The sequence below is a fragment of the Zingiber officinale genome, chromosome 3B, assembly GCF_018446385.1.
Source record: "Zingiber officinale cultivar Zhangliang chromosome 3B, Zo_v1.1, whole genome shotgun sequence".
Classification (NCBI taxonomy): Eukaryota; Viridiplantae; Streptophyta; class Magnoliopsida; order Zingiberales; family Zingiberaceae; genus Zingiber; species Zingiber officinale.
The window spans coordinates 28,617,674-28,689,762 of NC_055991.1; the positions used below are offsets into that span (position 1 = coordinate 28,617,674).

The following is a 72,089-nucleotide window of genomic DNA, read 5'->3' on the forward strand; positions in this document are numbered from 1 at the left end:
ACCAAGTGTCCGGTCAACCTTTGACCCACTTGACTTTTTTTCATGTGCAATTCAGGTCACCTCTTGACCTACTTGGACTTTCACCTAGCTTCACTCACTAGGGGTTTCAATCGCCTAGCTTCACTCACTAGGTCTTTCACACCGCCTAGCTTCACCACTAGGTCTTTCACCGGCTCACTCACCGGATTTTCCTTACTCGGCTTCACCACGGGACTTCCATACCGCCTAGCTTCACTCACTAGGACTTTCACCGGCTTCACTCACCGTGATTTCCATCCGCCTAGCTTCACCACTAGAACTTTCACCGCCGCTCACGGGTTTCCTTCCAATGTATACCTACTGACTCTTCAATCACACCGATCGGCCCACGATCGAATCTCCCCATATGAACAACTGCACCTGCATTGTCTATGTGTCTACATGTATTGTCAAACATCGAAACTATGACCAAGACTCAAGCTTGGTCAAACCAGTCAACCTTGACCTAAGGGATATTGCACCAACAATCTCCCCCTTTTTGATGTTTGACAATACCTTTAAGTTTGGACCATTCTGAGTTACGCTAATCCCATAGCCTTAACTCCATTCATGCCAAAGTATGAATGTTGGTTCCCTTCATTCTCCCCCTATGACCTCCCCATAGGTAATGAAGGCATAACTTAAACCACACATTCTCCCCCTATTGGCACACATCAACCCATCTTTGAGCACACATAAACCCGTGCCTCAATTTTGGGCACTTTTCCACAAATGCCCCATTGTTGAAAACTCTTCCCCTGAAGAGTTGCTCATCGTTGTTCACAACTTCACTCGTTGTGACCAACACGATAATGAAGGTCTCATTCCCTTCATTTTCAAAGAATGCTCGCTCTGGAGCATTAACATGGTCTAATGACCCAAATGAAGGTCTCATACCCTTCATTTATCCTTAACCCTACATTCTTCCTCAATGTAGGCAAATGTCCATCCTTGAGTATTATCCACTTAACGGAAGGTTAACCACCTTCCAAGGTTTATGAAAAATAATTTTCATGCCTTTAAAGAGTCCCTCCCCCTAAAGACATGGTGGTAACTGCTGTCATTGCACCAACAATGACTTGGAATCCCTAATCTTTTAGGAAACCCAAATTTAGAAGCTTTGAGGTTCAAATATTCAAAAATTTGAAACAAACCTCACCCTAGACTTCAATATAGTCTTCCTTAACCAATCCATCCTTGTTTTCAACACGAAAACACCCTTTTTATGTATACAAATGTATTTTGAGGGGTTTGGAATGGTTACCTAGACTAAAATAGGTTTAAAGATGCTGAAATCAGGCTTTCCCAGCCAAAATCAGCAACTTGGATCGATTGGAGTTGGGTTCCAATCGATTGAACCTTTTTGAATCGATCCACTGATCGATTCAGACTTCCTGGATCGATCGGCTGATCGATCCAGCGAGCTTCTGCTCGTTGGAGACTTGCCTTCTGAATCGATCCACGGATCGATTCAGGCACTCCAATCGATCCATGGATCGATCGGAGCTCTGATAGTTGCTGAATTTTAAAATCAGCCAACTTCAGAAATCCCTAGAAAATTCTACAAAAATCCAAAAATCATGAAATTTCGTGTAGGCATTATTTAGGGCATATACTATCAAGGAAAAATAGTTTTATATGAAAATACTTCATATTTTCACAGATTGACATAAACTTGAAACCTTGCAAAAACTTTAGTGTTTTCTTCAAGTTTGTGTCTAACTATTCAATGGTGATTACTATCAAAAGATAGCCTTCACCAAAGTTTTCCAAAATCATTTTGAAAACATTTTCAAACCAATATCCCACCATGTTCCTTGGGCTTAATGCACATGACTTGTACATTAGCTTTCCCAATGATGGGAAAACACATAACTATGTGTTTTGATGAACTTAAAACTCAAAAGAATGCACTAAATCAACATATTGAGTTTTGTTCATCATCCTAACATCTCACTTGTATCTAATGTGCACTAAAACACATACAAGTCATCTTATAGGTCTTGTGAGATGTGAGATTTTGGTTTTGCCCTATTCTAGGGATTATGCATATCTATCTAGGCATTTTAGAGATATTAGACATCCACCTAGGATGTCACTTGTGAATAAGTGTTGTTAAATGCCATTTGTCCTTAATTACAAGGAATTAAATTTAATGCATGATAATGTTATGGCATACATCAAAAAGAAATAATTTTCAGAAGAAAATTTCCTATAACTACATGATGTATGTATGTCATGACATGGTATTTTTGAGCTTTTTATAATACGTCATGAATGCACAAATAAAACATGATGTCATGGCATATAATGGGCAACCAAACATGGCAAGATTTAGCATAATTAAAAATATACCTAGATTATCTATCTAAGTATCCTTAACCCTTCGCTAATCCTTAAGCATAAACCCTAGATTGCCCAATTTCCTTAAGAAAATGCCAAAACCCAACTTGACATTTCTTTAATCTCTTGAATTAATTATGCCAATTGAAAATTTAAAACATTCCTCAAATGTTGGCATATTTCATTTTCCCATAAGAGTAATCACTTTAAATTAAGGCTTAGATTTGCCTTAAATTCCTAAGACAATACCAAAGTCCCAATTTGGTATTTCTTAACACTTGATTTCTTGTGCCATTTAAAGTCATCTCAAATTTCTTCCTTTATAGCACATTTTAATCTTTCCAAGAGTAAATAAACATTTCATTTCATTTTCAAAGGTTAACAAAAACCTCGAAAATGCTCCTTGAATGTCAATTTCTTCAAAGTTGGGTTAACTACCCTTCTTCTCAGAGTTGACACTCTCTAACCCATTTATGGGATAGAGAAAATGCTCCTAGGAACCCAAAACCTATTGGTGCTCCTTGGATGCTCTAGGTATTCATTAGGGATAACTTCCCTAGATACCTTCCTAGTGACCTTGTTTGGCTTCTTAGAAGTCTTGGTCACTTTTTCTAGGTCAACTCTAGGGATTGCTTCCCTTGTAACCTTCTTTGTGACTTTCTTAGACTTCTTAGAAGTCTTAGTCACATTTGTTGCAAAAATACTCTTAGGGATAACTTCCCTTGTATTTTTAGCTTGATCACTAGACCTAGGGTTGGTTCCATAACTATATGAAACCCTATGATAAGAGGGCACATCCTTCTTAGCCTTTGGTTTGTATCCCAACCCTCTATGGCCATTTGATGGCTTTGATTTTCCTAGCCCTAGGTATTGCTCATTTTGCCCTTGTAGGATATTTTCCATCCTTTTTAGGGTCTTTTCCATTTTATCAAGTCTTGACCTCAAGACTTGATTTTCTATCATTAAATCCTTAGGTTTTGGTCCATGAGCATTTTTGTTCTTGGGCATGTATCTATTATCCTTAGTGTTCCCGCCTAAGTGTCTATCTACCTTCCTAACCTTAGGTTGGGTAGTTTTGGCATGTAGGGCCACATGCTTTTCCTTAAAGCCCTCATGCTTTCTATTCTTATGGTAAATTGCATTAAAATGATAAAAATTAGAACTATCATGCTTTTTACCATAATGTAAAGGGGTAGGCTCAATAAAAGTTACCTTCCTTTTTTCCTTAGAGGCTCCCCCTTGACTTGAGCTTCCTCCTTGAGCCTTGACCATCTTCTTCCCCTTAGGGCATTGACTTCGGTAATGCCCCTTTTGGTTGCACAAGAAACACACAATATGCTCCTTGCTCTTCTTTGTTCCGGGGATGGTCTCCTTGAGCTTCTCCTTGCCTTTTTGTGCCATTTGGCCCTTTTTCTTGGCCAATTTGGGGCACTTGCTCTTGTAGTGCCCATGCTCCCTACATTCAAAGCATATAATATGATTTTTATTATTAATTGAAATATTTATACCTTTGCTTGTAGGGGTGACATCTTTTCCTTTGGATCCAGAGGTAGAAGCTTCCTCTTGATCCAAACTTGATACTCCTCCATTTGATTTTGCTTGACTTGTGGAGGTGGACGCTTCTTCATCCTCTTCTTCTCTTGACCCGGATGTGGAGGATTCTCCTTCTTCTTGATCCGGTGTCAATGAAGATTGCTCCCCCTCAATCCTAGAGGTGGAGGCTTCTCCTTCTTCTTCATCCTCTTGTACATGAAACAAGGAATATACTACTTCCTTGCTCTTTTGATTGCACTCCTTTGAGGATGAAGCTTCCTCTTGGACTTCTTCTTCGGAAGTTGAGCATCTCTCAACTTCGGAGTCCTCCTCTTGATCTTGATCCATTGAGTCGCCCTCTTTGGATTCCTCTTGATTCGGTACAGTGGAGGGGATCTCATGGATTAATGCCAACTTGCTCCAAAGCTCCTTGGCATCCTTGAATTCTCCAACTTGAGCCAAAATATTGCTTGGCAATAAGTTGACCAAAAGCTTGGTCACTTTATCATTTGCCTTGCTCCTTTGAACTTGCTCTTGACTCCATTTGCTTTTCTTGAGAGGCTTGCCCTTGGAGTTTGTTGGAGCTTCAAATCCTTCCATGAGAGCAAACCATTGCTCTATCTCCATCATCAAGAAATTTTCGATTCTTGATCTCCAAGAATCGAAGCTTGTGGATGTGTATGGTGGAGCCACCCTTGTGTCAAATCCAAGTCCATCTTGGAATTGCATCTTGAAGTTGAACCTTTTGATTTCTTTGACTTTGATGAATTTGCTCCAACTTCTTCGCCCTCTAGCTTTGCTTATTTTGTTTGCCCCTTCCGGCGATGATTCCAGTGAAGAGCGGCCTCGCTCTGATACCACTTGTTAGGACCAAAAGTAGCTAGAGGGGGGGTGAATAGCTCGTCGCGTGCCCGTTGTTCGGCGTTGCTTGTTTCTTCGAAGATTTGCAGCGGAAAATACAGAAACAAATCACACAACGCTAACACGGTTGGTTTACTTGGTATCCACCTCACAAGAGGTGACTAGTCTAAGGATCCACACCAACACACACACCCTCCACTAATGAAACTCTCCTTTATGGTAACTACCAAGGGCGGAGAAGCCCTACAAGATAAAATACAAGAAGAAGAAAGGGTAATAAAGAAATACAAGCTTACAAGATTAAAATGAGTGCACAAACCCTAACCCTAGTTTCTTCTTCTTGCTTTGATCCGCCTCTTGACTTGGAAGAGCCTCCAAGAACCTTCAAGAACTGGCGATCTCGAGCTTGAGAAGAGCTGTGGAGGAGCTGGTGAAGATCTGAAATGAATCGGTGAAGAAGTGCCGAAGACAACGCTCGTCTGCGGCTCAAATACAACTCAACGGTCGGATCCCAATCGATTTGATTATTCCCAATTGATCGGGGAGGCTTTGGATCGATCCACGGATCGATCCAGAGCGCCTCTGTGCTCTGGAAAAATGCCTGGATCGATCCACGGATCGATCCAGCGCTTATCGCGCGAAGCAGCCGCCGATTGAGACCTCTGGATCGATCCACTGATCGATCCAGAGGCTTTCTGTTTGCTGGGAAAGGTCTGGATCGATCCACTGATCGATCCAGAGCCTGGATCGATCCACTGATCAATCCAGCACTTGGTTTTTGCCCAAAACCAAGTCTCAAACCTCCCAAACCAACATCCGATCAACCTTAACCTGTTGGTACGTCATGCCTAGCATCTAGTCACTCCCTTGACCTACTAGGACTCCCTCACCAAGTGTTCAGTCAATCCCTTTGACCCACTTGGACTTTTCTTTCATGCCAAGTATCCGGTCACTCTCTTGACCTACTTGGACTTTCACCTAGCTTCACTCACTAGGGTTTTCAATCTGCCTAGCTTCACTCACTAGGTCTTTCACACTGCCTAGCTTCACTCACTAGGTCTTTCACCTGGCTTCACTCACCAGGATTTTCCTTCTGCCTGGCTTCACTCACCAGGACTTCCATACTGCCTAGCTTCACTCACCAGGACTTTCACCTGGCTTCACTCACCAGGATTTCCATCTGCCTAGCTTCACTCACTAGAACTTTCACCTGGCTTCGCTCACCAGGGTTTCCTTCCAGTCAGGTATACCTACTTGACTCTTCTTCAATCACACTGATCAGTCCCTGATCAGAATCTCCCCATATGAACAACTGCACCTGCATTGTCCATGTGTCTACATGTATTGTCAAACATAGAAACTATGACCAAGACTCAAGCTTGGTCAAACCAGTCAACCTTGACCTAAGGGATATTGCACCAACAATATCCACCTCCATAAAATATGTACCATCAATATACATGGATCAAAGAAAAATGGTCTAGGTACACAGATCATATATGATATAAAAATATAGGTACACATGACTGATAGTAAAAATCCAGAATCTAGTCCTAAACTCAGTAAAGCATGGTATGTCACTTACTCTAGGAACAAAGGTACTCATGGCAATGATCACAAGGCGTAAACATGGATACATAACCAGCGACAAACAGAACATGCTATGGGTATCAAATAGTGACATACCAAAGGCAAACATGATCATTGCTTGTAGCTATAAAATACTATACATATCCAATTGACAATATCATAAAAGATAAGTCAAGAGGTACCCACCTCCGATAAGAGGATCGTATCCGGTCCAATCCGACGTTGAGATGCTCATCTCGCGTCAGTCCTGTAATACATGGTATCCAGATTTAGCTAATTACATATAAATAAATTAGCTAAATCAAATTCTCGAGAAGCTAACATAAATCCAAATCCAATTATAAACTCTAATTGGATCATCCAACTCCTTAATCGACTTTAACTAATTCATACAAATTAGAACTTGCAATAAGCATAATCCATCTAAAATAATCAAATCCAACCATGATCTACATCTAAGATCAAAACCTACATTTAACTATTCAATCACACTAATCATGTATCCACTAGTGATATACTAACCATCTAGTAATCCATATCATCTCAAATTCAACACATACCTAATTCATCAACAATACAAATCAATTTCCCTACTTCTTACCTTAATCCACAGCCCAGCAAATCCATAGCAAAGACAACTTGCTGTCAAGACAGAGGTAGCTATTGGAAATCAAGAACGCCCTGCAATACACTGTCTAGATCAAAATGAAGCTCAAGAAATCGACATCCAAACAACAACCAAATTTCCAGAACAACTTGAGCACCTTACCTCTTCCTCTAATCGCCGGCGATGACCAGGAACCCGATGAAGCTACTGCTGAAAACCTTAATACCAGAGACTCAGGCCGATAACAAGGTGGCGGCTGGCACTGGATGGCTGGAAAACCAGTGCTAGGGCAGAGGACGATCGGAGTGGCGCCGGGAAACTAGGGCTCGGCGTGGAGAGGCTAGGCTTAAAGAGGCTGGAACAACCCGATCCGGCGATCGGCAGTGGCGCGCAAGGACAGATCTAGGGCATGGCTCGGCCCTTGGTCGAAGGTTTGCACTGGCGACCGTGAGTCGGAACTAGGGCAGAGGGAAGATGGTTTCCGGCGCTAGGGCTTCCTTGGCCGAGGGCTTGTACGTGGGGAAGGGCGGCATCGGCGTTGGGTCGGACCTGGTGGCCGGCGCTCGGACTCGTCTCGTCGCCGCAACATGACTCAAGTAGGGAGAAGTCATCAGTGTGCAGCGGGTGTGCAGCTCAGAAGGGAAAGAAAAGAGAGATAAGAAGGAACCGCCTTGGAGCGGTTAGGGCACAGGAGGAGGCGGCGTCGGGCGAGGAAGGGGGTGCGGGCTCGAGTGCGCGAGGGAGAAGAAGAAGGAACGACATAGTAACGGGGAGGAAAAGAAAAATAAATAAGAAAAAGGGAAAAGAAAATAAATAAATAAATATATCTTTTCCTCGCTTAAATGGGTAGCCTAAACAGGCTTTCCCGGGGCCCCATTTTTATCCCCGTAAACTCGTGCATACGAGCTCCGAAAAATTCCTGAAAAATTTCTAAGAATTTCGGAAAATTCCCTTATTATTATTCACCATTTTTCCGGTATTTTACATTATGGGTGTAGTTGATTAGGATTTCTTAAGAGTTTTCTTTATCATTGCATATTTTAGTTTTTATTATTAAACTTCGTGGATGTTGCTTATTATTTATATATATATTGTTCCGGTCGTGTTGGCCGAGGTATATGTGGCCCTGAGGGTAATGTATAAAGTTTCAGATTTTCACCCGTACAGGGGAGATGTTGCCGAAATTTTCTTCGGGCAGAGACTGCCTAGGGCATGACAATTTATTTGGTATTAGAGCCAAGTTGGCGATACTTGTTTGTTTTTCGTGTTATGGATTTTTGAGATTTAATCTGATACCAATTTATTAGTATCAGAGTGGGTTACGATACTTGCTTTTGGTGTTCTGGATTTTAGGGTTAGCCCAAGTTTGCCAGTAAACTTGGGTACTTATTTTCGGATTTGCATGGAGTTCCGTTGATTTTATCGTACGAAATTCCGAGGCCATAAAGGGGGACTGGACAGCGACGGAGCATCTCCAGACGGGAAATAGGTATAAAGGTAATTTTATAATTGTTATACATGTAGTAATATCTGTGATGTAACTTAACAGATATGAGGAGATCTACACGAATAGTTGTGAGACGTGGTGCTGGACGGCCACATATGAGGACTTTGAAATCTCTGGACTTGCCAGAGATGCCTACTGGGGTTGAGCCTATCAGGCAGGGACAGACTCAGGATACTGCAGGTGTGTCGGGCTCTCACACTTCGGTGGTTTCGTTAAAGGTACCTACCTCTATTGTACCCACCCCTACTATATTTACGGTACCACCATGGGTACTACCGGCATACCCCGCACCTGCTCCGGTCGAGCCTACGGCGTACCAGGCACCACCACCACCTGGACCTACCGTATACCCGGCACCAGCGGCACTCGTGCCCCTAGTGCCTACAGTATACCCAGCGCCCGCACCAGCGGTATCGGCTGCTCCATTTCTGGTACCACCACCTACCGTACTTCCAGCTAAGACCACCCATATCGGCCCTGCAATACCACCAGCGGTATATGCTCCAGCTTATGCAGCAGCACCGGGAGTACCTCGCCCGGTCTATCCAGCGGTACTACCTGTAGCACCTGCTCCAGTGGTTCCGCCAGTTCCTGCAGCCGTCCCTACACACCTCACGGATATTATCGTGGCACGAGCCCAGATCCCAGCATTGGCAGAATCGATGAAGAGTCGAGACACACTCTTCCAAGGAGAGACTGATCCGAGTGTGGCCCAGTCCTGGTTAGAGACCATGGAGCGGACCTTCTTCTACATGGCTTGTTCCGAGTGGGAGAAAGTGGAGCTGGCCGCTTTCCATTTATGGGACGAGGTCGACACCTAGTGGGTTACGCAGCGTTCCATCATAGGCAAGCAGAACATCACCTGGGCCAGATTTAGAGAGGCTTTTGAGAGCCGCTACTTCCCACGGGCGTATCAGATGACTTGCCTACAGGATTTCTGAGTCTGCGACAGAACAACCGATCGGTGACAGAGTACAATACCGAGTTTAATCGGTTGGTCAGATTTTGTCCAGAACTGGTTGCTGAGGACAGTTCTCGTATGCAACAGTTTATTCAGGGACTGGATGGACACCTGCAAGTAAAGCTTGTCGGTTTTAAAAATTCATCCTATATAGAGACACTAGACAGAGCCCTGATGATAGAGTCAGCTCACCAGAGAGCGTATCCGGATAAGAAAAGGAAGCAGACGGGTCAGACATTAAGGCAGATCTAGTAGGCACAGGCGACTGGACAGCAATAGGGTGGTCACAGTCGGCCAAGTCAGGGTACTTCTGGGGCTTCTCGTCAGCCTCAGAAGTCAGGGTGATCTACATCAGGACGTTTTCGGCCTCCTCAGCAGACCCTGAGACAAACCGGTAGTGACATCCACTACGCCCGGTGTGGATCTAGAGAGCACACCACATCAGCCTGCACCTTGGGGCAGTCAGTTTGCTATTATTGCAAACTGCCTGGGCACATGAGCCGAGATTGTTCGCTGAAGGCTTAGCATATTTCGTCCAAAGTTTCTGGTCATGGAGTTCTGTTGTGGGACCCCAGTATCAGTTGCAGCCTTAGCCCTTAGTCTAGTATTTGCAGCCCCAGCCACTGGTTCAGTGCCAGATGCTGTCTCAGCTACCAATACAGTATCAGTCGCAACCCTTTCATCCACCTCTGGCATAGACTCCAGCACCGCCTGTTGGTTGCTACTCGGAAAACCTAATGGTTCCACTGTACAAAAATTTTGAACAAAGGTCTAAACCTTTCCTAGCTACCATGTGTTCTTTTAAATTAAACTTGGATCACCTGCGGAACTTAACACGTTTGATCCAGAGTTTAATTTACTTGTTCTTTTAGGTTTAGACTTGGATCTCCTGCGGAACTTAACACGTTCGATCCAAATTACCTAGGTTATTAATTCCATTAAATATTAATTTCCAGAATTGGCTTCCAGGACTGCATGGCGAGGCACATGACCTTCTTGGATATGGGAACAACCACCACCGCCTAGGCAAAGCCTTTTAAGGAAAGTTAATATTTAATTTCCTTAAATAACTTTAGGTCAACTAAAAGGAATAATCAAATCACAAGGAAAAGAAAAATAAAAGAACACAACATCGAAAACAAATTCGAAATACTAGAATCGCATGCCTCTTGTATTTGGTATTTTTACATGAAGATAAAACTAGTATGATGCGGAAATTAAATACTAGTATACATTTTCTTTTGCAAGCAAAAACCTCTAGGTCTTCTACCGTATTCCTCTTCTAACCTCGGACGTTGTGTGGGCAACGATCTTCCGAGATGAGAAACCACCAAAGTACCTTCTTCTCCTTTCTTCAAGTTTCGGCCAAGCACTATGCTTCCAAAAGATGAAGATCTTTTTCCACCAACCAAGCTCCAAGGGATGTAAGCTTTCTCTCCTTCTTCTCCAAGTTAAAATCCAGCCACCACTTGATCTCCAAGGAAGAAGAGAGGTTCGGCCACAAGATGGAGAGAAGAGAAAGAAAGGAGGCCGGCCACACCAAGGAAGAAAAGAGGGAGAAAATAATAGAGGTTGTTCACCTTGAAGGCTCCCAAAACCCCCTCTTTTATAATCCTTAACTTTGACAAATAAGGAAATTTAATTACAATAAAATTTCCTTAACTTTCCTTGACATGAATTAATTAACAAAATTTCCTAATCCCTCATGTCATGGCCGGCCACCTCATGGAGAACAAACAAGTCAATTTTCAATCAACAATTAAAAATTCCTTATTTGTCTTCGGAAATTTTAAAAAATAAAATTTTCCTTTAAAATCCCTTCATGGTTGATAAAAAGAAATTTCTATAATTTTAATTTTTCAACATGTGAATAATTTATAAAGAAGAAAAATAAAATATCTTTTCAATTTACAAATAAGGAAAAAGATTTAATCTCTTTCTTTAATCTTTTGTAGAACCTTATAAAAGAGATATTTTAATTTTTAATCTCTCCGATAAATTATATCTTTCACATAAGAAAAATTAAAATTAAAATTCTTTTTTTAATTAAATAGGGTCGGCCACCTAAGCTTGGGTTCAAGCTAGGGCCAGCCACCCATGAACCAATGGTTTGGCCGGCCCTAGCTTGATCCACAAGCTAGCTTGGTCAGCCCCCTACACCATGGGTATGAAGGTGGGTATAGGTGGGTATAGTACTCTATAAATAAGAGGCTACGATAGGAACCGAGAGGAGGAATTGGTTTTGGTCTCCGGATAAAATTAAGCATCTCGTGTTCGCCCCGAACACATAACTTAATTTTATCAATAATAATTCATTCCACTAGAGAACTATTATTGAACTACCGCACCAATTCCAAATTACATTTTTTGGCTCCTTCTTATTATGAGTGTGTTAGTCTCCCTGTGTTTAAGATGTCGAATGCCCACTAATTAAGTGAGTTACTGACAACTCATTTAATTAATATCTTAGTCCAAGAATAGTACCACTCAACCTTATCGTCATGTCGGACTGAGTCCACCTGCAGGGTTTAACATGACAATCCTTATGATCTCTTCTTGGGGACATTATCAACCTAGATCACTAGGACACAGTTTCTTCTATAATCAACAACACACACTATAAGTGATATCATTTCCCAACTTATCAGGCTTATTGATTTATTGAACTAAATCTCACCCATTGATAAATTAAAGAAATAAATATCAAATATATGTGCTTGTTATTATATTAGGATTAAGAGCACACACTTCCATAATAACTGAGGTCTTTGTTCCTTTATAAAGTCAGTATAAAATAAACGACCTCTAATGGTCTTACTCAATACACTCTAAGTGTACTAGTGTAATTATATAGTTAAGATAAAATAATCCCTAATTACACTACGACCTTCCAATGGTTTGTTCCTTTCCATTTTGGTCGTGAGCTACTATTTATAATTTATAAGGTACTGATAACATCATCTTCTGTATGTGACACCACATACTATGTTATCTACAATATAAATTAATTGAACAACTACAAACGAATGTAGATAATTTGACCAAATGTGATTCTTTATTTATAATAAATGTTTACAAAAGCTTAGGCTTTCAATATACACTCTAACAATCTCCCACTTATACTAATGACTAAGCTGCCATATCTTCTGCCATACATCTGATTCTTATTCCCTCCACATGCCGATCAAAAGCTTTTGCCGGAAGGGCCTTAGTGAAAGGATCTGCCAGGTTATCTTCTGATGCAATCTTGGCGATGACAACTTCTCCTCGCTTCACGATATCTCGTATCAGGTGGTACTTGCGCTCTATATGTTTACTTGCCTTATGGGCTCGTGGTTCCTTCGAGTTTGCAACTGCACTGCTATTATCACAATAAATTGTGATGATTTTGGGCAAACCAGGAATCACATCTAAGTCCATTAGAAAGTTCTTGAGTCATACTGCTTCTTTAGCTGCCTCAGAGGCTGCTACATACTCAGCTTCCATGGTTGAGTTCGAAACGCATTTCTGCTTAACACTCCTTCATACAATGGCTCCACCTCCTAAAGTAAACACATAGCCTGATGTAGACTTACTGTTGTCCCTATCTGATTGAAAATCTGAATCTGTGTAACCCACAGGGAGCAAATCGTCTGTTTGGTAAACTAGCAATAATCTCTAGTCCTTCTCAGGTACTTTAATATATGCTTTACTGCAGTCCAATGTCCTTGTCCAGGGTTACTCTGATATCTGCTAACCATGCCCACGGCAAAACAGATATCATGTCTCGTACACAGCATTGCATACATAAGGCTTCCTACAGCCGAGGCATAAGGAACTGCTTTCATGTCCTCTATCTCTTTTGATGTCTTCGGAGACATCTCTTTAGATAGAGCTACTCCATGCCTAAAAGGTAAGAAACCTTTCTTGGAATCTTGCATGCTAAAATGAGCAAGGATTGCATCTATATATGAAGCTTGGGACAGACACAACACTCTTTTCTTGCGATCCCTTATAACTTTGATCCCAAGAATGTGTACACAATCTCCTAAGTCCTTCATATCAAATTGTTTGGACAACCATACCCTTACGTCCGATAATACCTTGACATTGTTGCCAATTAACAAAATATCATCTACGTACAGTACAAGAAATACCACCACATTTCCGTTACGCTTCTTGTATACACAAGACTCATCCGGACACTGAATAAATCCATATGACCGGATTACTTCATTAAATCGGATGTTCCAAGACCTTGAAGCTTGCTTCAGTCCATAAATGGATCGATTGAGCTTGCACACTAGATGCTCTTTGCCTTTTTCAATGAACCCTTCTGGTTGCTTCATATGGATGTTCTCTTCAAGACTTCCATTAAGGAAAGTTGTCTTGACATCCATTTTGCCAAATCTCATAATCCATATGAGCAGCAATGGATAAGAGTATCCGGATAGACTTAAGCATGGCTACCGGTGAAAAGGTCTCCTCATAATCGATTCCCTCTTTTTGAGTGTACCCTTTCGCAACAAGCCTAGCTTTGAAGGTTTCTACCTTCCCATCTGTCCCTCTTTTCCTTTTGTAGATCCACTTGCATCCGACGGCTTTTACACCATCAGGTGGTTCTACAAGCTCCCAGACCTTATTAGAGTACATAGACTCTATTTCAGAATTCATTGCCTTTTGCCAAGATGCTGCATCTATATCTTGGAGTGCTTCGTCATATGTTCGGGGATCAGGTTCATGTTTACCCGAGATCAAGTCCGAAGACTCTCCCAAAAACATGAATCTCTCAGGTTCCCTCACAACTCTCCCACTACAACGAGGCACCGTCTGTGGTTGTGTATCAGGTGTAACACGTGTTACAGTCTCTTGTGGTACTTCATCTTGTACTGTTGGTACTAAAGTAGACATGTCCTCTCTAAGATCTTCTAGAACAACTTTGCTACTGGGCTTGTGATCCATTATATAGTCTTCTTCTAAAAACTGGGCATTGGTGCTAACAATGACCTTCTGATCTTTAGGACTATAAAATAAACCACCTTTCGCTCCTCCGATAACCCACAAACACGCGAACTTTGTACGAGATTCTAACTTATCAAGATCTGGTTTCAACACATGTGCCGGACTACCCCAAATTTGAATATGTCTTAGACTGGTTTCACCCATTCCACAATTCCGTGGGAGTAAGAAATTGATTTAGAAGGTACTAAGTTCAAAATGTGAGTTTATATCCCCAAAACGAATTTGGTAATTCTCAATAACTCATCATCGATCTAACCATCTCCATAAGAGTCCTATTCCTTCGCTCGCCACACCATTCTGCTAGTGTACCAGCATAATTGGCATTGAATCCCGCCCGATAAGTAATTCCCAAACTCTCCTAAGAGGTATTCGCCCATGATCGATCAGAGTGTCTTGATACTTTTACCTAGTCGTTTCTCCACATCAACCTTGTACTCTTTGAACTTATCAAAGCACTCGGACTTGTGGTGCATTAGGTAAATGTATCCGTATCTTGAATAATCGTCTATAAAAGAGACAAAATATTCAAAACCACCTCTCGCCTGGATAGACATAGGATCACACAAATCAGAATGAACCAATTCTAACACTTCTTTGGCTTTATACCCCTTGGCCTTAAAAGGCCTCTTAGTCATTTTACCTTCCAAGCAAGATTTACAGGTTGGAAAATTTTCCAACTCTAATGAACCCAAGAGTCCATCGGCTATAAGCCTTTGAATCCTACTTAAGTTAATATGACCAAGCCTTAGATGCCAAAGATATGCTTGGTTCATTTCCGAAGGTTCTTTTATCTTATTTGAGTTAGAAGATGTGTTATTAATTTTCATATTTTACTTTGTGGGAGAAATTGGATTTAAAGTATATAAATTGTCAATCAATGCACCAGAACAGATAATCACTTTATTTCTCTTAATAACCACATCGTTACTAAAGGAAACTGAATATCCATCCAAAAACAGCTTAGAAACTGAAATTAAATTCTTTCTAAAACTGGGTACATAAAGACAATTTCTTAAAACCAAATTTCTATTCCTATTAAAAGATAAGTAGACGTCTCCCACTACAACAGCCGCCACCTTAGTAGCATTGCCCATGTAGAATGTAATCTCTCCTTCAGTTAGTCGTCGGGTTTCCTGGAACCCCTGCAAGGAATTGTAGACATGATCAGTGGCTCCCGTATCTACACACCAGGTGCTGGTAGATAACACCGCTAAACATGTTTCAACAACTAGAGCATGAGATATACCTTTGTTGTTTTGATTCCTACGAGGACAGTCCGCCTTCCAATGCCCTAACTGCTTGCAGATGAAGCACTTGCCCTTCGGCTTCTTCATTCCAGCTTTAGGTCATGTACTCTGAGATTTATTCACTTTCTTTGCTGAGCTAACTTGTTTCTTCTTCTTCTTTCCTTTCGGTTTAGAAGTAGAACCATTTTCAGCATAGTGAATATGAGAATTATGATGGAACAAACCTTCTGCTGCCTGAAGTTCTGTCAGTAGTTCCGCCAATGAATATACCCTTTTATTCATGTTGTAATTCAGGCGGAATTGCTCAAAACTTCTAGGTAGCATTTGGAGAATCATATCGATCTGGGTTTCCCCATCAATTTCTCCTCCAAGAATTTGTATTTCATTTAGATAAGCCATCATCTTTAGGATATGATCCCTCACGGGAGTACCCTCTTGCATGGTGGTCATCATTATCTTTCTCATGGCTTCTTGCCTAGAGGCCCGATCCTGGTGACCAAAGAGTTCCTTGAGATTGTTCATAATATCATAGGCTGTTGGTAAATCTTGATGCTGATGTTGCAATACATTTGACATTGAAGCCAAAATGTAATACCGCGCCATCTCATCTGCTTTTACCCATTTCCTATGATACTCAATCTCCTCTTGGGTAGATTCACCATTGGGTGTATCAGGGCAAGGTTCAGTCAGTACAAACTTATAGCTTTCAGCAGTAAGAACAATGTCCAGGTTCCTTTTCCAATCTATGTAGTTAGGACCAGTAAGTCTGTTCTCTTTTAGTATGATGGCCAGTGGGTTGAAAGTCATCCTAAGAATCACAAATAACTTTTGGTCAGAACTCTAAATTTAGAATAATATTGATTCCTCAAACAATACTATTTTAAATTAACCAACACCTCAAAACACCGTGAATTTTGTATGCCGCGATAGTGTGGACGTATACAAATTCAACATTTGTAAAAGGAGGGTTTAACTCATTAATTTTATTATCTTGTCAACATAACTTTTTGACAAATAAAATTAATAGTTGGTTTCCTTTGGTCACACGAATAATAGCAGTGACTCCGATGGGGAGGATACTATTAGACGTGCCTAAGTGTATACCATTACTTGACACTAAGTCCATTAATAAGATTGTGCCCCTTCCGATGGAGAAGATCACACACTCTTAATTAATTTCATATAGTCATCCAAAATGGAAGTTTGTTCTAGTGATCCACAAACAAGCTCATCCGATATGGAGGAAGGCACTCAGAGCCAACGCGCAAGCTTGTTTGCATCACTTACAAACCAGTAATGGAGACCGTGGAATTTATTTAAAATCCCTCTCCCACTTAGTTATTTAAAATGAGGAATTTTTACTATGCTAGTCCACTAAACATGTATATTAACATGCACACACAGCACAATATAAAAGCAATAAATAGAAAAAACTAATTTTCAACTATTATGGCTTTTATCTATTGTTGTCCTCCGTGTGTCGTCATCCCTAGCTGCTGCCATCTTTGGCCACTGCCACCGGGTCTAGTTGTCGCATCCATCTTGCTCCTTGTTCCGCTGCGCCTCTGGTCCTCAAAAAGGTTCCACGCCTTGCAAGATTCGATTCGCGACATAAATAGAATTTTACATTTTCGATCCTATATTCCTCGAAGGAATGTATATGTAAACTAGATCGAACATAAAATAAAATTTACATCCATCGATCCTATATTCCATAAAAGGAATGTACATGTAACTAGATCAAAAATAAAATCCTAATAAAACTAAATACAGCTCCTGCTGTATTTTATAATACAATCATGCACACACAATAAATGCCCTTGACATGTCCAAGGGTCCAATCACACACATAATAACTAAAAGTCATAATAGTTGGATCCTGCATCCACAAAGTTAGCACATCATACTATTAACCTGCCTAAATTATGTATGACATGTGCATAATTAAACTAATAACAAATACACAGAGGCAAACCCTAGCTCTGATACCAATTGTTGGTTGCTACTTGGAAAACCTAATTGTTCCACTGTACAAAAATTTTGTACAAAGGTCTGAACCTTTCCTAGCTACCATGTGTTCTTTTAAATTAAACTTGGATCGCCTGCGGAACTTAACACGTTTGATCCAAAGTTTAATTTACTTGTTCTTTTAAGTTTAGACTTGGATCTCCTGCGAAACTTAACACGTTCGATCCAAATTACCTAGGTTATTAATTCCATTAAATATTAATTTCCAGAATTGGCTTCCAGGACTGCATGGCGAGGCACATGGCCTTCTTGGATATGGGAACAACCACCACCGCCTAGGCAAAGCCTTTTAAGGAAAGTTAATATTTAATTTCCATAAATAACTTTAGGTCAACCAAAAGGAATAATCAAATCACAAGGAAAATAAAAATAAAAGAACACAACATCGAAAACAAATTCGAAATACTAGAATCGCATGCCTCTTGTATGTGGTATTTTTACATGAAGATAAAACTAGTATGATGCGGAAATTAAATACTAGTATACATTTTCTTTTGCAAGCAAAAACCTCTAGGTCTTCTACCGTATTGCTCTTCTAACCTCGGACGTTGTGTGGGCAACGATCTTCCGAGATGTGAAACCACCAAAGCACCTTCTTCTCCTTTCTTCAAGTTTCGGCCAAGCACTATGTTTCCAAAAGATGAAGATCTTTTTCCACCAACCAAGCTCCAAGGGATGTAAGCTTTCTCTCCTTCTTCTCCAAGCTAAAATCCAGCCACCACTTGATCTCCAAGGAAGAAGAGAGGTTCGGCCACAAGATGGAGAGAAGAGAAAGAAAGGAGGCCGGCCACACCAAGGAAGAAAAGAGGGAGAAAATAATAGAGGTTGTTCACCTTGAAGGCTCCCAAAACCCCCTCTTTTATAATCCTTAGCTTTGGTAAATAAGGAAATTTAATTACAATAAAATTTCCTTAACTTTCCTTGACATAAATTAATTAACAAAATTTCCTAATCCCTCATGTCATGGTCGACCACCTCATGGAGAGCAAACAAGTCAATTTTCAATCAACAATTAAAAATTCCTTATTTGTCTTCGGAAATTTTAAAAAATAAAATTTCCATTTAAAATCCCTTAATAGTTGATAAAAAGAAATTTCTATAATTTTAATTTTTTAACATGTGAATAATTTATAAAAAAGAAAAATTAAATATCTTTCCAATCTACAAATAAGGAAAAAGATTTAATCTCTTTCTTTAATCTTTTGTAGAACCTTATAAAAGAGATATTTTAATTTTTAATCTCTCCGATAAATTATATCTTTCACATAAGAAAAATTAAAATTAAAATTCTTTTTTAATTAAATAGGGACGGCCACCTAAGCTTGGGTTCAAGCTAGAGCCGGACACCCATGAACCAATGGTTTGGCCGGCCCTAGCTTGATCCACAAGCTAGCTTGGCCGGCCCCCTACACCATGGGTATGAAGGTGGGTATAGGTGGGTATAGTACTCTATAAATAAGAGGCTACGATAGGGACTGAGAGGAGGAATTGGTTTTGGTCTCCCGATAAAATTAAGCATCTAGTGTTCGCCCCGAACACACAACTTAATTTTATCAATAATAATTCATTCCACTAGAGAACTATTATTGAACTACCGCGCCAATCCCAAATTACATTTTTGGGCTCCTTCTTATTATAAGTGTGTTAGTCTCCCTGTGTTTAAGATGTCGAATGTCCACTAATTAAGTGAGTTACTAACAACTCATTTAATTAATATCTTAGTCCAAGAATAGTACCACTCAACCTTATCGTCATGTCGGATTAAGTCCACCTGCAGGGTTTAACATGACAATCCTTATGAGCTCTTCTTGGGGACATTATCAACCTAGATCACTAGGACACAGTTTTCTTCTATAATCAACAGCACACACTATAAGTGATATCATTTCCCAACTTATCGGGCTTATTGATTTATCGAACTAAGTCTCACCCATTGATAAATTAAAGAAATAAATATCAAATATATGTGCTTGTTATTATATTAGGATTAAGAGCACACACTTCCATAATAACTGAGGTCTTTGTTCCTTTATAAGGTCAGTATAAAAGAAACGACCTGTAATGGTCCTACTCAATACACTCTAAGTGTACTAGTGTAATTATATAGTTAAGATAAACTAATCCCTAATTACACTACGACCTTCCAATGGTTTGCTCCTTTCCATTTTGGTCGTGAGCTACTGTTTATAATTTATAAGTTACTGATAACATCATCTTCTGTATGTGACACCACATACTATGTTATCTACAATATAAATTAATTGAACAACTACAAACAAATATAGATAATTTGACCAAATGTGATTCTTATTCATAATAAATGTTTACAAAAGCTTAGGCTTTCAGTATACACTTTAACACCGCCTCAGTGGCAGGCTCCTGCGCAAATCCAGCAGCCGCTGGTAGCGTTACCACCTCTACCTCCGCCAGAGACGGGACATATTCATGCAGTTACCAAAGAGGATGCACAACGGGCCGACAGATTCGTTTTCTGCAGTATGGTTTTACTTTATGCATTATCCGCTGATATGCTGATAGATACTGGTAATAAACATTCTTTTATATCTCATACTTTTATGTGGGAGATTGGTAGATTACCCACTTTTAGACCGTAGCGACTAATCGTCTCCCTACCGTCCGGTGATTCATTGGACGTCACTCAGGTGGTCAGAGGTTGCTCGTTAGATTTTGACAACATGATACTCATGGTTGATTTATTAGTGCTGTAAATGGTCGATTTTGATATTATTCTTGGCATGGATTGTTTGTCAGCATATCATGCCACTGTTGATTGACCGGTGAGGGTGGTCATATTCCAGCCATTATGAGATTTTGGGTAATGCCATTTGGACTTACCAATGCTCCAGAGGTATTTATGGATTGTTGTGGTGGAGCGTTGCTCCCACATATTATGGATTGTTGTGGTGGAGAGTTGTTCCCACATATGTAGTATTTCTTGTGATGGAGTGTCACTCTCACATTCGATGATTTATATCTTTGGTGATTTGTAGCTAGTGATCAGATTTCAGACTTGTTATCGGGGATCTTATAGTTGAGTGTGCCTATTGTACGGACATTATGAATTCTAAGTTTTACCATTTAGGCTTACAAAGCCCTAGATGTTTTTATGGACTCGATGATTTCGGTATTCCTAGGTTGTTTGGATCGGTTTCCATTGTCTTTGTTGACAATGTTGTATCTATTTCTAATTCGAGGAGAATCATGTATACCCCCTTCACATACTTCTAAAGATGTTTCGACAGAAACATCTATATTTGAAGTTCACATTGGTAGAAGCCTGCGAGATCAGCTTCCAGGAGCTGAAGCGGAGATTAGTGTCGGCTCCATTTTTGGTTTTACCCTCTGGAGAGGACGGATTCGTGCTCTACACCGATGCATCTCTTCAGGGTTTGGGCGCTGTTCTGATGCAACAGGACAGGGTAGTCTCTTATGCTTCTCGTCAGTTGAAGGAGCATGAGAAGAACTACCCTGTACATGATCTGGAGCTAGCCACCATCATCATTGCTTTAAAGATTTGGCGGCATCATCTGTACGACAATACATTTGAGATTCTCACTGACCATAAGAGTCTCAAATATATTTTCACCTAGAAGGAACTTAATCTCCGGCAGAGGAGATGGATGGAGTTCCTAAAGGATTATGATTGTACCATTAACTACCACCCGGGGAAAGCTAATGTAGTTGTCGATGCACCCAGTAGGAAGTCTAGAGGGACTTTGGCTTACCACCGGGCTTCAGTCACAGACTTGATTCAGGGTTTCTCCGAGTTAGGCCTTCAGGAGCAGGGACAGATAGAGCAGGGTATTTTGTTTACCATGGTTGCTCAGTCGTCGATCAGGACGAGGAAGAGGCCTAGGCCGGTGATCAGCATTTGCAGTTTATTGGCAGCCAGATAGCTTCCGGGCAGCAGACCGAGTTCACACGAGGTGAGGAGGGTATTATATACTTCCGAGGCAGATTATGCGCACCTCAATCTCTCCCGGTCTTACAGGAGCTACTTCAGGAGGCTCATCGCTCTCGATTTGCGATCCATCCAGGTGGGACCCGCATGTATCGAGATTTGAGGCATTCCTACTGGTGGAACGGTATAAAGAAAGTCATCGCGGAATTTGTAGCTAGATGTCTTGTCTGTCAGGAGGTGAAGGCCGAGCACCAGAGACCTGCTGGCTTACTTCAGCGGATTCCTATTCCTGAGTGGAAATGGAAACACATTACCATTGACTTTGTGGTGGGTTTGTTGAGGACACGGCGAGGCCATGACGCGATTTGGTAATCATTGATCGATTAACCAAATCCGCGCACTTCTTAGCAATCCGGAAGACTGATTCCCTGGATCAATTGGTAGATCTGTATTGCCGGGAGATCATCAGATTACATGGTGTTCCTTTGACTATTATTTCGGATAGAGACCACCGGTTCACGTCTCGTTTCTAGCAGAGTCTGCAGCAGGCCTTGAGCACTCAGCTCCGTTTCAGTACAACTTTCCATCCGCAGACAGATGGACAGTCAGAGCGGACCATTCAGACTCTAGAGGACTTGCTGAGGTCATGTGTATTGGATTTTGGAGGCAGTTGGGAGGACCATTTGCCATTGGTAGAGTTCGCCTACAACAACAACTTTCATTCGGCTATCCAGATGGTATCATTTGAAGCGTTGTATGGTAGGTCTTGTCGGACACCCACCCTCTGGGATGAGGTTGGAGAGGCCCGGCTGTTGGGACCTCATAAAGATTAGCATGAGGCAGAGTTGGTCCCTACTATCAGACCGAGGATGTCAAAGGTGCAGGACCGCCAGAAGAGTTGTTCTGATTGAAGACGCAGACCCCTGGAGTTCTCTACTGGCGACCATATATTTCTGCGAGTTTCACCCACGAAAGGGGTGAAGAGATTTGGCCTCAGAGGTAAGCTAGCTCCATGGTACATTGGCCCTTTCCAGATCTTGGAGAGGATTGGAGCAGTAGCTTATCGTCTGGCACTACCACCGTCCCTGGCAGGCGTTCACGACGTATTCCATGTATCTATGCTGAGGAGATATGTACCCGACCTGACACATGTGTTGACAGATATCCCAGTTCCCCTTCAGCCTGATGCTACCTATGAGGAGGTTCCGGTACAGATTCTGGACTGAAAAGAGCGTCAGTTACGGAACAAGACTATCCGACTGGTTAAAGTCGGATGGCAGTATTATTCAGACGAGGAGGCTACCTGGGAGCTTGAGGATACTATTCGAGCTTGATACCCCCATCTTTTCACTTGAGGTATGTGATTTCATATACCCTTCAGCATTTATACCATCTGTTTGTTGTTAGTAATTGCTGATGGTAGATAACGAAATTTGGAGGACTAAATTTTTATTAGTGAGGGAGAATGTAAAATACTAAAAAATGGCGAATAATAATAAGGAAATTTTTTAGAATTTTTAAAAAAAAATCTGAAAATTTTCAGAGACCGTATGGACGAGTTTACGGGGATAAAACTGGGCCCGAGAAAGCCTGTTTAGGCTATCCCATTTAAGTGAGGAAATGTTTATTTTTTAAAAAAATTCCTTTTCTTCTTTTTTTTCTTTTTTTTTGTTTTCTCCCCCGTCGAACCCATGCAGTGCCCTAACCTCCTCACGCTGAACCTCTTCTTTTCCCAACCCGACAGTTTCTCTCCTCAAACCGTCAACGCCCACTCCCCCTATTTCTCCCCGCCGTGCCCTAGCCATCTTCTCTGCCGCGTGCTAAAGGTCTTCTCTCCCTCTCCCTGCTCAACTCGAGATCGCGGCAACGAGACGAGGTCAAACTTGTCGGCATCTCCCACCTCCGATTCCCTCACCTGGAGAGGAAACTGCACTGATTTCCTTGTGCCCTAATCACTGCCGCCGCCCCCACCGTGCCTGCGACCTATGCTCCGCAGCCTCGTCGAGCACCAGCGCAAGGACTTCTCCTCATTGGCACCCACTGCCCAAATCTAATTCGATCGTCGTCAGTTCGTTCTTGGCTGCAATCACTCACCGGAAGCCAGGCACATAAGCTTCCTAGTTTCGGCTGTGCCCTAGCTTCCATCCGATTTCCCTACTCACTGGAGCAGGCCACGGTTCCCAATCAGGTGCTACACAGATCCTATTTTTCTCTTGATTTCCTTTGATTTGGTACCCTAGTGTTGTTGTTGATCTTCTTTGCCATGGCACACCACCACAGCGATACTCTTCATCCGAGAGTAACCTGCCAATTTAGTTTAGGGGTACTCGAGTGGAGATTTGTGACCCCACCTTGCTACAGTCACTGGATCCGGCAGCAACCTCCTCTAACAGTGGGTAAGAATAGGTTGGGGTAAGTTTTAGTGTTGATTTTTTTTTTTTTTTAGTGGAATCTAGGGTAATGAATCTTGGTGGTAAATCACAGTAGTGAAATGAATATGGTACATGTGTATTTGGTTATGTGTAGATGGGATTTTAGTTTAGATTATTAATCTTATGGTTGATTAGGGATTAGGTAACTAACCCAAATTAATTGTAGGATTTAATTTAGGTAGGTTGAGGTTTATGTGATTAGGATCTTACCTAAAAATTTAGTCGTAGAGATTTTATTTAGCTATTCATTTGAGTTGTAGATAAATAAAAATGTATATATATTGGTGACACAGGACTTTGACGCGAGACGAGCATCTCGACGTCGGATTTGGACCGGTTTGGACTTTTCTTATTGGAGGCGGGTACTTTGACTTATCTTTTTAGATTTGTCATTTGATATGCATAGTAATATTTTTCACAAATAGTAATAATTATGTTTTATATCTGCATCGGTATGTCATTATCCATTACCTGTGCATGCTTGATTGTTTACTGTTTACATTCATGTTTATACCTTCAAATTACTTATGATCATTAAGGTAATGTCATACCATGCCATAGGATATACCGGACTTATTTGATACCATATCTGACATGTGTACCTAGATCTTTTGATATGATCCATGTATATTTTTGGTACATATTTTATGGAGATAGATATGGTCAGGACTTCCATGCTTAGTGTCATGCATCATCTCGCATGATTGCATGCTGCGCGATAGTCGGCTCCATTATTATTGAACACATCGCCAATTTTATGGATCTGCACACACAACCACTCATGGGTTAGTGATATATCAAGCAGGGTGTGTAGCAGTTTGCTCTGTTAGTGCTCCGCTGGTCCACTCATGAGTAGCGTGACGCGGCATGGTAGCACGTCAGGGATCCCTCATTTGGATTGTCTCAGGGAGATGAGAGCATTGCACTCCCCCACTTATGATTTGGGGTAGAAGGATAGGTGTACTCCAACAGCATCCCGTCCACTCGGTCACTCATCAGGAGCAGTGATGACAGAGTGCACGGTTGTCACAGCCCTACCCACTTGGTCTCACCATCGTGTGTGAGACGGCTGACTAGAGAGTAGGGGTGACCAGGGCATGTCATTGGCATCATACGCATTGATGCATTTATTGCTTGTGCTTGCTGCATTTATTTGTTGCATATTGGTTGGATGTATATGTTTGACATGCATACAAGATTTTGATACCTCTCGGTCTGACGACCTTGTTATACATACACCCAGGTCCTGGTTAGTACAGTTTTCTCCTGTTTATTTTAGTTGCATTTATCATTCTTGTATCAGGAGACTGTACACATGATTAGTGCTAGTTGTTATTTTCTTACTATGCATGTCAATATTACCCGCTGAGGAGTTGACTCACCCCGTGGATATTTACTATTTTCAGGTTGAGATTGTGCGGAGAGTTCCAGTCGCTAGTCCCCTGCAGATCGCAAGGATTTTCATTTGGTTTTATTTTTTTGTTTTCTTATTGTACTAGCTTGGTTCTATGGATGTTGCATGGTTTAATTAATTGTCGATGGATTTTTATTGGATGTGTTTTTGCTACATGCCTGTTTGGATGGTAGAAGAGGTGAGTTCGTTGTGATTTGTGTTTTATGGGTGTAGTGGAGTAGGATATCGGTTTTGAGCTTTTATGGGTGTAGTTGAGTAGGATTTCTTAAGAGTTTTCTTTATCATTGCATAGTTTAGTTTTTATTATTAAACTGCGTGGATGTTGCTTATTATTTATATATATATTGTTTCGGTCGTGTTAGCCGAGGTATATGTGGCCCTGAGGGCAATGTATAAAGTTTCATATTGTCACCCGTACAGGGGAGATGTTGCCGAAATTTTCTTCGGGCAGGGACTACGTAGGGCGTGATAACTACCCAAGGATATTAATATACTTATCCAATCGGCACTTAACTGAAATAAATATAATAACCAACTTTACCTTTTATTAATAACGAAATATGATACAAATTGAGCCCTTTACAATCATCTCATAATTGGTACTAGGGTTAATACTAACAGCCGGAGCACTGATCGCACAGGAATCGCTGGCAACACGTGAGCAGAACGCAAAGGTGGGGGTGAAGGGGGTTCTGCGGGGTTATAAACCTTCGGCTTGGCCAAGCAGGGTCGTCGGATCTAGGGCATAAAGCCCGAGACACAGATCCAACTGTAGCATTCAAATTGTCAGAGGTCACATCAGAGCATGTCGCTTCGGGCATGCGATGACTACAACGGTGACATGTGGCATTCCCTCACCGGTTCACATTTAATGGGTACCATTACCAGGTGTGGGCGCGTGCTTGACCTTAATGGAGGTGATTTACACGAATCCCGAGGAGATTCGGGTGATGTCAACATTAATCGCGCTCACTCGACGATGCAAAAGGAGAAATCTCGAAGTACAAACATTCAAAGCGCCGAGCGGCCCCAAGGATCAGTCCCATGGCTGAACGACACTCGTCGGGAGACCAATCGGAGTCCCACCAGCATCATGGTCGATCGGCCAACAGATCTCCAGACTACTTGTCCAGTCAGTCGGACTTACAGCCTCCTTCGACTAGACTTGAGGGGGAGGCATGTGATGCGGTGATAGGGAGGGGTCCCCACCCGGCAGAGGGTCCTCGCCACGATGGAGGTCAAAGTCAGGGTGGTCAATGCTCCTGTACCACCGTCCGACCGGGATGAAGAAGATCCGAGCTGATATCAATATGGTGCTATCATAGCTCGGTGGCGTACCGAGCTTCCAACGCTCAGAGAACTATATATCGGCAAAGTACATGCCGAGTAGCCAACCCGCTCTAGCGAACAGTGAACCCCGAAACCAGCAAAACGGAAGCACGACCGAGTATCCCACATTCATACACGGCTCCTCCGCTCAGCGCAACAGCGGAGCTCGGACAGTGGAAGGTTGGACGAGCAGCCACTCCGCTCGGCCCAAGGGAAAGATCGCCCGGATGACTGATGGTAGGCCGAGCGGCTCTCCTGCTCAGTCTGGTAACGGACAAAAGGAGGATCAGGTGTTATCCTTTTGGAAGCCCGTGCCATCGATAGACGGCATGGTTGGAGGTATGGTCAGACAGAGGATCGTACGACGAAAGCTTCCACTGTCCCGTCAAAGATGTTCTCGGGTCGTTAAGGAATGGTGTCATGGACACCTTTTTGACGTGTCTTTTCAGGAAAACTTTGAGAAGCGTGCACGTCTCGAGAAGCGTGCACGCACACCCCCGGAGGCCTATATAAGGAGTTACAAGCTTCAACGGAGGTAGGCAAGATTACTGTTACTACTGTTACTCTACTTCTGTTGCTCTGCCTCTTTGCTTCCTTACTTCAACATCGCCGGTGACTGACTTGAGCGTCAGAGGGTCATCACCAGGGAGCTCCTCCCTGACCCGACACTAACATTTCTGTGGTTGCAGGTTCACCTTAGTTGGAGTCCACACATGGTCAACAGGAGCACCACATCCTCTAGCATCCATCGTCTCGACTCTCGTACAGGATCAACGACCATATCCACCATACACTAAATCATGACGGTATGGTGGTTAAGGTATGGAGTATTGCCACATGAGATCTTGGGGTCGAAATTCGACTTGTCCGAGCATGTCTCCCCCATGCCTTGCCACTTGTACTAATGGCTAGTAGCTACCTGTGATTTACCTCCTCCGTGTTGGCCTAGAGATGAGTTGGTGGGGGCGCTGAGGGTAAGCGAAACGTCTTTTGCCACATGATAAGACTAAGGGATCGGCATAACCGAGGTAAATATCTCTCTCATGCACCAGTAATTATTTTAAAGGCTAGTAACTATTTATGATTTATCTCCTTCATATTGATCATGAGATAGGTTGATAACCTCATTGCATCATCGAGAATAATTGGGACAAAATTATTAGGAATCTAAGAAGAGTAGATAAAGAAGTCAATCAAATAAAATAAATCGAATGTATAATTCTAGAGAATTGTTTATAATTTATTTTTTTAATGCCGTTTTGAGAGAATTATATCCCTTATTGGGAGAATGTTTTACAAAATCGAAGTACATATCTGGCCTTTGTAGACATGTATTTGTACAATTTGGATTTTAGCACCTTTTCAAAAAAACAAAAAAAAACAAAAAAAAAATATTTTTAGTTATTGGGGTCGTTCAATCATTTACAAAAAAAATATATATATTGGCAAACTGCAAAATAAGTTCCTTTTTAAAAACTTCTGAAATGTTATAGCACTTAGTGGAATAGAAATTAATTTTTTCCATAATTCTAATTTAATATTCTGCAGGCTTTTAAAACAATAAATTTTAAATTGATTTTATTTTAGAAGTAAAAATAATCACCACATATTAAATGATTTTCTCATATCAAATATAAATGGTTTCTAAACACGTTTATGTAATAGAAGCATGTTTAAAATTACAAAGTTGTAAAAGTTTATTATAAATAAACTAAGACTTTAGAATGTTTTGACTAATTTTAAAGCATGCCGAATATAATATTATAAATAATATATTCCTTAATGAGTTTGTGCCGAACCAAAAATTTTCTGTATTTTTTTTTTTGGTATTTAAGGGTCCCTTGATCCGCTCTGAAACCCACCTCGCTTCGTTGAGCTGTTTGAATTGATCCGCTTTAGCTTTATCTTCCTCCTCACCTTCTGCAGGGCACAGGTGATTTTTGCCCTTTAATCGTGTTGGTTTGGAAATTTTTTTTGTTCTCCTTCTTCTTGTTTTAGGGAGAATGGATCTACTGTTTGCTTTTTCGGGTCGTATCGTCTGTTCTTAGCATAAGATTTGTTTTTTTCCCCAAGGAACGAATGGGTTTTCAGCTTAAATTCTACGGCAATTTATCAACAGACGTACGTAAAGATCTAAATTTGTCAAAAGACATATGTTACTTTAGCATTTATCAAAAAATACACCATTTTAAGTGTATTTTTTATTTTATCCTTCTGACAAATCTGATTTTTTTTTCTTTTTACTATCGTTTCTCACTCTCTCTTCTATTTACTTTTTCCTATACATGCAACTAATCTAATTTTTCCTCTCCGCTTTTCTATTTCCTCTTCTTTTTTTTTTCCCATGAGTGCATGCATAACATAGGATATCAAGCCCACAACGTTTAGAGTTTAATTGATTTTTTAATAATATTAAAATCATATCAGGCCTAATATATAAATCTCTTTTTTTTTTTTTCCTTTTTTCGGTTATTAGGCCTGATATTTCACATATCAGGTCCACGTTGGCCCTGATATGAAGAGATACGTGGGTCTGATATCTCTTCATATCAGACCTAATAACAAAAAAAAAAAGAAAAAAGGCAAAAAAGAAATAAAGAGATATTTAGATTTTTCAAAACAACTGGTCTACCACTAGAAATGTCGAAAATAACAATGGAGAGCATATTTGGACTCCTTAAAATTTTAGAAATCCACAGGATCTTAAATGATTGTAATCTGAGGTCTCTAGGTCGATCCGTGAGTTTCGGTCAAAACCCACTGATGGACCTATAGAGCTCCGATTGCACCCATTTCAGTTCTTGTGGATTTTTGATATTGCAAGGAGTTCAAATATGCTCTCCATTGTTATTTTCGGCATTACTAGTGGTGGACCAGAGGTTTTGAAAAACATAAAACGTATGGCGCTTGTTTTGCTGATTCTTTCTTATTATATTTTTAACATCTTTTAGAAGTTGAAATAAATAATAGATAGCATATTTAAACTCCTTGCAACATCAGAAATCTACAGAAACTGAAATCGGTGTAATCAGAGCTCTTTAGGTCCATCAGTGAATTTTGACCGAAACTCACTAATCGACCTAGAGGCCTCAGATTGCAGTCATTTCAGGTCCTGTAGATTTCTAAAATTACAATGAGTTCAAATATGATCTATATTATTATTTTTGGCATTCCTAATAGTGGACCAAAGATTTTGAAAAACTTACATAGAAGAGAGAGTGAGAAATAATAGTAAAAAGAAAAAAAATTAGATTTGTCAAAAGGATAAAATAGAAAATTTACTTAAAATGATGTATTTTTTTGGTAAATGTCAAAGTATCATAGGCTTTTTATGTGGGTCCTTTGATAAATTGCTGTAAATTCTAGGATGCGGGAGTGAGATTTTGTTCTACCATTTTCTTTTGCTGATTGGACGATGGTCCTGTAGGTTTATATATGTTTCCCGCCCTTTGTATTCGTTCTTTTTTTGGCAAAATTTAGCTTAATTTTATTTTTTATCAAAGATAAAAAATTGGTTTTTCTTCGTGTTGATGTGTATGCTCTTGGTGGTGATAACTGAACGATTCTGACTGACATGACGATCCGGTCTCCCTTTTGGGTATTCGTAGAAGGCGCGTGAAGAGAAATCTTGATTGTAGCCATGGTGGTGATCAACGTGAGGCGATCGACGATGGTGAGGCCGGCGGAGCCGACGCCGCAGCGAAGGGTGTGGAACTCCAACCTGGATCTGGTGGTGCCGCGGTTGCACACGCCGGTCGTGTACTTCTACCGTGCGGTTGGATCGGCGAACTTCTTTGACGCGGAGATGATGCGCGACGCGTTGGCCCGAGCGCTGGTGCCCTTCTACCCCATGGCTGGGCGGTTGGCCCGTGATGAGGACGGACGGATTGAGATCGATTGCAACGGCGAGGGGGTTCTGTTTGTGGAGGCGGATGCCGAGGCGACGGTGGATGACTTCGGCGACTTCGCACCCACCATGGAGCTGAAGCAGCTCATCCCAAAGGTAGACTATACCGAAGACATCTCCGCCTTCCCGCTGTTGGTCGTCCAGGTACTTACCGCATTCTGCTGAATTCTTTTAATTTACCTTCAAGTTGTTATTTTTTTGTGACACCTTATGATCCAATTTTTGTTATAGTCTCCGTTGCTAATATCCTCCTAAATTTCCTGTTGATACTTTGTAGCTAGCTTTATTTTTTTTTTAGAAAAAAAAATTAAATCTATCCTTCAAAGTTATTTCTTAAAATTTAGTCGTATGTTAACCATTATTCAATGTATTATTCATGTTGCATTTTAGTCTCACATAGGATGATTTCAGTGCAATATTGTAACATCGTGTTGCAATCCGTGTGCCTCATTCTACTTTAAGAGTTTATTTTTTAGTCCTCCTACACTTGAAGAAAGCTTCTTTACCTCTAAATACAAACCTATAGTAATTCTAAAATATAATAAGTATCTCGGCTAAGATTATACCTTCTTATACCAAAATAAATATTGTGCATGAATGAGCGCATCTGTTCTTTGCGACATTCTACTAAGATTCATTTCATAAATTTCTAACATTCATATTAAATATTGTTCACAAGATATTTAATATTGAAATTGCTCTCTCCATGTATGCACAAATATATCTTGATTAAATTTAGAGTTGAATTTGGATTGACACAGTTGAAATTGAAAAACATTTATTGTAAAGGATATGAATAGAACTAAATTAACCCAACTATAACATCACTTCACGCGTTGGCCTCTATGACCATAGCATGATAAGCACCACGGAGGCGATGGCACCGGCGATCATGAGGCGTTTCATCCTCTTTTGAGCCTTTTTGGTTGTCTGTCACTCCAACACAAACCCAAACTCCTGGAATACAGACATGGTTGCGGCCTTCGTCGATTGACTCAAGTTTTATTTGCTCTTTATTTGCCTCTGTGCAAATTGGTACGTTTCATCAATTAGAGAATTTGTTTAGAAAAAACCAAAGGCGGAGAGCAATTTAAGGATTTACTGTATTAGGTGGTCAATGACGATGCCAAGATTCTTAATTTCTCATAATTAGCAATCCAATTTCTTAATCAATTGTAGGAATCAAATGTTCTATAAGAAGTCATTGTTGTAAGGAATTGATGTAGAAGACATCCATGTGTTGGTGGAAGTGAAGTTAATGAGAGTGAAGTTGTAGGCATCCATGGAGTTCATGAGGCTGAAGTTGGGCCACTTTACCCACTTGATGTTGCTAGCACCGGCACCATAGTTTCTGGAACTCGTCGTAGTAGAGCGTGCAGAGCGCAAAGGCACCACTCCACTCTAGCCACTCCATAGGATCCACCGCATCGTTTATGAAGGAATGCATGACCACCGTGCACAAGTAGGCTTTCCACGGGGGTGCCGCGCACCGTGCAGTTGTGGATGGTGATCCCTGTGGACTGTTCGGCATGGTGCAGCCTTGTGTTGTGACGACATTAGATTGATCGTGGAGAGGGAGGCACGTGTAGAGGTTGCAATTCTGGAAGATGGTGGCAGCATTGCCGAAAATGAAGTCGACGCTGCCGTTGACATCACAATCACGGTAGAACTGACAAAGAGTGTCCTGGTAACCGAGGAAGCTGCAGCGGTAGAAAATGCAAAGGTCGGCGCTATTCCACACCATGACCTTGTTGGTTAGTCCTAGAAAGATCGTATCGGTTCCACTATACAAAAATTTTGTACAAGTGTCGAACCTTTCCTAATAACCTATTGGGTTCTTTAGAAGTTAAATTAGGAATCGCAAACGGAACTTAACATTATTGATTCCAAATTTAACTTATCTGTTCTTAATGGTTTAGACTTGGATCGCAAGCGGAACTTAACACTATTTATCCAAATCCACCTACGTTATAAATTCCATTAAATATTAATTTCCAAATTGGCTTCCAGGACTGCATGGCGAGGCACATGGTCTTCTTGGGTATGGGAGCATCCACCACCGCCTAGACAAAGCCTTTCAAGGAAAGTTAATATTTAATTTCCTTATATAACTCTAGATTTAACCAAAAAGAACAATCGAATCACAAATTTGAAAAACAAAAAAAAACACAGACTCGAATAATAAATTCGAAAAACTAGAATCTAATGTCTCTTGTGTTTGAAATTCTCACAAAGAAAAATAACTAGCATGATGCGGAAGAAAATTACTAGTGATACATTCTCTTTGTATGCTAAAAACCTCGAGATCTTCTACCGTATTCCTCGCCTCCTCTTGGACGTCGTGTGGGCGACGATCCCCCAAGATGAATACCACCAAAAGCCTTCTTCTCCTTTTAGTATTCGGCCACCACCACCACCAAGAACCAAAAGAGAGCAAGGGGAAAGGAGAGGGAGAGAGGGCCGACCACAATGAGGAGTTCCACTAAGGGAATAAAAATTGATATCTCATGAGGCCTCCCCTCCCCTTCTTTTATATTATTTGCCCAAGGAAAATAAGGAAAGACTTTTTACAAAAATTAAAATCTTCCTCCTGTTTTTCCTTTTCCTCTTTTATTTTTCCTTTTCTTTCCTCTTGATTGAATCAATCACTAAATCATTGATTTATTGATTTGAATCATAGATGATTAGATGCTTTTAATGGCCGACCCCTTGCTTAGACACCAAGCAAGGGTGGCCAACCATATCATCATCAAGAGAATAAATTTTATAAAATTTTATAAAAAAAAAGAAATCCTTTTATAAAATTTTACAAGCTCTCTTTCTTTTTGTGGATGTTAAAAAAGGAAAATTTTAAAAATTAAAACCAAATTTTAAAATTTAAAACATCTCATCTATAATTTTTTTTTTTAAAATAGAAAATTTTTAAATTTAAAACTTCTCTTCCTTTTTTCTTAAAACCATGAGGATGATTAAAAAAAGGAAAGTTTTAAAACTTTTAAACTTTCTTTTAAACCATGTGGCCTAATTCAAATAAGGAAAGTTTTATATTTTAAAATCTCTCTTTTAAAACTTGTAGTTTTCTTAAAAAAGAAGATTTTAAAAATTCAAAACACCCCTCCTATTTGAATTTATTATGGTCGACCCCTCTTTACTTGGACACCAAGCAAAGGGCCAACCCCTTTGAGAAGGTTATGGCCAACCCCTATGGCTTGGTCACCAAGCCATGGGCCGACCCCTTCTTGGACACCAAGAAGGGCTTACATTGGATGGACTTGAGGCTTTAATGAGGCTACGACAGGGACCTAGAGAAGAAATTGGTTTTGGCCTTCCGACGAGCTTGAGTATCCCGTGTTCGCCCCGAACACACAACTCAAGTTCATCAATAATAACTCATTCCACTAGAGAGTTATTATTGTACTACCGCACCAATCCCAAATTACATTATGGACTCCTTCTTATCATGAGTGTGTTAGTCTCTCTGTGTTTAAGATAACGAATGTCCACTAATTAAGTAAGTTACTGACAACTCACTTAATTAATATCTAGCTCCAAGAGTAGTACCACTCAACTTCATTGTCATGTCGGACTAAGTCCACCGCAGGGTTTAACATGACAATCCTTATGAGCTCCTCTTAGGGACATTCTCAACCTAGATAACTAGGACACAGATTCCTTCTATAATCAACAAGACACACTATAAGTAATATCATTTCCCAACTTATCGAGCTTATTGATTTATCGAGCTAAATATCACCCATTGATAAGTCAAAGAAATAAATACTAAATATATGTACTTGTTATTATATTAGTATTAAGAGCACACACTTCCATAATAACTAAGGTCTTGTTCTTTTATTAAGTCAGTATAAAAAGAACTTGCCTTAAATGATTCTGCTCAATACACTCGGAGTGTACTAGTGTAATTTATTAGTCAAGATAAACTAATACCTAATTACACTACGACTATTTTAATGATTTATTCCTTTCTATCTTAGTCATGAGCTACTGTTTATAATTTATAAGGAATTGATAACATGATCTTCTGTGTGTGACACCACACACCATGTTATCTACAATATAAATTAATTGAGCAACTACACTTAGCATATAAATGTAAGTTTTTGAGCAATGTGATTCTTATTTCTAAATATATGTTTATACAAAAAACTAGACTTTTATTATACATTCCAGCAATCTCCCACTTATACTAAAAGACTATGCTGTCATATATCCTGTCATACATCTGATTCCCAAACCTTCAACATGTCCATCAAAAGCTCTTGCCTTAAGGGCCTTAGTGAAAAGATCCAGGTCATCATCTGATGCAATCTAGCCGACAACAACTTTTTCTCGTTATACGATATCTCGTATTGGGTGGTACTTGCGCTCTATTATGTTTATTTGCCTTATGGACTTATGGTTTCTTCGAGTTTGCTACTGTACCACTATTATTATAATAATTTTGGGCAAACCAGAAATCATTTCTAAGTCCATCATGAAGTTTCTAAGCATTCATCTTCTATGGCTGCCTTACAGGCTGTCACATACTCAGCTTCTATGGTGGAGTCCGGAAAAACACCTACGCTTAACACTCCTCCATAATTATGGCTTCACTTCCTAAAGTAAACACAAAACTCCGAGGTCGACTTACTATTGTCCCTATCTGATTGGAAATCTGAATCAATGTAACCCACTGGGAGCAAATCGTCTGCTTCGTAAACTAGCATATAATCTCTAGTCCCACTAAGGTACTTTTTAATATACGCTTTACGACAGTCTAGTGTCCCGGTCCTGAGTTACTTCGATATCTGCTAACTATGCCCTGAGCAAAACAGATATCTGGTCTCGTTCTCAACATAGGATCATTAGGCTTTCGACAGCCGAAACATAAGGAACTGTCTTTACGTCCTATATCTCCTTTGATATCTTCAGAGACATCTTTTTAGATAAAGATACTCCATGCCTAAAAGATAGAATACCTTTCTTGAAGTCTTGTATGCTATAATGAACTAGGATTGTATCTATTTATGAAGCTCGAGATAAGCACAACATTCTTTTCTTGTGATCCCTTATTACTTCGATCCCAAGAATATGTGCATTCTCCCAAGTCCTTTATATCGAATTTGTTTGGACAACCATACCCTTACTTGCGACAACACTTTGATACTGTTTCCAACTACTAAAATTGTTATTTACGTATAGTACAAGAAATACCACCACGTTTCCATCACACTTCTTGTATACACAAGACTCATCTGGTTATTAAATAAATCCATAGGTCTGGATTACTTTATTAAACCGGATGTTCCAAGACCTTGAAGCTTTGCTTCAGTCCATAGACTGTTTGAGCTGCACACAAGATGCTCTTTGCCCTTTGCAATGGACTCTTCTGGTTGCTTTATATGGATATTTTCTTCAAGACTTCCATTAAGGAAAGTTATCTTGACATCCACTTGCCAAATCTCATAGTCCATATGAGTAACAATAGATAAAAGAATCCGGATAGACTTAAGCATACCGATGAAAAAAGTTTCCTTTTTCAACAAGTCTTGCTTTGAAAGTTTCTACCTTCCCGTCTATCCCTCTTTTCCTATTGTAGACTTATTTTTACCCAATGACTTTTACACCATTTGGTGATTTTATAAGCTCTCAGACTCTATTAGAATACATATATTCTAATTCTGTATTCATTGCTCTTTGCAAAGACGCTGCATCTTTATCTTGGAGCGCTTCGTCATATGTCCAGGGATTAGGTTCATGTGCACCAGGGATCAAGTCTAAAGACTCTCCCAAAACATGAATCTTTTTAGTTGCCTAACAGCCCTCCCACTATGACGAGACGCTTTCTGCAATTGTGTATCATTTGTGATACGTGTTACAATTTCTTGTGATATTTCATCTTGTACAGTTGGTACTAGATTAGACATGTCCTTTAATTTCTTTAAGAATAATTTTTACTCATGGGCTTGTGGTTCATAGTATAGTCCTCTTCTAAAATCAGGCATTGGTACTAACAATGACCTTCTGATTCTAAGGACTATAAACTTCCTTTCATTTCTCTAGAATAACCCACAAACAAGTGAACTCCTATCCAACTTATCAGTGTCTCTCATATGCTAGACTACCCCAAATCTGAATATGTTTCAGACTAGGCTTACGCCCATTATGTAATTCTATGGGAGTAGAGAGTTCTGACTTAGAGGGTACTATGTTCACTTCCGTTTCCAATGTATATCCTTAAAACGAATTTTGGTAATACTGAATAACTCATCATTGATCTAACTATTTCTATAAGAGTCCAATTCCTACGTTCTACTACACCAATCTATTGGGGTGTACCAGGTGCAGTTAGTTGGGATTGAATCCTGACTTCTGATAAGCGACTCCTAAACTATCCTAAGAAGTGCTCGTCACTACGATCTCACCGTAGTGTCTTAATACTTTTACTTTGACGTTTCTCCACATCAGCCTCGTACTCTTTGAACTAATCAAAGCACTTAGACTTGCGACACATCAAGTAAATGTATCTGTATCTCAAATAGTTGTATATAAAATAGACGAAATATTCGAAACTACCTCTTGTCTGGATAGTCATAGGACCACACAAATCAGAATGAACCAATTTCAACACATCTTCGGCTCTATACCCCTTAGATTTAAAAGCTTCTTGGTTATTTTTCCTTCCAAGTAAGACCCACAGGTTGGAAAGATTTCCACTACCAATTAACCCAAGAGTTCATTGGTTATTATCCTTTGAATCCTACTCAAGGTAACCTAGCCTTAGACTGCCAAAGATGTGATTGATTCATTTCCGAAGGTTGCTTTCTCTTAAAGTTAGAAGATGTGTTATTAATTTCTATTTATTGCATCGTGGGAGTTATTGGATTTATAAATTGTCAATCAATGTACCAGAATAGATATCTTTCCTATTTTCTCGATAACAACTTTGTTATCAAAATAGACACAATATCTATTCTTTAATAGTTTAGAAATTGAAATCAGGTTCTTTCTAAACTTAGTACGTAAAGACAATTTCTGAAAATCCATATTTTATTCCTATCAAAGGATAAACTTCTCCCACTGCAACAGCTACTACTTTTACAGCAGTGCCCATGTAGACGGTATTTTCCCTTCATATAGTTGTCGGGTTTCCTGGAACTCCTGCAATGAATTGCAGACATGATCAGTGGTTCCTGTATCTACACACCAGGTACCGGTAGATAACACCACTAATCATGTATCAACTAATGAATAAAATACATCTATATTGTTCTCAGTTCTAAGAGGACAGTCTACCTTAATGTCCAAGTCCTATTTCCAATCATTATAATTAGGACTACTAAGTCTATTCTATAGTATAACAATTAGAGAATTGACAAACACATGAAATCCTAAGAATCATAAAATTATTTGGTCAAGACCTAACACCTTAAAATCCTCGTGAATTTTGTATGCCATGATAGTGTGGACGTATACAAAATCAAAGAGAAGATTTTATCCATTAATTTTATTATCTTGTCAACCTAACTTTATGACAAATAAAATTAATAGTTGGTCTTACTTTGATTAAATATTTGGTCAAAACTTTGAATTTAAAATAAGATTAATTTCTCAAATAATATTATTTAAATTCACCAACACCTCAAACATCGGGAATTATGCATGTCATGTTAGTGTGGACGTATACAAATTCAAGCATTCGTATGAGGAGGGTCTTACCCATTAATTATCTTGTCAACCTTAAATTACCTCAAACACCATGAATTTTGTATGCCACGTTAGTGTGGACGTATACAAATTCAATTGTTTGTAAGAGGAGGTATTACCCATTTTATTTTGTCAACCTAACTTTATGACAAATAAAATTACCTCAAACACCGTGAATTTTGTATGCCACGTTAGTGTGGACGTATACAAATTCAAACATTTGTAAGAGGGGGGTTTACCTAGCTTTATGATAAATTAATAGTTGGTATTCCTTTGGTCACGCAAAACAATAGCAGTGACTCCATTGGGGAGGATGCTATTGAATGCGTCTAAGTGTATACCATTTCTTGATACTTAGTCCATTAAATAGAATTGTGCCCCTTCATTTGGAGAAGATCACACACTCCTAAATAATTTCCTATAACCATCCATGAAGGAAGTTTAATCTAGTGATCCGCAACAAATCCATCCATTGTGGAGGGAGGCATTCAGAGCCAACACGCAAGCTTGTTGCATCTCTTACGAACCAGTAATGCAGACCGTGGAATTTATTTAAAAATCCCTCTCCCACTTAGTTATTTAAAGTGAGAAATTTTAACCTATGCTAGCATACATCACATGCACACACACATCACAGTAAATAAAAGCAATAAATATGGAAATTAATTTTCCAACTATTATGGCCTTTTCTATCACTGTCCTCCGCGTACTCCAACCCTAGTTGATGTCATCTTTAGCTACCGCCATCGGGTCGAGTCGTCGCATCTATCTTGCTTCTTATTCCGCTGCACCTCTGGTCCTCCAATAGCACCACGCCTCGTAAGGATACAATCCACGATAAAAATAGAATTTTACATATATCGATCCTATATTCCACGAAAGAATGTACATGTAATCTAGATCGAAAATAAAATTCTAAAATCCTAGGGCTAATACAACTCCTACTGTATTAGTTACATACAATCATGCACACACAAAAATAATTCCCTTGACATGTCCAAGGGTCCAATCACACACAACATCTATAAGCCATAAAAGTTGGAGCCTGCAACCAAAGAGTTAGCACATCCTACTATTATCCTGCCTAAATTATGTATGACATGTGCATAATTTATTTGAAAATCAAACACACAGAGGTAAACCCTAGCTCTGATACTAATTGTTGGTTAGTCCTAGGAAGATTGTACCAGCTCCACTGTACAAAAATTTTGTACAAGTGTCGAATCTTTCCTAATAACCTATTGTGTTCTTTAGAAGTTAAATTAGGAATCGCAAACGGAACTTAACATTATTGATTCCAAATTTAACTTATCTATTCTTAATGGTTAAGACTTGGATCGTAAGCGGAACTTAACACTATTGATCCAAATCCACCTACGTTATAGATTCCATTAAATATTAATTTCCAAAATTGGCTTTCAGGACTGCATGGCCAGGCACATGACCTTCTTGGGTATGGGAGCATCCACCACCGCCTAGACAAAACCTTTAAGGAAAGCTAATATTTAATTTCCTTATATAACTCTAAGTTTAACCAAAAAGAACAATCGAATCATAAATTCGAAAAACAAAAAAAAAACACAAACTCGAATAACAAATTCGAAAAACTAGAATCTAATGCCTCTTGTGTTTGGAATTCTTACAAAGAAAAATAAATAGTATGATGTGGAAGAAAATTACTAGTTATACCTTCTCTTTGTATGCTAATAATCTCGAGATCTTCTGTCGTATTCCTCGCCTCCTCTTGGACGTCGTGTGGGCGACGATCCCCCAAGATGAACACCACCCAAAAGCCTTCTTCTCCTTCTAGTATTCAGCCACCACCACCACCAAGAACCAAAAGAGAGCAAGGGGAAAGGAGAGGGAGAGAGGGCCGGCCACAATGAGGAGTTCCACTAAGGGAATAAGAATTGATATCTCACGGGGCCTCCTCTCCCCTTCTTTTATATTATTTGCCCAAGGTAAATAATGAAAGACTTTTTACAAAAATTAAAATCTTCCTCTTGTTTTTCCTTTTTCCCTTTTATTTTTCCTTTTCTTTCCTCTTGATTGAATCAATCACTAAATCATTGATTTATTGATTTAAATCATAGATGATTAGATGCTTTTAATGGCCGGCCCCTTGCTTGGACACCAAGCAAGGGTGGTCGACCACATCATCAGCAAGGGAAATAATTTTTATAAAATTTTATAAAAGAAAAAAATCCTCTTATAAAATTTTAAAAGCTCTCTTTCCTTTTGTGGATGTTAAAAAAGAAAAGTTTTAAAAATTAAAACCTATTTTAAAATTTAAAACATCTCTTCTATAAATTTCCTTTTTTAATATAGAAAATTTTCAAATTTAAAACTTCTCTTCCTTTTTCTTAAAACCATGAGGATGGTTTAAAAAGGAAAGTTTTAAAACTTTTAAAATTTCTTTTAAACCATGTGGCCTAATTCAAATAAGGAAAGTTTTATATTTTAAAATCTCTCTTTTAAAACTTGTAGTTTTCTACAAAGAGAAGATTTTAAAAATTCAAAACACCCTTCCTATTTGAATTTATTATGGCCGGCCCCTCTTTGCTTGGACACCAAGCAAAGGGCCAACCCCTTTGAGAAGGTTATGGCCGACCCCTATGGCTTGGTCACCAAGCCATGGGTCGGCCCATTCTTGGACACCAAGAAGGGCTTTCATTGGATGGACTTAAGGCTTTAATGAGGCTACGACAGGGACCTAGAGGAGAAATTGGTTTTGGCCTTCCGACGAGCTTGAGTATCCCGTGTTCGCCCCGAACACACTACTCAAGTTCATCAATAATAACTCATTCCACTAGAGAGTTATTATTGTACTACCGCACCAATCCCAAATTACATTATGTGCTCCTTCTTATCATGAGTGTATTAGTCTCCCTGTGTTTAAGATAACGAATGTCCACTAATTAAGTAAGTTACTGACAACTCGCTTAATTAATATCTAGCTCCAAGAGTAATACCACTCAACTTCATTGTCATGTCGGACTAAGTCCACTTGCAGGGTTTAACATGACAATCCTTATGAGCTCCTCTTGGGGACATTCTCAACCTAGATAACTAGGACACAGATTCCTTCTATAATCAACAACACACATTATAAGTTATATCATTTCCCAACTTATTGAGCTTATTGATTTATCGAGCTAAATCTCACCCTTTGATAAGTCAAAGAAATAAATACTAAATATATGTGCTTGTTATTATATTAGTATTAAGAGCACACACTTCCATAATAACTAAGGTCTTATTCTTTTATTAAGTCAGTATAAAAAGAACTTACCTTAAATGGTCCTGCTCAATACACTCAGAGTGTACTACTGTAATTTATTAGTCAAGATAAACTAATTCCTAATTACACTACGACTATTTCAATGGTTTGTTCCTTTCCATCTTAGTCGTGAGTTATTGTTTATAATTTATAGGAATTGATAACATGATCTTCTGTGTGTAACACCACACACCATGTTATCTACAATATAAATTAATTGAACAACTATACTTAGCATATAAATGTAGGTTTTTGACCAATGTGATTCTTATTTCTAAATATATGTTTATACAAAAAGCTAGGCTTTTAGTATACAATCCAACAGACCTTCCTTATGTTTCTTTCATTTTGTCTTCCATCGCTAGAGATTCTTTTCCCATCTTTTCTTTCCTTTGTCCTTTCTTTTCCCTCCCTATAGGGATTTATTTCTTTCCTTCCACAATCCACACCTCCGAGTAAACAGAGCATTAGGGTTGCAATGATCCTATTTATACATCCCTATCTACATGGTATTTGAGATAAAAATAAATACCAAGTAAAACCTAAAAACCTCTTAACTCAATGTCTTCGGCATGGGACACGGGCATGCCGACTTTCCAGAATGGGGCACACTCATGCTTGGGCATGCCGACTTTCCAAAATGGGGCATGACTAGTCGTTCTTGAATGTATGCTTGTGCCAGGCGTGCTACCTTTCTAGAATGGGGCACACCCATTCCGTGCCCCTAGGCATGCCCATGTCGTCAGATTCGGACACGACCAGGTCATTTTCGGTGGCATGGTCATGCCACTTGATCACCAGATATGAATCATCCCTATAATTTTCACCTTGGAGAGTATCCACCCCTTTGGAGAACCACGAGTGAACTCCACCTGGAACGCTAAGTTTAAGCGGCCTCCCTCTAGCAACTAGAGAAATGGATCAAGTTCAAGCAATGCTTGAACTTCTATGTGGTAACTGCTTTTCCAACATATTTGCAACGTTTTCAGAAGTGTGGACCTTCTCAAGTAGTATTTCCCTTGAAGAAATCAGCTCCCTGATCTTGCGAAACCTCACATTAATGTGCTTGTTCTTCGCATGATATAGTTGATTTTCACCATATAGATAATACTATGGCTATCACTATATGACTTGACTCCACCTTGTTGAACACCCAGTTCTCTGACCAACCTTTTAAGCCACAATGCTTCATTGCATGCACTAGTTATTGTCATGTACTCTAACTCGGTAGTGGACAATGCAACTATAAGTTGTATTGTGGACTTCCAACAAAACTGAAGAATTACCTTGTTGTCTACTGAACTCGATCCCATAATCTATAGTATTCCTCAAGTTTCTAAAAATTCACTTGACCATATCCCAATGTTGTCGACCAGGATTTGAAAGAAATTTGTTCACCATACTAACAGCTTGTGCCAAATCAGGTCTTGTGCAAACCATGGCATATATTAGACAACCAACTGTACTGCATAGGAACCTTTGACATGTCTTGGATCTCTTTATCCATCCTTGGTCATTCTGTAAGAGATAATTTGAAATGATGTGCTAGAGGTGTACTTACAAACTTAGCATTACCCATGTTGAATATGTTAAATACCTTCTCAACATAGCTTTGCTGAGATAGCCATAATCTTCTAGAGACTCTGTCTCTATGTATCTCTGCACTAAGAATCTTCTTGGCTGCACCCAAATCCTTCATGTTAAATTCCTTGTTTAGTAGGTTCTTTAATTTAATGACCTCCTTCATCCTCTTCGCGTCAGCATGTCATCCACATATAATAACAAGAAAATGAGTGAATCGTCATCAAGACTCCTCATGTAAATGTAGCAGTCATACTCACATATTGTGTACCACTATCATGGATATTGCTTTAACCCATAAAATGACTTCTTCAATTTACTGACCAAGTGCTCTTCCCCAGGCTGACTAAAACCTTGTAGTTGGAACATGTAAATCTGCTCCCCCAAATCACCATCAAGAAATACCGTCTTCACATCTATTTGCTCCAACTGCAAATCATTATGTGCTACCAAGGACCACCCTGATAGATGTATGTATAACCACCGAAGAAAATATCTCATAATAGTCAATCCTGAGTAACCCTTCGCGACTAGCTGTGCCTTAAATTTCTCCTCCTTTTCTAAATAGGCTTCTTTCTTCTTGTACACCCACTTGCATCTTATAACCCTCTTCCCTTCAAGAAACTCCACCAGATTTCATGTTTGATTTCTTATGCAATGACCTCTATCTCCTCCACCATGGCACCCATCCACTTGTCCTTTTCTGAGCTATGTACTGCCTCCTAAAAAGTAGTATGATCTCCGCTGCTAGTGATGAGTGCATAAGAAACCAAGTCCTCAAAACCATACCTCAATGGTGGCTTGATTGTACGTCTGGTCTTGTCTCCAGCTATAATCTATTGCTCCATGTCCTTTGAGCTATCACCATTAGAATCATGGGTTTCTAGCTCCACCTTTACAACATTCACGCTATTGTTGTTTTTCGGTATTTGTTTCTCTTCTCCCTGAGTATGTTGTAACATGACTCTTTTATCAAATACCATTTCTCTGCTAATCATCACCTTATTTGTCTTCGGATCTCAAAACTTGAAGCCTTGTAGCTCTTTCTAATAACCCTTACCTTCTTTGCTACTTTGTCATCTAGTGCTGCCCTTAGTGATCAATTGATCAAGAAGCACGCCATACTTACTGCCTCTGCTCAGAAGTTCTTCACAAGCCCTGCATTCAACTTAAGACATCGAGCTTTCTCGATTATATCCTATTCATCTTTTCCGCTACACCGTTTTGTTGTTTTGTCTTGCGAGGTGTCTCTTGATTCTATGTTGCTCATAAAATTCTTAGAACTTTGAATCTGTGTATTTAGTACCATTTTCCAACCTAAGGTATTTGATCTTTCTTCCCGTCTGTTCTGTACTTCAGTTTTTCATAATTTTAACATTGAGAAAGTTTTCGTGAGTAATCGTTGATGAAACTCATAAAATATACCTATGCCTTCACTGTGCACTAGTGGTACCAAACCCATGCTATTTAGGAAATCGATGTTCATGCTTACCAAGTATGAGCTGATCTATTTTGTTTCTATTTAGAGTTGATTATTAATGGGATTTATTTTTTGATAGGCGAAGTAGGTTTTCCCTTTTCAGGTGTCAGAATTATTTCTGTATATATTTAATTTATCTGAAACCTAGTCCTCTGGGCTTAGAACTTTTCTCTTAGTGACATTTTTTTTTTTTAAACTTACTAAGTTAAGGATTTGTCTGGTTTTATGTGCTAGAAAAATTTAATTTACTTGTTCAATTGATGAATAAGGGCATTGGTCGTTTGTTGCATTACAAGGGAAACAACGCTCTTTATTCCTTTGCTTTCGCATGTACGGGAAATTTTACTTTTGATAGTTGCTATGCATAGCTAAGTGATGTAGGTCTGTCTGGATACAAACTTCGCTTGCCACACATGATCTATGATAGCCTTAAAACAAAATACAACATCAAATCTAACTAAAATGCATACCTCAAAAGTAAACAGTATACCTTAACTGCCCGAATGACATTTGCATTTGGAGGTCCAAGAAGTCTAGAAAGTGAGTGCAAATCGTGAATAGGTAAATAGGAAAGTTTTACATAAATTTAATATTAATTAATAGATCAAGAGAAAAAAGATCAATAAAAAATTTCATTATATTTTTTAAAGATCTCATTTATGATCTTTCATTTTAATATAGGTAGTCCATTATTATTTGCATTACTCTTATTTATCATCAATTAAAGGCAACAACTATTCTTTTTATTTATTACCCGTTTTATCTCAAAATAATACACTTTTAATTATCATCTGTTAATCATCACCAATAAATATATCATCATTAAATTTATCATCGATAAATCCATTTAGAAGTGAATCACTTGACTAGTGTAATAATGCTTATATGAGCTAAAGCCATCACCGGTAGTATACAATGATATAGTGTCATCATGCAAATAGAAACTAACTATTGGTGACATCATGCTACCACAATTTGATGTGGTCGGTTGAGTATTCTAATAAAAGGCTAGGTTTGAAGTTTTCACTTTTTATAATTTATATTCATTTCTATTTCACTTTGAATGTTTTTTACACCATTTATTTCACCTTGGATTCACATTTTTAGTAGTTAGTTTAAGGGACTAATCTATGTTATCACTTGGTAGATTAGCAGCTTGTCCAGACATAGGATTATAACATCAGAAAGCTACATAAACATCAACAACATATAACATGTAAAGGAAAGAAGTTTAAAGATAGACGATTAACAAAAGAAGAGTAATCGAAGTATCAATTTTAAAGTTTTGAAAACAAACTTATCTCATGTTACAGCATATCCTTGCACCTAGGCGGTGAAACAAAGTCTAGACATGTTTTATGCAGCACTTGACACAATTGAAAGGGATTAAAGTTACCAAGAAGTGTTTTGTGTTCGTTTAATTTGATTTTTTTTTCTCAAAATTTTTTCCAAGTTTTTGGGTGTGTCTCAATTTTTTATTTTTTCTGAAATGAAATAGAATATTTAATTGTGGAAGATGTAAGCTGTAAGTATATGTATGAAACTTGGTTAATGGAGCTAGAAAAACTCAAAAATTGACCTTAGCCTGAATTTAAGCCCGAAACACAAATTGGGACCCAAAAAGTCTGACATTTCAAATAAGATGAGTTCAATCCGCTACTTCTTGTAGAGGTTGAAAGTACACAAACTATATGTAATTGAACTTTGAGATGTTAAAAAGTATGCTTTTCCTAAATTGCCATGTTTTGAATCAGTAATTGTCATGCCTTGGTTGTAATCTCAAGCTGTGGCATTGCCACAAGCATATTTTGTATAGGCTAATCTTGTAAGCTGTGATTCTCTTATTATCATCTACCAGTTCCACATTTTGTGTTTGTTACTAGTTTGTCATAATCAGGATTCTATTGTCCATTATATTTATGTCATAGTACTTTGTGTTTGTGTTTATTTACTTTTTAATGATTAATTTGTCAACTTGTAATTCCATTTGTATCGATAATCATGACTTATGTGTCTATATATTGTTTATGCAGGTTACACACTTCAAGTGCGGTGGTGCAGCTTTGGGTGTTGGTCTGCAACATTATGCAGCTGATGGCTTCTCTGGCCTTTACTTCCTCAACTCTTGGTCTGATGTTGCCCGTGGCATTGGCATCACTATCCAACCATTCATCGATCGAACCCTCCTCCGTGCTCGTGACCCACCCAACCCCTCTTTTACTCACATTGAATACCTGCCTCCTCCTTCCATGAAGGACTCTCTCCCTTCAAACACCATGCCCCCAACCATTAACTCAGCCAAAAGCTCAAGCTCCACCACCGCTGTCAACATCTTCAAGCTCACCCGAGAACAGATTAACCTTCTCAAAGCTAAAGCTCCCCCAGGTGGTAACTACAGCACATATGTCCTCCTTGCTGCTCATGTATGGAGGTGTACATGCATAGCGCGTGACCTCCAACCAGACCAGATGACCAAGATGTACATTGCAACTGATGGGCGGCAGAGAATGCAACCACCACTTCCACAAGGCTACTTTGGGAATGTGATCTTCTCAGCAACACCCATTGCACCAGCGGGGGAGGTGGCCTCTTCGGAGGGTGGTCCTTCCCCAGCAGCCAAGACTATTCAGGAGACTTTGTCGAGGATGGATGCCAGCTACTTGCAATCAGCATTGGACTACCTAGAGATGCAGCCAGATTTGGGGGCTCTGGTCAGGGGTGCTCGCACATTCAGTTGTCCAAACATCGGGATCACTAGTTGGGTGCGTCTACCAATCCATGATGCCGACTTCGGTTGGGGTCGCCCAATTTTCATGGGTCCAGGTGGCATCCCTTATGAGGGTCTATCATTTGTCCTGCCAAGCCCCACTGGGGATGGTAGCCTCTCATTAGCCATCTCCTTGCAGGCCGACCACATGCTAAAGTTCCAGAAGCTCATCTATGATATCTAAACCTACGAGATTGTTGTGGTAGTGGGAGCAAAACTTGAACTGTTTTTTGTTTTCCTCAGATGGAAGTTCCGAAGGTGTCTGTGTTGTTCTGCCATACTTGAAGGTTGTCATTCATCACATGAAATACTGAAGCAAATTGTTACCTTGTTTATCATTTATAAACTATTTATTTCAGGGTTTAAGAACACTACTTGTTGCCTAAATAATTTTAACTTATTTGGACCTTGAATGTTTTTGTATTCTAATGCCCTTTCCTGGTTTTTGAAAGTAACATGATGTTTTCATGTACAGAAATCTGCGTCTATGAACTTTATGTGATTATAATGGCCATTGTTCTTGCACCAACTGGCTCTTTCCTGGGCATGTTGAACCATCTTTTTACAGAGCAGTTACACCACCAACCAAATAGAATGAGGGGAGTTATGAGATGGTCATTCTTTTTTTTCTCACTTAGAATATAAGATCCTGGATTATGCAGCTTCAGTTTCTTTCTGATGATGGCATTTGATGAGAGTCTCTCTCTTGACTCTAAAATGGGATTTGCTGATACAGCTTCTGCCGAGTTCAAGGTGAAATTGATCAGTGAAGATTAAGTTGACTTTTCTTCAGACAGAAATAATAAAAGCACATCTTCAAGTACATAATGAGTGGAAAGATTGAGGTGATATAGGAGAGGTTGATATACAGTAATTTATCAAAAGGCATATGTGGTATAATGTATTTATCAAAAGGTACATTACCGTTTTGTATATACCAAAAGACATAGGTAAGTGATGTGCAATACCCAATATAATCCTCCCGTCAATCTCTTCTATTCAGTAGTCAAGTACCGAGGCATCTGAACCACTTTTTGAATAACTTTAATTTTAAAAAAATAACTTCGATCATTTGTCTACCTCCCTCCTTCGTAACATGCGAGTGCAGATCCAATTATGTGGAGAAATCTTCCCTCTTGTGAAATCCTAGTTTAGTGACCTCGAGTGTTTCTCAAACGGCATCAAACATTTCGGTAGCAAAAAAACAGGACTGATCGCGAGGCGCCAGTGAAGGGTTCTAGGGTTTACATCAATCATCTCGTCTCATAATGGCTCAAAGAAGTCGATCGGGTGTATCATCATCCTCTCAACATCAATTAGCTGTAAAAGTTGTTGGTATTTAACTGTTCGATGCGCAACGGAAGGTGTGAAAAATAGATTAAACGCCTTTTAAAATTTTTCACAACAAAACAATTTTGTTTAGATCGAACAAAAGATCTTGTTTAATTATAAAATCTCTTATAATTCAACATGCAAACATTATAATATTTTCTTTATAATTCTACAAAATATAATCTTTACCTTGAGTTTGCGCCTAAGATTTGCAGGTCGCCGGAGTTCTTCACAGGTTGCCGGAGTTCTTCCAATGCCACGATCTTCCTCTCCAATTCTTCGAATCAACGGATGGACAAAAGTGTGGGCTAACTCTTTTAACTTTTCTCACAAAATGAACTGTAGAATTTTTCACCAAAAATTCTCTTTTTCATTCTTTCTTTTTTTTTTTTTCGAGAGAGAAAGAGAGATGTATATTATAGTAAGGAGAGAGGAGAATGTGTATTATGAACATGGGAGAAAAAGAGGGAAACGTGTATTATCGAGTGGGAGAGAAAAGAGGGGAACATATATACAAAAGTGGAAGAGAAAAAATGGGAACGTGTATTATAAAGTGAGAGAGAAAATTTATAATATTCACAAATATTGATTTCTCTCTTTTATATTTTATTCGTAATTAAATTACAAATAGAATATCTAAATACTTGATTTTTCTCTTATATATATTTTATTTGTAATCAAATTACAAATAGAATATCCAAATATTTGATTTCACTCTTTTATATTTTATTCGTAATCAAATTACAAATAGAATATTTGTATATTTGATTTCTCTCTCTTTTATATTTTATTTGTAATCAAATTACAAATAGAATATCTGAATATTTGATTTCTCTCTTTTTTATATTTTATTCATAATCAAATTACAAATAGAATATCTGTATATTTGATTTCTTTCTTTTATATTTTATTCGTAATCAAATTACAAATAGAATATCTGAATATTTGATTTCTCTCTCTTTTATATTTTATTCGTAATCAAATTACAAATAGAATATATTCTTTTAGTAAAAATAATAAACAATTTATTAGTTAATAAATTTTGTGAGAATAAATAATTAATCAAATTAATTATTTAAGAGTATCCATCATGATTATACGAAGATGGTTTGGGGACCATGGACCCATAATTTCAAGCTCCAATAAATTTAGATACAATTAATTAAAGCTCTTTAACTAATTATCTAATTTATTAATTCCGAGATTATTCCACTAAAATCCGGAATTGAACTCTTGAGAATTATGGAACATATTTACTCAAAAGATTTGAACAGTCCATTGATATAATCATTACATGTCGATCAACCCTCCGTTCATGGTCCACAAATAGAGCTAGGCGAAATTACCGTTTTACCTCTCTATTTGTATCTAAAACCTTAAGTACCATTGATTCACTAGTGAATAGTTAATTCATAATCTAATTATGAATTAGAGCGCTCAAACTATTCAGTGCTAGAATCAACACTCAAGAGAACCATTTTAGCATCCTTTCGGAAGTTACGGATTCCGTATCTATAAATCATATTCCCAGCTGAATGTATAACTGAGTCTCCAAAATGTAAGTGTTACACCTATTATTTAAAATAGGTTTTAACAAACAAATCAAGAGACTTGTTAATACAAACAAGGAGTCTATGACAACTCAGGATTTAGATTGATCTACATATGATCATCTTAGCGATGTTGATTCGAGTCTTTGTAACGGTACTTAAACATAGACACTTAAATCACATCTGGTCCTTGTCCTATATAATCATATTATATAAAATGCCTCTGCTTAGTGTCATTACACTGATTGTCCGGATAAGACTATCATATTCATAATGTCAGCAAACTGCATTCATGATTTCCAATTAAAGATCCATACTTTAATCAATCATGGACATTTTAAATATATTATCTATGATTTTAATCCTCTTGTATATAACAATCTTATATACTAAAATCATAGTTACATCAATATATTATGGATTTTATACAGATATTCATTTTTATACAAATAAGCATAAAACAATCAAACAATAAAATAAATACTTCTTTTATTTAATTCAGCAATTAATAATAAATATCTGTTTTACGGGCATATTCCCAACAAACTCCCACTTGACCTAAAACAAATGAGACATATCTCTAAGACCCATTCCCTCTAAGTGACCTATGAACATTTTTTCAAGTAATGTCTTGGTGAACGGATCTGCAAGGTTCTCTTTCGACGCTATCTTCATAACGTCGACATCTCCTTGACGTACAATCTCCCTAAGGAGATGATACTTTCTTTCTATGTGCTTGCTTCTTTTATGACTCCGTGGTTCTTTTGAATTTGCCACAGCCCCACTGTTGTCACAATACAGGGTTAATGGTTTATCCATATCTGGAACTATTTCCAGATCAGAGTAGAACTTTTTCAGCCAAACTGATTCCTTAGCGGCTTCACAAGCTGCTATATATTCTGCTTCCATGGTAGAATATGCTATGCTGGATTGTTTAATGCTTCTCTAAACAACTGCTCCTCCACCAAGAATAAATATTGATCCAGATGTCGACTTTCGAGAGTCCTTATCTGACTGGAAATCAGAATCAGTATATCCCAAGGGGTTCAGGACTCCTCCTGAATAGACAAGCATATAGTTTCTTGTTCTTCGCAGGTACTTGAGAATATGTTTTACTGCAACCCAATGATCTAATCCTGGGTTTGACTGGTACCGACTAACCATTCCCACTGCATAGCAAATATCAGGCCTAGTGCACAACATAGCATACATAAGGCTCCCCACTGCTGATGCATATGAGATACGTCTCATATGCTCTTCCTCTTGCAATGTTTTGGGACATTGTGCCTTCGAAAGAGTAATTCCATGTCGGGTTGGTAAGAGACCTTTCTTGGAATTTTGCATCGAAAAACGTGTGAGCACCTTATCAATATAAGTTGCTTGAGATAATGCTAGGAGTTTATTCTTCCTATCCCGAATAATCTGGATCCCAAGAACATAACTTGCTTCTCCCAAATCTTTCATTTGGAATTGCTCAGTCAACCAAGTCTTTACATGAGATAACACTTTTATATCATTCCCAATGAGTAAAATGTCATCTACGTAAAGGGCTAAGAAAACCACACTTTTAGCATTGATGAGCTTGTAAACACAAGGTTCATCAATATTTTGTTGGAATCCATAGGTCTTAATAATCTCATCAAACCTAAGATTCCATGATCTAGATGCTTGCTTAAGTCCGTAAATGGACCTTTGTAGCTTGCAAACTTTTTGCTCATGATCTTTAACTACGAACCCTTCTGGTTGCACCATATAGATGCTTTCTTCAAGATGACCATTCAAAAAGGCTGTCTTGACATCCATTTGCCAAATCTCATAGTCAAGACAAGTGGCAATGGACAAGAGAATGCGGATAGACTTTATCATGGCAACCGGAGAGAAAGTTTCTTCATAATCAACTCCTTCCTTTTGGGTATAACCCTTTGCCACTAGTCTAGCTTTGAAAGTCTCTACTTCTCCATTCACACCTCTCTTTTTCTTGAAGATCCATTTACATCCTATGGGCCTGACATCTTCAGGTGGATCTACAAGTTCCCAGACCGAATTAGAGTACATTGACTCTATTTCTTGGTTCATGGCTTCTTGCCATTTTTCCTTATCAAGATCATTCATTGCATGTTGATATGATGATGGATCATCATCATTGGTATCGGCTACAACAATATTTGTTTCACCGTCCTGTCTGTAGTGGGCAGGAGTTCTAACAACTCTCCCACTTCGTCTAGGTACCAAACTTTCCTGATTAGGAATATTGGTTTCTTTTTCTTTCCTATTATCTTCAACAATTATCGGTTGTGAAATGATCTGATCATTTAGCAATTCCTCGAGTACAACTTTACTTCGAGGTTTGAAGTTTGTCATATAGTCATTCTCAAGGAAAGTAGCATGTGTTGATACAAATACTTTCTTTTCTTGTGGGCTAAAAAACAAACCTCCTCTCGTGCCTTTTGGGTAGCCAACAAACAAACACACTTCTGTTCGTGGTTCTAATTTCCCAGATTTCCCTTTTAGTACATGTGCTGGACATCCCCAAATTCTAAAATGGCGCAAACTAGGTTTACGCTCATTCCACATTTCTATTGGGGTCTTAGGGACTGATTTTGATGGTACCACATTCAAAATATAGACCGCTGTTTGTAAAGCGTATCCCCAAAAAGATGTAGGTAGCGAGGCATAACTCATCATGGATCTAACCATATCTAACAAAGTTCGATTCCTTCTTTCGGCAACACCATTTTGTTGCGGAGTTCTAGGAGCCGAGAGATGGGATATAATCCCTTTCTCAATTAGGTGATTCTTGAACTCGGTATCAAGGTACTCACCTCCTCGATCTGATCGAAGTATTTTTAGTGATTTACCTAATTGCTTTTCAGCTTCAGCTAGAAACTCCTTAAACTTTCCAAAAGTTTCTGATTTCCTTTGCATTAGGTAAACATATCCATATCTCGAATAATCATCTATAAATGTGACGAAATATTCATAACCTCCTCGTGCGTGGACATTCAATGGTCCACACACATCAGTATGCACTAACTCAAGTGGTTCTTTGGCCCTTTCGCCCTTCGAAAAGAAAGATCTTTTAGTCATTTTCCTTCTAGACAAGATTCACAAACTGGTAGAGTGTTAACAATTAACTCTCTCAAAGGACCATCCTTTGTTAGTCTATTTAGCTTATCTAAATTGATATGACCTAACCTAAGGTGCCATAGATATGTTTCATCACTATTTGCAAGCTTTTGCCTTTTGTTAGATTTTGGATAAGCTACTTTGAATAGTTCAGTATTTAATGATAAATTTTCACAAGGCTTAAGGACATATAACCCGTTTTTCATACCTGCATGACAAATTTCAAGACCATTTCTTGAAATAGAAATTCCATTTTCATAAAAGGAAATACCAAATAATTGTTCATGCAATTTTGAAATAGAAATCAAATTCCTACAAAATCCAGGAATAAAATAAACATCGTTCAACACTAAATATTTATTTTTAAAATTTAAACGGGTGACTCCCACTGCCTTGACTGAAACTAATGCCCCATTGCCAACTCTAAGTGTCAACTCCCCATCTGCAAGCTCCTTTAAAGAACTAAGTAGCTGTATAGAAGAACAAACATGATTAGTGGCTCCTGAATCAACTATCCAGAAGGAGGAGTCATCCTCTACTAAACAAGCTTCTAAGACAAGTAAATCAAATTTACCTTTCTTCTTCTCCTTCAACTCTGCGAGGTATTTTGGACAGTTCCTTTTCCAGTGTCCATCTACACCGCAGTGGAAACATTTTCCTTTAGGTTTCTTCTCGGCCTTCTTGCATCTGGTTTTGTTGTTCTTAGACCCATCCTTTGTCTTTTTGAATTTACCACCAGATTTACCACCTTTAGCCATTTTTCTCTTCAAACCTTTTGAAGAATTGGGTTTATTAACAATATTTGCTTCAGCCTTGTTCTTCACAAGCCCTAAGATAGCTTCAAAGGTTTGTAGTTCATTCAGCAGCTGAGTCATCCCATAATTCAGCTTATTCATAATATAGTTGCTGGTGAACGGGATGAAGTCACTAGAGAGCGAATTCAAAATTATGCTCACTTGTGTACCCTCATCAATTACAGCCCCATGCATCTCAGCCTCAGAAAAATAATTTGTCATCTGCATGACATGATCACGAACATGAGTGCCAAGAATCATTCTAGCATTTGTGTACTTTCTTGTGGCCTCATGACGAGCTTGCTCAGATTGTTGCCCAAACATTTCTTGCAGAGATTCCATGATCTCAAAAGCACACTCTTTGGGCTCCATCTTGCTTCTTAGTGCATCAGACATGCTCGCAAGCATATATGCCTTAGCCTTATTGTTGGACGCAATCCAACGATCATACAGTTCTCTAACAGCACGAGTGGCATTTGCAGGTGGTACCGGTGGACATTCCTCTGTAAGAACAAACCTATTGTTCTCACTAACCAACACGATATTAATATTGCTTTTCCACTTAGGAAAGTTTTCCCCAGTCAAAGTATTGTTTGCGAGTAAAGACATAATTGGATTTCCCATTGACATTATTGCTGAATTCAAATAAATAGCATGATTAAATTGTTTGAAAAAAAATATCCATATGTATATATTTAGGAATAGTAAACATGATGTAAGAATGCAAGGATAAAATCAAAAATCCCATATACTATTCCTTCGATAATTCAACTATCCACGAAGAATGATGCCATCGTTGGGAAGGTCACATTGCTTGCTTAGTCAAACCAAGACTCTTCTTGATTAACATATGTGTACCAAAATAACTTTTATTCATACACATATTAACTACCGAAAAAAAAAATTTGGTCAAAGATATAATCAACAATTTTGATCTCATATCTTTATGAGTAAAAACCTTCGTTTCAAATTTTAGACTTAACTCAAGAGTGCCGCCGTAAGGGTGGGTCAAACTTAAAATACATTAAAAATTCTATCATCAGAGATCTAGCCTTGATATTAAATCAAAACGGACACCACCCGTAGGGTAACGAAATCAAAGCGTTAAGAGGCGCCATTCTAACTCTCACGGTGCTAGACCAACGAAGGAGACCAATAATTACTCATTATTTAATTTCTTAGATAACTAATTATCCACTAATCCTAGATTTTAATAATCATATTATTAATTAGACATCTTATGTCATAATTACCTAGGTCTATAGAATTCTCAATAATTCTAATTAATTGTAACATAAACAATTTATGAATTACAATTATACATGATGTTTGCAACATGCAACATGCGATATGCTATAATGCACAGAATAGACCCATCTAATTCTAAATGACATATTGCTATTATAAACATAAAATATCATTGAATAATATATGGAATTGAGTTAAAATTGTAATCTTTAATTACCTCTAATTAATAGTTCATGACCTTGAACTATTTTGTCAAAATTAACTAATTGAATTAATTTTATCAACTTTTGAATCCAATTAGTTAACTTTCGATAATTACATTAATTATCAAAACTATTAAATAAATTAATTATTTCGAATAAAATAATTATATTCCTTCTGGTTTGATAATTATATTAATTATCAAAACTATATCTCACTTTTGATAGTTATATTAATTATCAAAACTATTAAATATTTAAAAATGGATAATTCAATTTTGATATTTAACTTTTGATAATTACATTAATTATCAAAACTATTAAATATATCAACTAGTTTAAATAAAACAATTTTATACTAGAACAGTGGATCTTTTAGGCTAATAAGTGTAAGGTGGAATTAGAAAATTATCCATCCATAAAATCCAAACTCTTTGGTAATTAAAGAAAATAATTTTAGCCTGATCTTAATAATAAAATCAGAAACAAACGGAGTCATAAAATTAGCCAATCACTATCATGCATTAAAAAATATATAATACATGGCATTCAATCAAATATCGAACAAATCATGTGATCATTCATATAAATAAAATATCATAATGTTTTTCAATAACCTGGCTCTGATACCATATGTTGGTATTTAACTGTTCGATGCGCAACGGAAGGTGTGAAAAATAGATTAAACGCCTTTTAAAAATTTTCACAACAAAACAATTTTGTTTAGATCGAACAAAAGATCTTGTTTAATTATAAAATCTCTTATAATTCAACATGCAAACATTATAATATTTTCTTTATAATTCTACAAAATATAATCTTTACCTTGAGTTTGCGCCTAAGATTTGCAGGTCGCCGGAGTTCTTCACAGGTTGCCGGAGTTCTTCCAATGCCACGATCTTCCTCTCCAATTCTTCGAATCAACGGATGGACAAAAGTGTGGGCTAACTCTTTTAACTTTTCTCACAAAATGAACTGTAGAATTTTTCACCAAAAATTCTCTTTTTCATTCTTTCTTTTTTTTTCGAGAGAGAGAAAGAGAGATGTATATTATAGTAAGGAGAGAGGAGAACGTGTATTATGAACATGGGAGAAAAAGAGGGAAACGTGTATTATCGAGTGGGAGAGAAAAGAGGGGAACATGTATACAAAAGTGGAAGAGAAAAAATGGGAACGTGTATTATAAAGTGAGAGAGAAAATTTATAATATTCACAAATATTGATTTCTCTCTTTTATATTTTATTCGTAATTAAATTACAAATAGAATATCTAAATACTTGATTTTTCTCTTATATATATTTTATTTGTAATCAAATTACAAATAGAATATCCAAATATTTGATTTCACTCTTTTATATTTTATTCGTAATCAAATTACAAATAGAATATTTGTATATTTGATTTCTCTCTCTTTTATATTTTATTTGTAATCAAATTACAAATAGAATATCTGAATATTTGATTTCTCTCTTTTTTATATTTTATTCATAATCAAATTACAAATAGAATATCTGTATATTTGATTTCTCTCTCTCTTTTATATTTTATTCGTAATCAAATTACAAATAGAATATCTGAATATTTGATTTCTCTCTCTTTTATATTTTATTCGTAATCAAATTACAAATAGAATATCTTCTTTTAGTAAAAATAATAAACAATTTATTAGTTAATAAATTTTGTGAGAATAAATAATTAATCAAATTAATTATTTAAGAGTATCCATCATGATTATACGAAGATGGTTTGGGGACCATGGACCCATAATTTCAAGCTCCAATAAATTTAGATACAATTAATTAAAGCTCTTTAACTAATTATCTAATTTATTAATTCCGAGATTATTCCACTAAAATCCGGAATTGAACTCTTGAGAATTATGGAACATATTTACTCAAAAGATTTGAACAGTCCATTGATATAATCATTACATGTCGATCAACCCTCCGTTCATGGTCCACAAATAGAGCTAGGCGAAATTACCGTTTTACCTCTCTATTTGTATCTAAAACCTTAAGTACCATTGATTCACTAGTGAATAGTTAATTCATAATCTAATTATGAATTAGAGCGCTCAAACTATTCAGTGCTAGAATCAACACTCAAGAGAACCATTTTAGCATCCTTTCGGAAGTTACGGATTCCGTATCTATAAATCATATTCCCAGCTGAATGTATAACTGAGTCTCCAAAATGTAAGTGTTACACCTATTATTTAAAATAGGTTTTAACAAACAAATCAAGAGACTTGTTAATACAAACAAGGAGTCTATGACAACTCAGGATTTAGATTGATCTACATATGATCATCTTAGCGATGTTGATTCGAGTCTTTGTAACGGTACTTAAACATAGACACTTAAATCACATCTGGTCCTTGTCCTATATAATCATATTATATAAAATGCCTCTGCTTAGTGTCATTACACTGATTGTCCGGATAAGACTATCATATTCATAATGTCAGCAAACTGCATTCATGATTTCCAATTAAAGATCCATACTTTAATCAATCATGGACATTTTAAATATATTATCTATGATTTTAATCCTCTTGTATATAACAATCTTATATACTAAAATCATAGTTACATCAATATATTATGGATTTTATACAGATATTCATTTTTATACAAATAAGCATAAAACAATCAGACAATAAAATAAATACTTCTTTTATTTAATTCAGCAATTAATAATAAATATCTGTTTTACGGGCATATTCCCAACAAAAGTATCATTTACAAACTTTGTGATTTTGAGAAGCTCAACTAGTATGATTAAAATGTTTTAATTTTTATAAAGTGTAGGGTTCAGTTGACGTTGGACAAAAACTGCATTGGAACAGTGTCTTAGGTCACTTTAAATGTTTTTTTGAAGCAACCACGAAGAAAGGAACACATCAAGGGTTTGTTATTTTACATGACCGACAAATAGCACTGATCAAACAGTCACCCTTTAGTATTTTTTTGGACATACAAGATATGTAGCACATCCAGGGGATTTTGGTCAATATATTTCAAAATTGGGATTCAAGTAGTCAAATCTTTAGATTCTCAGGTACAATATATAATTTCATATTTTAATGACTAAGTAGTTGTATGGTAAAATTAAATCTTTGGCTAAACGTGGGCCTGATACGATATTACATCAGGGTCATAGTGGGCCTGATACGATGTCATATCAGGCCCAACGTGGGCCTGATACGATGTCATATCAGGCCCAACGTGGGCCTGATATGATGCCATATCAGGCCCAACATGGGCCTGATACTATGTCATATCAGGCCTAACGTGGGCCTGATACGATACAATAGCAGGCCTAACGTGTGCTTTATATGGCACCATATCAGACCCAGGTTGGGCTTGATACTTTTGTATTTGTTGGTAGAAGTCTAATAATCATTTAACTTGGTCAGGTGTTCTGATTTGCTTCACAAGAAGAGATGTTTCATTGTTGCTTAGTATTGTAGACCGAGGAGCTTCAATTCTGATGAATTCAACTAAAGCATCCGGTGACCTCTTTCTAACATACTTCTCAAACAAAAAAGAAGCTACTAGATCAAGAATTGAGGAGTTGCTTAAATTTTATAGCAATCGTTTTGAAGGAGAAGATAATGTTTTATTATTTTGCATATTCTATATTTTGTATATATTTGTTTGTCTTATTTTCTTCGAGTACATATAAGGTCCCTTTATGTCTTATAGATATAGTAGATGATTTTGAGAATCTTGTTAGATTCAACTGGGTTGAAGTCATCCATGAATTTATGGCTCCATAATTACCTAACATTGGGGACATATTTTCATCAACAGGGGCAAAACAATCTAACATCAACCTCCCTTACCTAAAGGGATTTGCTGGTCTTTTGGCAGTAAGTTTATAATTTATGTGAAATTTATTAATATTTTACAGACATTTATGAATATGTAACCCTTGTGATGGAGAATCAGGCATGGTTTTTGGAGCATGTTCCAATTCAAAAACCATACAAAATAAAAGAAGCAAGAATAAATAAGTGGAGGAATATTCCTTCACATATTAGTAAGGTGAGGGAATTGTTTGATCAAGTCTTCTCTTGAAAGGTAAATTTTGAATACTTTGACTATAGTTTGGTTAAAAATTCTTGTTTTAACATGTGTTTTAATATTGTTACAGGTTTTGATTGACCTAATCTCTACCCAATATGAAAATTCATTGTTTGAGAACCTTGTTGGCTTTGATGACAGTCCACATGCAATGGAGACATCACAAATTGAAGTCACTGAAGGAGGAAGCCAAATTAATGAGTGTTGTAATTGCATTATTCAAGCAAACAGAATTAAAGAGCTAACAATGGAGAACATGCAATTGAATGAGAGGGTGAAAGAATTACTTAAAATAGTTGAAAATAAAGGCATGGAATCTCAATATAGCGAGCCTATAAACGATCCTCAATTTGAACCTGTAGGTGTTACAACAAGAAGTAGGAGAGGACGTGACAAAAGTCGCTATGATTACAGGGATACTCCAATTGATAGTCCATTGTGTTGGTTAGTCCTAGGAAAACGTACCGGTTCCACTGTACAAAAATTTTGTACAAGTGTCGAACCTTTCCTTAAATAACCTACTGTATTCTCACTACAACAAAAACCTTCATAGACATCGGTTTTCCACCGGTGTCTATTTCATTTTCGACCGATGTCTATGAAGCCGATGTTATAAGTCTGTCATTTTAGACATCGGGTTAAAACCGGTGTAGTATCACTTAACGACACCGGTCTTTGAATCGGTTATTAACCGGTGTAGTATCACTTAACGACACCGTTTCATCAACGGTGTAAAACCGATGTAATATTGTATGTTAATAACACCAGTTTTGGCAGCGGTAAATGACCGATGTAATATTAGTTAATAACACCGGTTTTGCAGCGGTGGAAAACCGATGTAATATGTATATTTTTTAACAGCACAAATTTGATTTCCGAAACAATGAAAAACCGAAAATAACAAGAAAAAAATACACAAATATTCACAAATTATACAAATATTCTTCATTCAATAATATCCATAAAATACACAAATATTCATAAATTATATAAATAATCTTCTTACAACAATATCCATAAAATACCCAAACATTCTTTTTACATCAAAAGCTAACTAATAGATATCAAAATCAAGGTAGAACATTCTTTTAACACATCAAGGTAGAACCGCACTTCAAATGTAATCTAGCATGCATTCAGCCCACTCGAACCGCACTTCATCAATTTCTGTTGGTGCAACCTTAGGTCAAGGTTGACCTGGTTGACCCGACTCGAGTTGACTTGACTCGAGTTGTATTTTGATGTTTGACTTGGGAAGATTGTCGGTGCAACCTTAGGTCAAGGTTGACCTAGTTGTGTTGCATGTTGATGTTTGACACTCGTGAGAGAGTTCTATTCTTGATATGGGACAAGAATAGATGTTTGGGAGATTATTGGTGCAACCGTAGGTCAAGGTTGACCTGGTTGACCTGATTCGGGAAAAAGTCCAAGTATGGAGACTTGGCAACGGAAAAGTCCAAGCAGGGAGCTTGGCACTGGAAAAGTCCAAGTATGGAGACTTGGCACTGGAAAAGTCCAAGCAGGGAGCTTGGCACGCGAAAAGTCCAAGTATGGAGACTTGCCGAAAAGTCCAAGCGGGGAGCTTGGCACGGAAAAGTCCAAGTATGGAGACTTGGCATGGAAAAGTCCAAGCGAGGAGCTTGGGGAAAAGTCCAAGTATGGAGACTTGGCACGGGAAAAGTCCAAGTATGAAGACTTGGCACGGAGAAGTCCCGTGAGTGAAGCCGGGGGAAAGTCCTAACGGGATGTTAGGCGGTTGGAAAGTCCTGGTGAGTGAAGCAATGGAAAGTCCTAACTGGATGTTAGGCGGTTGGGAAGTCCGGTGAGTGAAGCCGAGCAAGGGAAAGTCCAGTGGATGAAGCGCAGATGAAAAGTCCTGGTGAGTGAAGCCAAGCAGATTGGAAATCCTGGTGAGTGAAGCCAGGTGAAAATCCTAGTGAGTGAAGCTAGGTGAATGAGAAAGTCCTAACTGGGATGTTAGGCAGTGTGAAATCCTGGTGAGTGAAGCCAGGTGGAAAGTCCTGGTGAGTGAAGCCGGGCAAGGGAAAATCCAGATGGATCAAGGGTGATCGGACATCTGGTGTTGAGAAGTCCAAGTGAGTGAAGCTTGGCATATGGAGTCGGAGAGGGCTCGGTAGCTCGTTCTCCGAACTAGGTTAGAGAGGGCACTCTAAACCGAGGAGTTGGATCGGTCTGGTGACCGATCCAGTGATACTGCGTTTGCCCTGATCGGTCTGGTGACCGATCAGAATTAGATCAGTGGCTCACTGATTGCAATCTGATCGGTCTGGAGACCGATCAGGAGGCAACGCAACCTTGCGAGAAGAAAACCGTGGATCGGTCTGCTGACCGATCCACCCATGGCCTGATCGGTCGGCAGACCGATCAGGAAGAGATCAGTGGCGAGAGGAGCCGAAGCCTGATCGGTCTATGGACCGATCAGGTGGTTCCCTGATCGGTCCACAGACCGATCAGGGCTTCGATCGCGACACCTGATCGGTCCCCAGACCGATCAGGTGACAAACAGAAGCCTCATGCGCCTAGGCTGATCGGTCTGTAGACCGATCAGGGTTCTAGCCGTTGCGACACAACGGTTAGTTTCTTCGCTGTTTCTTCTTCGCAGGTATAAAGGATCGAGGCATCTTCTGTGCGAAAAAAAAAGATCTCCTTCTTCCTTCTTGCTGTTCTAAGTGCTGCTGTGCTTGAGCTTTGTTGAGCTCCTCCAAAGCTTCGCGTGAGCTTCCGGCTGGGTTCCTGCTGTTGTAGGCGTCGCGTGAAGTTGCTGCTTCACCTCCAGTCGACAAGAAAGCAAGCAATTGGTAGAGTGCGATTGTATTCATATTGTATTGCTTTTCTTACTGCTCTTGTACTCTTTGTTTGCTGTTGCAAACGTTTGTGGCGAGGTTTCTCCACCCACAAGGAGTATATTGTATTAGCCGGTTCTCCGGGGACTCATCCACCGACGGATTGACCGGACTCGTCCACCTTACGGACACGCCGAGGAGTAGGAGCCCTAATCTCCGAACCTCGTTACATCCTCGTGTTAAGGTTTGGTTTTCTTCTCTTTCGTTTCTTTGTATTTTCCGCTGCGACTAACCTAATTGTAGGAAGAAACGAGAGCGATTTGGGGCGGCTATTCACACCCCCCTCTCTAGCCGTACGAAAGATCCTAACAAGTGGTATCAGAGCGAGGTCGCTCTTCATCGGAGTCACACCCGTGGGAGCACAAGCGCTAGAGATGGATCAATTCGGAGAAGACATCACCATTCCACCCTTCTACAACGACAACTTCGCATATTGGAAGGTAAGGATGATGTATTTTCTTAGGACTAATATGTGGAATTGGTTTTGTGTACAAGAAGGGTTTTCTCCTCCAATGGATAAAGAAGGAGAGCCTCTAGAGAAGAACAAGTGGACGAAGGAACAAGTCCACCAATCCACGATCAACAATGAGGTAACTAAAACAATTGAATTTTCATTACCTACTAATATTTTGTGTAAGATAGGTAAATACAACAATGCCAAGGAATTGTGGGATAACTTGGCCAAGTACCATGAGGAGAGCTCCACTTCAAGCCATGAAGAGGAGCCTAGTGAGCCAAGTAGCTCACATCATGGAGGGAGCAAATTGGGAGTTGAGGGCTACTCAACATCCAAGGAAGAAGAGGAGGAGAGTTCCTCTTGCTCAAGTTCGGAGCACGAAGAAGAAGCTTCTACCTCCGGGAGGGATGAAGAAGAGAACATCCATTCATCCTCAATCCTAGGTAACTCAAACACGTTAAGTTCAAGTAAATTGCATATAATGTGTTTTGAGTGTAGGGAATTTGGGCACTACAAGAGTAAGTGTCCAAAGAGGGTAAGAAAGACTCCACCGGCGCCAAAGGTCAAGGAAGCCGGAGTCCCGAAACGCAAGGGCAAGGAGCACATCGTGTGCTTCCAATGCAAGCAAAGGGGACACTATAGGAGCCATTGTCCGAGGGGGAGGCAACCTCACAAGGGCAAGAGACCGAGCACTTCTATAGGGGGAGCTAAGGCAAACCCTAAGGTATCATTTAAGTCTCATTCGTGCAATACTAGTAAGATGCATGCTAGAAATTTTATTGCACTAGTCAATAATGATAAGCATGATAACATTAGAAATCGATACACATGCTTAGGTGCCAAACATGTTAGCCTAGATAAGAACAATTCTAGAAATGCTAACCCTAGAATTAACTCATCTAAGGCTAAGGAGAACCTAGGTAGAAACCCCAAAACAACTAGACACATGCCTAGGAATACCTCAAAGAAAAATGACAAATCAAAAGTTGAGGTATTAGAGAAGGAGAATCAAGTCTTGAGGTCAAGACTTGATACTTTGGAAAAGGCTCTTAAAAACATGGAGAAGTCATCTCTAGGGTTTAAGGGTCAAAAACCAAAGCCCAAGGACAAGAAAGGTTTGGGTCACAAACCTAAGTCCCAAATGGTCAAGCCCACCTATCATAATGTTCCATTCGATTATGGAACAAAACCTAGGGCTAGGAAGACCACCACCAAGGTCACAAGGGGAGTCACCCCTAGAGTTGATCTTGATGAGACCCAAATGACCAAGGCTTTAAAGCCTAAGAGGGTCATTAGGAGGGTTGCTAGGGAAGTCATCCCTAGTGAATTTTTAGTGAACCCAATGAGCTCAAGTAGGTATTGGGTTCCTAGGAGCATTTTCTCTACCCCATAGATGGGTTAGAGAGTGTCAACTCCAATAAGAAGGGTAGTTAACCCAACTTTGAGGAAATTGACACTCAAGGAGCATTTTCAAGGTTTTTGGGAACCTTTGAAAATGAAAGGGGATAATCTTTATCATTCACTCCTTGGAAGAGTAAAGTGTGCCAAAGTGAGAATATTTTAATCTTATTTGGCACAATTTAAGGAAACCTAGAGAAAAACCATAATTGGGATTTTGGTTTTCTCTTAGGGATATATGGGCAATCTAGGATTAGAATTTAAGTTAACTAAGAGATTAAGGATACTTAGATAGGTAATCTAGGTATTTTATTTGTGTTAACTAACCATGGTTGTTTGCCATATGACATGTCATGACATCATGTTTAGTTTTATCATCATTTGAAATGTCATGATAGTGCTAGGCTAGTTTATATGTCATGCTTTATTTAAGTTTTCAAACTTTATGCCATGACATCATGACATTGGCACATGTTTTTACTTATGATATCATTATATGCCATGTCATCATCTCTTGCATTATAATCAATGTAATTGATTTAAGGAAAAACACATTTTGATATTGAGATCAAATTGATGTTTAGAAAATGCATGAGAACTTAGCCTAAGTTGACCTTAACCCATATCTCACATCAAATTGACTTGAATGTGGTTTGATACACTTTAGATGTGTGTGAGATATTAGGATCATGAGTTAGGATCAAGGTGCATAATTCTTGTACCTAGATGACCCTAATTCAAGAAATGGAGGATCATAGGAAAGCTTATGTACAAGTCATGTACATTTAGCCCTAAGATTATGGTCCTAAATTCAAATGGTTTTAAAAGCATTTTAAAATTGATTTGAAAAACCTTGATGAAGCTTTCCTAGTGATAGCATTCATCATTGAACATTGTGATACAAAGTTGAGTTAAAACTTGAACTATTTCAAAGTTTTTGAACTTTGTATCAAGATTTGAAAATGAAAACTATTTTCATAGAAAATTATTTTTCCATGGTAGTGTATGATATGAGGAATGTATCCTCAAAATTTCACAATTTTTCGAATTTTCTGGAATTTATTAGGGGTTTCTGAATTTCGGAGAAATCTCTGTGATCAGTGTCTGGATCGGTCGCTGGACCGATCCAGGAGGGCTGGATCGGTCACCGGACCGATCCAGAGTCTTGTGGATCGGTCCGGTGACCGATCCAGTGAGGTCTGATAGCGTGCCAATGTGCTGAAATTCGACTGCATGTCTGAAATTTCGGCTGAAAGTTGGTTTTAGATTTCTAAAGGTTTGAAACTCTCCAAGACATTGTTGGTGCAATGGTCAAGGGGGAGTTGGCCTTTAGGGGGAGTTTTAACTATTAGTCAAGGGGAGTTGACTTTTAGGGGGAGTTTTTACTCCTTGAGGATTTGTGATATGGGATTATCACTAAGTGGATTGTTGAGCTTAGTATCAAGGGAAAATAAGAGTTTCAATGAAAGGTATGGGACTTTCATTAGGAAGAAACTCTTGACCTTGATACCCTCCTTATTCTTTTGATGTGTGTCAAAAAGGGGAGAGTGTTCATTGGAGAATTATTGGAGAACCCAAGTTAGGTTATCGGTTTAACCTAAGCTAGGGAAGATTGTCAAGGAATGTTCGAGGAAGAACATTGGAATACTTTTGGATGTCAAAAGGGGAGAATTATTAGAGAACCCAAGTTAGGTTATCGGGTTAACCTAAGGGGAGAATGTCTAGAGAATGTTCAAGGAAAGAACATTGGACATTGGAAGATGGTTGGAAAACCTAAGTTAGGTTATCGGGTTAACCTAACTTGATTATGGTTTTGTCAAACATCAAAAGGGGAGATTGTTGGTGCAACCTTAGGTCAAGGTTGACCTGGTTGACCCGACTCGAGTTGACTTGACTCGAGTTGTATTTTGATGTTTGACTTGGGAAGATTGTCGGTGCAACCTTAGGTCAAGGTTGACCTAGTTGTGTTGCATGTTGATGTTTGACACTCGTGAGAGAGTTCTATTCTTGATATGGGACAAGAATAGATGTTTGGGAGATTATTGGTGCAACCGTAGGTCAAGGTTGACCTGGTTGACCTGATTCGGGAAAAAGTCCAAGTATGGAGACTTGGCAACGGAAAAGTCCAAGCAGGGAGCTTGGCACTGGAAAAGTCCAAGTATGGAGACTTGGCTGGAACGGAAAGTCCTGGTTGACGCGAAAAGTCCAAGTATGGAGACTTGGCTGGAAAAGTCCAAGCAGGGAGCTTGGCACTGGAAAAGTCCAAGTATGGAGACTTGGCACTGGAAAAGTCCAAGCAGGGAGCTTGGCACGCGAAAAGTCCAAGTATGGAGACTTGGCACGGGAAAAGTCCAAGTATGGAGACTTGGCACGGAGAAGTCCTGGTGAGTGAAGCCAGGCAGTGGAAAGTCCTAACTGGGATGTTAGGCAGTTGGAAAGTCCTGGTGAGTGAAGCCAGGCAGTGGAAAGTCCTAACTGGGATGTTAGGCAGTTGGGAAGTCCTGGTGAGTGAAGCCAGGCAAGGGAAAGTCCTGGTGAGTGAAGCCAGGCAGACGGAAAAGTCCTGGTGAGTGAAGCCAGGCAGATTGGAAATCCTGGTGAGTGAAGCCAGGTGAAAATCCTAGTGAGTGAAGCTAGGTGAATGAGAAAGTCCTAACTGGGATGTTAGGCAGTGTGGAAAGTCCTGGTGAGTGAAGCCAGGCAGTGGGAAAGTCCTACTGGGAAGAATCCAGATGGATCAAGGGTGATCGGACATCTGGTGTTGAGAAGTCCAAGTGAGTGAAGCTTGGCATATGGAGTCGGAGAGGGCTCGGTAGCTCGTTCTCCGAACTAGGTTAGAGAGGGCACTCTAAACCGAGGAGTTGGATCGGTCTGGTGACCGATCCAGTGATACTGCGTTTGCCCTGATCGGTCTGGTGACCGATCAGAATTAGATCAGTGGCTCATTGATTGCAATCTGATCGGTCTGGAGACCGATCAGGAGGCAACGCAACCTTGCGAGAAGAAAACCGTGGATCGGTCTGCTGACCGATCCACCCATGGCCTGATCGGTCGGCAGACCGATCAGGAAGAGATCAGTGGCGAGAGGAGCCGAAGCCTGATCGGTCTATGGACCGATCAGGTGGTTCCCTGATCGGTCCACAGACCGATCAGGGCTTCGATCGCGACACCTGATCGGTCCCCAGACCGATCAGGTGACAAACAGAAGCCTCATGCGCCTAGGCTGATCGGTCTGTAGACCGATCAGGGTTCTAGCCGTTGCGACACAACGGTTAGTTTCTTCGCTGTTTCTTCTTCGCAGGTATAAAGGATCGAGGCATCTTCTGTGCGAAAAAATCTCCTTCTTCCTTCTTGCTGTTCTAAGTGCTGCTGTGCTTGAGCTTTGTTGAGCTCCTCCAAAGCTTCGCGTGAGCTTCCGGCTGGGTTCCTGCTGTTGTAGGCGTCGCGTGAAGTTGCTGCTTCACCTCCAGTCGACAAGAAAGCAAGCAATTGGTAGAGTGCGATTGTATTCATATTGTATTGCTTTTCTTACTGCTCTTGTACTCTTTGTTTGCTGTTGCAAACGTTTGTGGCGAGGTTTCTCCACCCACAAGGAGTATATTGTATTAGCCGGTTCTCCGGGGACTCATCCACCGACGGATTGACCGGACTCGTCCACCTTACGGACACGCCGAGGAGTAGGAGCCCTAATCTCCGAACCTCGTTACATCCTCGTGTTAAGGTTTGGTTTTCTTCTCTTTCGTTTCTTTGTATTTTCCGCTGCGACTAACCTAATTGTAGGAAGAAACGAGAGCGATTTGGGGCGGCTATTCACACCCCCCTCTCTAGCCGTACGAAAGATCCTAACAATTTCAACTCTGGAGTACTTGAGATTTGTAAACTGTAAAAACACATAAATAATATATTAGTAAACCAAGACAAAAAATCATAGTTGAAAAAGCAGTAAGAGCACCAGGTAACAAGATGACTAATTTGAATGCTTAAATTAGAAGCAAAACTCTGCTTGCACAAAACTCAAATTAGAAGCAAGGAAAAGAGTTGGGTAGAAGGGAAAACGAAACTCTGCTTGCACAAAAACAATCACCTATTCTATTTCGTCCCACCAGCAAAACTCTGCTTGCATCATGTTCCGGAGAACATTGTACATAAGCGTTGATGCTTGCTCAGGTGAAACAATCCTCTTCCTACAGAAAGATCCGATAGAAGGACACTTTCTTTTCCATCCACCTCGTGGCCGTGACTGCCACTGCTCGTCGATTTCTAGGAAGTCATCCTGCAACAAGAAGCTCAAAGCAACTCAGAATTCATGCAAACCTAGATTAAATATTTGTTCAGATTCAAATAAAATTCAAAATTGAATTTGCTAACATTTCAGATCACCATGTCAAGTCTAGTAGATAAATCTTAGACTAAACACTTACTTGAATGTAACTGTGCACACCAGATTTTTCATGGTTATCCCTGACATGCTTGTAGGGAAATTTCTGCCCACATTTAGAAAATCTACATGCAAATGGACGAAGATTTTGATGGACTGCTTTTATGTGCTGTCTGAGATTTGATACCTGCAAGGCGCAAAAACTATACTTTATAGTTACTAAATAGAAGATTGATTGCTTATCCAGAAATAAATTAAGTGATGCATATGAGAAGAAAAAAAGGGTGATCTTCTAATAAATTGTCCTTATCAACAAGTGTGCATTTATGCAATTAATAATGAATGTGGTAAAAGGCCATTTGAACATCTATTTTAACTGCCTACACACTCCAAGCCTCTGTTAAAAAAAGCTCAAATTACCTTTGATCCGTTCATATCTGATAATTGTCTTTGCCTAGGTGTTTTAAGCTTCTGTTAAAAAGGCTCAAATTAGACATCTCCATGATCTTTACCTTTGATCCATTCATATTCAATAATTGTCTCCTAGTTCAAGAACTGCTTCTAATACAGGAAAATCAACCTCAATAACAGTTTCAGCATGTCTTAGTCTCTTGCAAAGAGGTTAAGCTTCGAACAATGTCCTAACCAAATTCCTGATGGCGCACAAATTGGGATGCAAACATATTATGGTTTTATTTGGTCATGATTTTAACCTCATCCTATTATCTGAAAAAGTGCTACTAGATTGCCTCCAAATAGCAATTAAGCTTTGACGGCCTGAGAGACAGAAAATCGATAACTACACAAAATTCAGGTCTTACATTTGAAAAGGTGCGTTCACAACCTTCAAAGTTACATTTTGTCCTCTCAGTCACCTCACTTGCTTCATGCATGTGTTCATGTCGTTTAATATTCTTCTTCAGCTGTTTTGTTCCACAAATCACACAATCAACATAAAGGTGAGAAGTTTTGATATGTGCTTTAAGGCATTCTGCATTTGTGAATGTCTTCATACATCCAGGTTCATTGCTAACGACTTCCACATATTCCAATACATAAACAAAATGCTAACATTGAATATATATTCCTTAATTAGCACATAAAACTTTGAATATGCTTTAAATATCTGAGACACAAGTTTCAATATGAAGATGAATTTGACATGCAATCGAGTACCTGATTAGAAATGTAGTAACGGTTTCCAGACAAAACAAGATGAAAACCATACTTGCGTAACATTGGTGGGATGGAAAGCAAATAGCAGTAGGAGCAGCTTGCTGCAACGACGAACACCAGAGCAATTTCAGATAGTTATCTAGCCGAGGTGAAAAACCAAACTTATTATTATCTTTGAATTTAATGCCATCATATCCTTTCTTGATCTATCTCCTTTGTTGGTAAAATTTGGTTAAACTCCAAGTTGTTCTAAGAGGATTGGAGAGAACTGAACAACACCTGAAATTTCTCCCAATTGATGTTCTCCCAGTTAATTAACTCGGCATTCGGTGAAAGAATGAAAAAGAGACCAATTCCCAGCACAAGCACCAAAACACTACCCTTCATGCAGCCAAAATTACGTGTTAACTTCATCAAAATTGTCTTGCAATACTTGTCAGCTTCTTTGATGGATGCTACTTGGCTGGGGTCTGTGTTTCTTGACAGGGCATCTTCATTCTTTGATAGAGAAAATAAGAAGAAAAAGATTCTGATCAGCAACTAAATTTTGAAAAACACTGTGCAACTAAACCTGACCACATCTAGATACAAGTGCAACAAATAAGTAAATTTATCATATCATGCACACGATAGATGCCAAGGATGGAAATCCAAAAATCGTGAGCTTCGAATGACTGAACTTGGACAAGAAAATTAGAAATATTTGATAGTAGCTATACTTACTTTAGCCCTCAAATGCTTAAGTGTTACTTTGAGAGTGTCGAGGGAAATTTTGGCCGAGTAATTTCGCCACTCAGTGGAGAGTTTCCGAAGAACAATAATTGTCGCACCAACATTCTCTACATAGAGTTTTTCCTTCATGATACAACAGTTAAAGCAGTTAGAAAGGTTTACAAAATAATAAAAGCTATAAATAGCACGTTTGAAGAACAACTCACCCACTGTTTATAACACTCGGCATTCTGAGTCAAACACCAGATGAACAAATCCGTCACTTCCTTTGTTAGCTCGAAATTATCTGTATATAAGTTCCATGTTAAGTACAGTCATACTATGAAAACATCAGCCTAGGACACATAATAATGCAACATCTCAATTATACTTTCTTGAATCGCTTGGATGGCAAAAGGCAAAAGCTGTTGTGATGCTTGCTTTGTGGTTTTGGTACCAGAACCAGTAAGAGCCAACTCTTTTAGAGTAGGATAAAACGTCTCAAATCTTTCAGTTGCCCGCAGAAAGATATATTAGGAACTCATCGTAAAATTTTATGCAATATGGAGATCTTCCATGGAAATAGGCAAACCTTGACTCGAGCTGTAGAAGCAGGAAAAGTCGCCCGCATGAGTAGATCAAGTACAGCAGGTGGTACTATGCGTTCCCCCTTCCGAACAGCGCCATTTAACAAAATAGTTCGAGCTTTCGGTCCAGAGAGAATCCTAAAATAAAGCCAGAAAGTAGCTTTTGACTAAAGCAATAAATAGAAACAAAAGGATAAGAGTATCAGCATTGCCTCATGACAAACCTTTCGACCAATTGTAGCACCAAGTCCCTAGACTGTGGGTTCACATTTGATTTTCCACAAACTACAGGAAATAGGAAATGCTACCAGATGTACATGCCGACAATCAGATCGGCCTCCCATGTCGCCGCTCCACCGCCTGCCTTGAACGTGCATCGCCTTGTACCCCTCCCCCTCGAACCACCGCTCCCACTCCAGGTGGCAGCAAAGGGGGAGCCGTCGGAAGGGCGCTGACGAAGGCGAGGTCATGATTGCCGGAGAGGTAGATCTAGCGCAGAAGGGGAGATAGCGGGAGGGGAGGGATAGGAGGAAGTAAGTCGATGCCCCTTCTGTGTACGAGCTCCTGGATCTCGGTGCTGTTCTCTCTTCCTTCGGATTCCCTCACGTTGCCGACCAACCGTGCCATGGTGGTCGTGGGCGTCCTCTCGTTGTTCGGATCTCGT

The 72,089-nt window shown here is 39.0% G+C and overlaps 1 protein-coding gene across 1 annotated transcript; it reads left to right on the plus strand.

Annotated features, from left to right (window-relative positions):
- Nucleotides 1-28,705: 28,705 nt before the first annotated feature.
- LOC121968172 (hydroxycinnamoyltransferase-like) lies at nt 28,706-47,857 on the plus strand. Its single transcript, XM_042518647.1, has 3 exons — nt 28,706-28,726; nt 30,402-30,844; nt 46,782-47,857. Exons 2-3 carry the CDS (start codon nt 30,434-30,436, stop codon nt 47,697-47,699), a joined length of 1,329 nt encoding a protein of 442 aa, XP_042374581.1. The 5' UTR covers nt 28,706-28,726; nt 30,402-30,433; the 3' UTR covers nt 47,700-47,857.
- Nucleotides 47,858-72,089: the final 24,232 nt, after the last annotated feature.

Coding starts and splice junctions, on each gene's coding strand:
- LOC121968172 (XM_042518647.1), top strand. CDS start 30,434: ATGGTGGTGATCAACGTGAGGCGATCGACGATGGTGAGGCCGGCGGAG. Junction 30,845..46,781: donor TCCCGCTGTTGGTCGTCCAG/GTACTTACCGCA, acceptor TTGTTTATGCAG/GTTACACACTTCAAGTGCGG.